The sequence below is a fragment of the Phalangium opilio genome, unplaced genomic scaffold, assembly GCF_054372755.1.
Source record: "Phalangium opilio isolate 3A_F unplaced genomic scaffold, DU_Popi_V2 ptg000063l_1, whole genome shotgun sequence".
Taxonomy (NCBI): domain Eukaryota; kingdom Metazoa; phylum Arthropoda; class Arachnida; order Opiliones; family Phalangiidae; genus Phalangium; species Phalangium opilio.
The window spans coordinates 2,940,113-3,012,201 of NW_028324180.1; the positions used below are offsets into that span (position 1 = coordinate 2,940,113).

Consider the following 72,089-nt stretch of genomic DNA (forward strand, 5'->3'; position numbering starts at 1 on the left):
GCGGACAAACTGTGGGAGTGTAGACATAAGCGGCTAAAAAGAGTCGTTGACGCTAAAAACAAAGACACCATCAAACTCCTTAACGCTTTCCATCGCTTGGTGGACGACGTGAAGAACGACGCAGAAGCCGCTCAGCAGCCGCCTAGCAAAGTACGTATCTATTTAACAATAAATTTACAAACCAAAATTTTGTTCCAATTTTTTTATTTCTGATAGAAATTCAAAAAATGAGCAGTGAGAGCAGCGGCAGCGGTAGCGACTCGGAGGGTAGTGGAGGAGAGGAACACGCACAGGTAAACCGGTACTACACAATTGAACGGCAGATTGACAAAACGAGTCGCAAGTGGCATTGTAAACAAATCGATTTGCGTATAGCTTTCAAAAATCTGGAAGACATTCCAACGCGAGATTTTTTTCGAATTTTTCGAAAAATTCTCGACGAAGTTATACGTAAATTAGTAACCGAGAATCCCGGGTATAATCGGGTTCGATTTGTTTTAAGCTCCCCCGGATTGACGACCCCTGTTAATATTAAATTTATAAAAATTGACAAATTCACCAGTAAGCGAATTATGCGCACCATCTATAGAGTAACGCAATCTAGTCGGGACTTTGTCTTTAATGGGGAAGATTTTCAGTTTGACATTATTTTTCTAAACCTCGATGCTAATATAGGGACTTATTATAAATCCATAAAAAATAGAACTTTGGTTAATTTGGATTATTTCGTTAAGCAAAATAACCAGTACTGAAAAGCTACGTAAATCTAGCCCATGAATCGAAATTGGTCCCTTTTCAGGCAATGCCCGAGAAGAGACAGTTGGCATAATCGAAATTGGTCCCTTTTCCGTTGGAAAATTGAGTTTGGTCTTTACTCACCCAACAAAAGCGGCACGAGTTAAAGCAAGACATCTTTAGTTGGACTTTTAAGAGCATAGCTGAGCAACTGATAACTTTCTCCGCGAAACACAGAGCTTATATACTAAATGACCGAGAGCAGATTTAATATTAAACAAGTTCTCTAGATAAAAAAATTTATTTTTTAAGGACCACACCCTGTCGACCACACCCTGAAACGTACTATTAAAGCCCAACGTCTTATATAATAACTGCATCAAACAAGTTGAAAACCGGCCCGAACTAGTCAGGGCGTTGTCTTTTTTATCGGAATCGGGTAAGGTCAATTACCTAGCTACGTAGATTTTTCAAGGGTAACGACTTTAAAAGTTTAAGAATTTTTTAAAGTTTTTTTGATGAAGATAAACGGCGTGTATTTTAAGATCGTCCATAGCTCAGTGGTTAAAGGCAGGGTCTACTAATGTAATACCTAAAAAGGTGGCGAGTTCAAATCCCGGCCAGTCTACCGAGCTATGGCCGATCTTTTTATGAAATTTATGTATAAAATAAGGTTTGTTTAAGAAGTTGGGGTTAGTTGATAAACAGGCGTTAGTCATGAATGACGACTTCTTTTTAACTTTAGCGTCTAATACGTGTTTAGATATATACCCAAACAATACCCAATCAAGTTTTAAAAATTATTTGCATCAACCTCTTAACTTGAGTAGCGATTATGAAGTTGGGTTGGCAGAAATCATATTTCCAAATCATTGGGTGAATATAAGCGAAGAGTTTAACAAGTTTGAAATTCAGGTTGTAAGTGACCCAAACCATGGCAACGATGCAGCTGTTCGAGAGCCTGTTGAATATCAAAAAATAGAGATACCTGTCAATCGTTATACCAAGACCAAAGAGTACGAACTACCCCAAAATTTTGTCGAGCTGCTAAATGATGATGTAAACAGTCATCCGTATTTAAAAGGCAAATTATCTTTTAAATTAGTCAATAAATATAAGGACGGGGCCCTGGGAAAACAGTTAGATACAAACTTTCCCGTTTACCTGCAAGTTTTAGGAGAGGAGAACATACGGTTCAAAATACCAGCTGATTCCCCCTTGACCACGCTATTTGAATTTAAAGAGAATAATTACGAAGATGTTCCATATATATCCAAATATCCTGTATCAAAGCATGCTAAAAATATAAGTTTAAATTACACTAATAATTACGTGGAAATCGAAATTGATAATGTTGGAGATAGTTTTAAAAAAAAATTTGACTACAAGTACATTCCTAAAGCTGCCATTAAACGTAAAACAAGCCACGAGGTTCCGTCGATAAGAAAAAAGCCCCAGCCAGAATATAGACCTGTACCGCCATCTATACCTATTTTACCGCGAACTACGCCTTTTCTTCCGATACCTATTGCTACGACTGAACCCGTAGTATTTGTACAACCACAGTCATCCAAAGTAACCCCTCCCCCGCCACCACCACCCAAAATAACGCTTCCGAAACAAACCTATCCAAAGCCTTATTATCCAACATATTCAGGGCCTAACCCCTCTAAAACGCTAGCTTCAGGTAAACAGTCACCTCCAAATTCGACTAAACCGATACCTCCAAGTTCAAATAAACCGATACCTCCAAGTTCGGATAAACTAATACCTCCGAGCTCAACTAATTCAGCCGCTACTACAACGATTAGTTCAACATCTACCACAACAACTAAACCAACATCTACTACAACAACAACAACTAGGCCAACCCCGTCTACTTCAGATCCCTTAAAGATTCTGACTACAGAGCCACCAAAGGCTGAATTACCGAAGCCAAGGCCGGAGCCACCGAAGTCCGAACTACCAAAACCAAAGGCTGAATTACCGAAGCCAAAGCCGGAGCCAGATCCCCTGAAACTTCCGGATCCCCCCAAAATTCCAGCTCCGGACCCATATAAGCCTGATCTAACAAAACAAGAGGTCCCGAAACCCTCTACCTTCGAACCACTGACGCCGACCCCCTCGCCAACGGAGGTTGAGGAAATATATATATTTCCAGACCCCTCAAAACCTGACTTACCGAACCCTGACTTATCGAACCCCGACTTACCAAAACCCGACTTACCGAACCCCGACTTACCGAACCCCGACCTATCAAAACCCGACCTATCCAAGCCTGATCTCTCAAAATCTCCAGACTCTACAACATCCTCTACTTTTGAGCTACCCGTATTACCAACCCCCTCCCCACCACCGGTTAATGAAAAACCCTTGTTTCCGCAGCCAGTTGATCCGCCGAAAAAAAAGCCCGAACCAATTATCTCTGAAAAGCCTAAACAAATTAACCCCGAAGATTATGATAACTATAAGATATTGTTCTTACCGCAAACTTTTAGAGCCAGTAAAACGCCAGAGAAAAACGCCGAAGGGCTTTATCGAGCCGTAGCCAACACCTTAGAAAAATTAGTAATAAATAAAATTCAATTCACATATCACGTAGTAGATAATTGGGGCTATGCTATCGTGTATAATTTCAAAACACCGGAATGGGTGGAAATTAAATTTTCTCCCCAATTAGCTAAATTGCTCAACCTCGACCCCGATAAATATTATACCGGAAAGCAGCAATGCGGGCCCTTAAGCCTCACGATACAAGAATATACCATAAATGAAAACAATGCCTATCTAGAATATCGAATCAATAGAACCATTAAGCATTATACCGCCGGGGAGGAGCCATGGATTTATTTATTGTTCTTGGTGTCAGGCGAGTTTAAAGCGAAACAATCTTTGGAGGATGATTTTAAAATTTATTATGAAATCGCCGAAAAGCTCAAAATAAGCTCGAACAACCACGATCCTTTAAGATTGCACAATGCTGAATTTAGCATTATTAAACAAGGAGCGGAGCATTATTTTAGAGTCCATTGTCCGGCAAAAATTGAAATGAAATTTTCGCCGGATTTGCAGGATATATTAAATTTAGAAAATGAATACGTTGGGGGGACGTTTCTATCCAAGAGGCCTCTAGAGCGTAATTTTACGCATTTTAAAACTACTAACAGTACAGGAGTGTCATATCGCGTCCACTTTTCATTAATGTATCTTTTTACAAAGACGGAGACAACGAAAATCAAAATACCGGCGCGTGAATATACCTGTGATTTTACCCCGACCGGTGCGGTAATCCCCTTTTCGCTACATTTGAAAGTGATTAACAAATTATTAGAAGCTCAGCAATTTATGACTCGCCGTCATTTTAAAATCTTTATTCTCAAAACGGCGCCAGAAAATAGATACTACACGCGTCTCGAAATTGAGCGAGGTGTTCGCGTATCGGTAGCTGGACCGATGGCCAAGTTATTTAACATTCCCGAAGAGGGAGAAGTTTTGCAACATAGCCACTCGGGTGTAGCGTTGGTGAACCCCCGATTGAGATCAATGACACTGACAGAGGCTAATAATTTTTGGACTAGCGAGTACGATGTTGATAGATTTCCAGAAGATCCAAATATGGCTGACCAGCCGTCCCTACCCGGATATCAACAGGATAACCCTCAAGGCAAACGAGTTGACAATTTTGCATGTGAAATTCCTCCCGGGGTTTATTATCATATTAGCGATGTTTTAAGTGCCATGGGCGAAGCCATGTCCCCGGCGCATAGGAAAAGTCTAAAATTTACGCAGAATGTAGACGGAACCGTGACGGTTTCAAAACTGAACGATACGGTTTCCATTTTGTTTCCCAAAACAACACCCGGCCGAGGACTGGGACGATTGCTAGGTTTTAGTAGTAATCAGTTGGATCGGTATATCAATAACGAGACTTCGGAGTATCCCGCTGATATCATGAGAGGCGTCGATGCCATGTTTGTTTATACCAATATTATCCGTCAACAAGTAGTGGGTGGTGGTCAAGCTCCTCTGCTACGTTTCATAAAAATGCCGGCTTTTTCGCTGCTAGACGAGGAGAACCAGGAAATATTTAATAATATCGACTTTTATCCAATTTCAACCAGCGATATACAAGAAATTGAAATTGAATTGAAATCCGATTACGGGGAAAATATTCCGTTTAATTTGGGCAAAGTATATATTAAACTGTTTTTTAGGCGTCGACGTCAATAGCCCAGAAGCAATGGTACCTAATAGATACACGCTGTATTTCCAAAGAGGATCCTCCCTTCCGGCTTTACACGCAAACGTTTTCCAATCCGGAGGTCGTTTTAGTGTTGGCGGTATCTTTAATTCTTTATTGCGCAAAATTACACCCTTTATTAGGCCGGCCATTAGTACTTTAGCGTCCGAAGCTGTTGGGTTAACGAGTAGAGTAATTAGCGATGCCCAAAACCCCGGAATATCACCTCGAGAATCGATTAAAAGAAATGTCAAACAATCTATAAATTCCCTACTACATAAAGGCGTGGACCGGTTCGTCAACACTCAAAGCGGGACGGGCCGAAAACGAAAGAGGACTGCTAAAACAAGCCGGAGCAAACGTGTTAAGCGACGCACTAAACGCGATTTTCTAGACTAATCATGTCGACCTACGAAAGTGTTCTTTCCGACTTTGAAGTATTTGAAAAGCCAGTGGTGAATAATAATATTGTGGGGACTAAAACGACTGCTCATTATCCCATTGCCCCACTAACTAATGCTAAATATGTAGAATTTATCATTCCTCCCTCTAACAATTATCATGATTTGACTAAAACTCTTTTGAGAGTAAAATTTCGCGTTTTGCACGAGGACGGCACGGTCGTTCCAGATGCGGAAAAGAAAGTCTCGGTGACAAATTTAATAATTGCCTCGCTATTTTGTCAAGTAGAATTATTTCTTAATGGCGTCGCTGTCCAGCAACCTAATAATATGTACCCATATATGGCCTATTTTAAAATACTTTTAAATTATGGACAAACGGCGGCCAATTCCTGGTTAACTTCTATGTTATATTATTTGGATACCATTATCGATCCGGCGACGGCTTTAGATAACGCCAATATTAACAAAGAAGATAATGGTATTGGTCGTCGCGCTAAACGCGTGGCCCAATCAAAGACGTGCGATGTAATTGGCGAATTATTTTTGGATATGTTCAAAACGCCCAAATTCTTACTAGATAATATCGAGGTGCGAATTAGACTTCATCGAAGCTCCACGGATTTCGCTATTATTCACAATGAGCAGGGCAAAAAGTATAAGATTGATTTAACGGAATGCACCTTGTTTACGCGCGAAATTGAGGTTAATCCCGAACTGCAACTAGCTCACGCCCAGATGTTAAACTCGGGAATAAACGCTCGCTACGAAGTAAACTCTATTGTTATGAAAAATTTCTTAATAACCACCGGAACGCAAGATTTTATTAGGGACAGCTTGTTTACGGGGCAATTACCCTCGCGAACTGTCGTGGCTTTCGTTACTAATAAAAAATTTGTAGGGGAAGCAACTTCCAACCCCCTGGATCTCCAACACTTCAAACTCGATTTCATGCAATTCTCTTTAAATTCGCAAAATTATCCCGATATCCCCTTTACGCCCAATTTTGACGACGACCAGTACGTTAGATGTTACAATTCTTTATTCGAGGGTCTCGAGATATTAGGTCTTGACCGAGGAAATATTATTTCTTACGATTTATATAAGAAGGGCTTTTTTGTCGTTGTTTTTGATTTGAGTAGAGAGCATCTCGCTTCGTTAGGTCTAAATTCCATGCCCCAGACTGGTAACTTGCGATTATCGTTAAGATTTAGCTCTCCGCTAACCGAAAACGTCACGTGCATTGTCATGGCCGAATTTCCAAACAACCAATTAATAATATCTAAAAACAGAGAAATTATTTATAATCACCCCAACGTATAAAAGACTAAAACTTTATAAATACAATATCAGTCGCGAGCCAAGATGCACCAAGTACACACCGTCACGCCAAAGCTCGATATTTGCGTCATTGAATCTATTGAACCTAAAATATTAATTCAAAGATCGGATACGCGTACAAAAACTATATTAAAACCTAATGCCTGGTACGCTTTGTTTCGGTTTCAAAATGAACTCACGTCCTTTTTTGACGGAAAAATACCTCGCTATCATATTTGGTTGCCCGTCAAAGAGCGCATCAAGCTGGAATGCTTCGTCAACTCGAAAGATGAACGTCTAATCGATCTTCGATACTATGAACGAGGCAGCGGCAGTCGTTATTTCCTCAACTTTAGCACCAGCGAAGGATTCAGCCTGAACAAAACAGGATGGCAGACGTTGATCGACTTAAAGCCGTTGATTGACGAGGATCTCAAGGCTAAAGGGATAGCTGTCTGTCGCATGCGCGAATTAATTTTAAACGAGCTCACTACCACCTTGTTTGACGTCACTTCCACTTGCGCCAACGTCGAGTGTCGAAAACAAATATGCCACTCTCAAAGCTGCTCGGAATTTGACACAAATTTCAGTGATCGAGTCGAGCGTAATTTGCACGAAGCGCTGCCTCAACTGGATCGTGAGAAAATTTTGCATCAATTTGAGACCGAACACGGATGGATCGAGGATCAAGAGGATATTTACGCTTATTTTGTCAACAGTTTTGCCGATTTAAAGAATGCCTTGATTTATGGCTATTAAAATAAATGTACTAATATAGCGTATTTGTTAAACTGATATTGTTTTTATAAAATACCTTTGCGTGTATTAAATAAAGTTGTTTATTGGGAAACCATTTAGTCGTTATTTATACTTGTTAAGACATGGACGCTAAAATTAGAAAAATTTATTACGACGTGGCAAATCCGGCCGCTTATGGGTCGCTAGCCAGATTACAAAAGGCCTTACCGGACGTGCCAAAAGCCCAATTAGTCGCCTTTCTCGAGAAACAACCTGCCTACACGAAACATCGATTTCGACGTTTCCGATTCAAAACTAACCAAGTGTACGCCTCAACTATCGATGACGTTTTTCAAGCTGATTTGTTGGATCTACCGAAATTAAAACGTTTTAATAAAAATGTTCGCTATGTTTTGTGCGTCATTGACGTCTTAAGCCGCTACGGATGGACAGTACCTCTTAGAAACAAAACATCTGGCGAGGTTATCGAAGCTTTTAAAAAAATATTTCGAGAGAGGATCCCTTTAAAAATATACACGGACTACGGTGGGGAATTTAGTTCGCGCAACTTTGCCTCCTTCTTGAAACAAAACAATGTGCAAATACATTTTGCCCGGAGTCAGCATAAGGCTAGTTTAGCGGAACGCTTTATTAGAACAATTAAGGAACAAATTGCCCGGGTTATTACGGCCACGGGGAATAAAAATTACGTTAAATATTTACCTTTAATTACTAAAGCTTATAATGAACGGGTTCATTCAACTACTGGAATTGCACCGGTTCATGTTAATATAGATAACGAATCAATCATTTGGAATAAACTGTACGGGAAATCAAACGGCATTACTCGATACGCACCGAGGCTTAAAGTTGGCGACTACGTGCGTCTCTCTATAGCTAGTAGAGTATTTAGAAAAACCAGCTCGGGAGGCACGTTTACTGACGAAATATTTCGCGTTGTTGACGTCATACCCAGGTCACCACCCGTCTATCGCGTAGCGGATTTAAAGGGGGAACAAATTCTGGGTGTTTTCTACAGCGCCGAATTACAAAAAGTCTCGTTACCCGAGACGGGCCTTGTCAAGAATAAATTATGAACACTTCGCAAATAAACGCTCTTTTAACTTGCGACAAAAGAACGCGACCCTACTATTTAGGATGCTTCCCAGTAGACAGACTCCCAGAACGGCCAAAAAGGTCCAAATTTTGCTTTATATTCAATAATGAAGCAGCTGGAGAGGCTGGAGAACATTGGATAGCGTGCTTTTCTAACAATGACACGGTGGAAATGTTTTGCACTTACGGAAAGTCGCCGCGATACTATAAAGTTAATTTAAACCGATACGGGAAACGAGTTGTTTACAATAAACAACAAATTCAACATCCATTCTTTCAACTGTGTGGCGTCCATTGTTGTCTGTACCTAGCACTCCGCTGTAAGGGCGTAGCTAGAAAGACGATATTAGACGCCATCTATGACCAGAATCTTAAACTTAACGACTATGTCGCTTTATTATATTTATCTTTACATTTAAAAAAACATGTACACAGATATTGTTCGCAATAAAACAATTTTTTATTTGTCTAAATATTACATTTTTTTTATTAATCAATATCGCGCCATTTATTATGCCTCTTTCTCCTCTCGTTAGATGGAACCAGCGGTCCTAAGTTTTGGAGTTCGTCTTTCTTTTTCCGAGGTTTTTTCTTTTTTTTCTTGTTCTTCTGTTTAGCGGAGGCCGTCTCAAACAGGTTTTCCAAGTCCGTTAAATTGTCCCCGTTTTCCTCCGCTAAATTCTCTTGTTCATCGGCAATTTCCTCTTGTAAATCGTCGTCACGATTTGCATAACCGACAGCTCCTTCTTCTAGCTCTCTTTTTGGCGTGAAAAATGTGTTTTGCAAATGATTTGCAAGAACTTCGGCTTGCCGTTTCACCATATCTCCAACATAAGTCGGCCCAAATTGTTGGTAAAAATCTTCGGGCGTTGGTGTCCCCGCAGTCGTTTCGCTTTTTAAAACCTTTTGCCGAGGCTCGGTTCGTTTAGGCGTAGTAAAAGAACTGCCCGAAGCGCTTGTTGTCGGTGATGACGTGGCATAGCTCGGCCATGACAATTGTTTTTTTCGCGGGGGCATTTTAGGGGTGACCGGTAATGGCGGCGTGGGGACATTAGACATTGTTTGTGTTACGACCTCAAATTTAGGTAAAGGAATTTGTTTCTCGATACTTAAATATTTCTTAAAAGCGTCTAAATATTTATATAATTTATCGTAGGCATTCAATGGCGATTTTAAAATATCCTCAATCTCTCGGTCCAAAGCAGAGTGCTCTTGGGCAGCTGTTGAAGTTACTGCGCTAGCGGGCACGAGAACCATTTGTTTCATAGTTTAGCAGCTATGGCTTGGACAATTGAAGGCAAGATTGCGGCAAGCAACGTCGTAAGAAAACCACCTGATTGCTGCAACAACAGCTTTTTTTTGCTTTTCTGCGACAAGGTACTTGATCCGAGTTGTCTAATAATTTTCTTGTACTTTGCTAGCTTTTTCTTGCGATCTTTACTCAAATAAATGCCCCCGCCCTTTAAATTCTTACAAATTGTCTGAATGCTCTTTAATTGAGGCGCGCTACTATTGTTTAAGAGGGTTCGCCGTTGTTTACAGCTAGTTTGACGCAAACTCTGTAAATAAGGGACAAATTTGGCAAACTTGGTCGAGGGACGCGCTACGACGAGCCGGGAGCGTTTTGCTGATCGACGTTTAACGCGTGGGGCCATTATTCAAATGACAATTAAATTTAATCGACATAGACATACATAGGTGATTCGTGAGGTAGAACTCGCGACCTTAATCGTAAATTTTCCGGAGTTTCTTGTTTTAAATCAATTAACAAATAGCTATAGGGTTCTCTAGTGGCTAGTCTGTACGCCTCCGTAATACGCTTCGGGTTATCTGGACTTATTTGTTGCGCCAAATATCTAATAGAGGCGACATCTCGAGGATTTTTCATTATTATAAAATAGGAAGAGTTTTGAGAAATTATCCGCGATTGGCTACCCTTGGGAAACAGTTGTTGAGTAATAATAATAACCGTATACCCTAAATGATGCGACGTCACGCACACTAAATCGGCAATATGAGCTTGTTTAAATAATTGGCTAGCTAAGTCGTCTAGTATCAAGTAGGAGTCGCGATTCATTTCCCAAAAGTCCGGATCCGCCGTTGGCAAGCCTTGAATAAATTGAATTCCCGGAATCAATTGTTTCAATTTTTCATAGTTTGGCTGCCAGGCGGCGTAGCAATAAATAACCTTTTTATGCGGTGGGTCAAACATAAGCTGATGATTTTGCAATAAGTTACTTAAAAGAAAACTCTTCCCCGCTTGCGTTGGCCCCACGATTAGAAACTGGGCGGGTGTTTGGAACTTTAAAGAATGCGAGACTGACTCGGTTGGATTCATCTTGATTAATAAACATTTTTATTTTAATTGACAGTTTATATATATATAATCAAAAATACAATTAACCCAAAACCCAAAGACCCTTAATAAACACAAATTAAAAAATATTTAAACAATATAAACGAAACCCTTTTACCCAAAAAAAAAAATCCCCTATGAAGTAATTGTTTTTTTAAAAAGTTTCTCTTCTAATTCCAGACAACGCTGGCGGAAGCGTTGCACGTTGAGGAGGTTAAAGTTGACGCGAGACTCGGAGGGTAGTTGGTACACACGCACTACAGAAGAAAACACGACGGATTTATGCGCACGCGCACTTTTTCGGTTCCCGACCGCTCGTTGTTGATGGCTGGGCATGTTTGGATTAGAGGCTCGCAAACATCCTCGCCCTCGCTGGTCGGGAAGTCGGGAAACCCCTGACGCAGTGGTTTGTTGTTGCACGGTTTTTTGGAAACCATCGGACACGATGGGCTGTGTTTCCGATGTTCCCTCGATGGATGGTCCGTGCAACGCCACTGGTACAAGGCGATGCCGCAAAAGGCGCAGCGCGTCGTCTGTGTTTCTACATCTGCAAGATAGAAACCGTCTTTGGCCAGGGCTTCGATGGGAACGCAAGATTCCCACAAGCCCTCAAAAGTATGTCTTCGCCTAGCCTCGTAATTCATGCGAGAGAGATGTTGAAGCGGGTGTTGCCTCTTTGAAACCGTAGGGTCGACTGGTTGTCAAATCGGCGTTCAACAATCTCTTATTCGAGGTTTGGCGAAATCTTTTGGTGATTTTAACGGCCTCTAGCTGCAGCTTGTATTTATCCCGTTTAAAATTAAAAGGGACATTGACTGTAACTTCCTTTTCCGGATTCATCGCTACACTTTCAAAGGTTTCAAAGTCAAGTTTTTCAAGATTTTCTCGATTTAACGTCAACCCTTTAATTTTCTTGACTTCTTTTCCTTTGCTAGTGCGAAACGAGTAACTTTTGGCACCGGTACTACAAAAGGAAGTTATATAATCACCGCCGAGTTCGTCCGCCCAGCAACCAATATGATTGCCAGTTGGAATGTCAAACTTTCCCGGTAGATGGCGGTAGATTATTGAGTCGGTGTCACAATACAAGGCTGCGCGGTCTAATTGAAGCAACATCTTGTTCAATTCGAGTCGCCCGTAGCACGAGACGAAGCTCCCCACAATGGCCGACCCCAGTTTGTAGTCCGAAACGTAATCGCTTTTGGCTTTGTACGATAAGAGAGCGATCGACTCCGTAACTGGCCGTAAGTCGACTAATTCCAGAGTGTAATCGCTCGCGTATCGTATCAATTCGTAATAATTGTTGATAAAGATGCTGCGAATCTTTCCCGTATTCAGAGCCATGCGACCCCAAAGAGAATTTAAATTAATTTTAGCGATATTACGCAGTGAAGGATTTGATTGAATATCCGCCACGGTCAGAGAAAGCTTTTCATTCTTGTTTATATCAGCGATATACGCCTCTTTTTGCAGAGGCGTTTGAGCGTGAGCGGGAAATCCGGAATTCTTCACTTTTAGGGCGATAAAATCAGTCATGTACTGGGCAAAGAAATATTCCGTTTTTGGATAATGGTACACTTCGAATATATCGAGGAGTTTATAACCATGTTCCATAGCGGCATAGACTTCAACCGTTGGCCAGACTGATTCGAAAGCCCTTTCGTTGACAGTGTGATCGCAGATTTCCGCTCGCAATTCTAGACACGTGCGACAGAGGGCGTAGGTTAATTTACCACCGCTGCGGAAGGGAATTAAGGGGATGTGGAGATCTTGAGGGGGAAGCAGACGACAACTCATAACGCCAAAATACCACCCTGGCGATTTGTCAAAATCTCTGCTATAGATTATGGGGTGGCCGCTAGGGTACGGACAATCGCGACAAACTTTCGGGTACAAAGAAATAATATCCTTGTAGAAAATTTTCTCCTCACCTTGCACGTGGCAGTTAAGAACAAAATTTTCCGTCCGTCCCCCATAGAGAGCACTACGGGCTGATATTTGAGGTCGAAAAGTTAAACTTTTGAAAAAAACAATTTCCGTCCCTCCCAAAGTAATTAGTTTTAACCTTCACTAATAAATTGTTTTTCTTATATAAAGCGATCTTGTGAGAATTATTCAAATTATTCGAAACACGCCTAAACAAGCTTTTGCATACGAATAATATTTGTCCCCTTAGGCATTTATCAAAGTAACTTCTTTTTAACCTTCGCTAAAGGGTTTTTTTTTTTATATAACACGATCTCGTTTGAATTATTTAAAACACACCTAGACAACTTTTTTGCATACGAAAAAAAAAACTTAGACCTCGGAGAGATTTTGTAATTTTATGCCTATATATCTAATTAACTTTTTGGCTATTTATTGAATTTTAAGAATCTTGAAAGTATTGCCTAGACACTATTAGATTTGACCTCGCTAATTTTGTATAGGGTCAGTGTGCCTAACTTTGGACAGCTGCAACTTTAGACACTTTTATTATAAAAATCATATTTAATTACTGGATGCATCAAATTGATAATGAAATAGCTTATTTTAAAGCTTAGAATGTGAGGAATTTAGAAAAAAATACTTCAAAGTCGTAGAATAACATCCGACTACGTTACGAGCCAAATTAGCCCACTCCCCAAACTCGTCCATTTAAATTACGGCCAAATTTGGCGGGGGTCAACCCTTTGGTCCCGGGAAATAAGGTTTGACGAAAATTAGAGAAATCATACCTGAACAAACTAGAAACCATTCGAAAGAGCAACTTTTTGGCTTCATAATCCGTATTTTAAACACTGTCTTACGCGGGAAATTCGACGAAATATTCAGCTTTAAAAACACCTGGGCAAATTTCTAACTTTGGACACTTTCATGCTGGCCGATTTCTCCGTTTGTTAACACTAATTAACTCGCGATATTAGCCTTTTTTAGAGTTTAAAACAATAAGGGACACGTCCTCAGTTTGTTAAAATTGTTACGCGGCAAACAGAGCGCCAAAATTAAAGGCTAGAGCAGACGGCGCGATTCTCTCCGCGGTTCGATTCGGATCGGATCTCTCAAAACCGTTACGTAGCGCTACAATAGAACTACAAATTGGCGCCAATTTCAATTCGAAGACTGCGAAGTTTTATTTAACAATTGTGATTCGCCTAATGCGTCCCCAAGTCACCCTTTTTTCGCTGTCCAAAGTTAGGAAGGGGTGTCCAAAGTTAGGAAGGGGGCGTCCAAAGTTACATAGAAGTGTCCAAAGTTGAGCACGAATTCGGCCTTTGGGGAACTCTACTTTGTGAAAAATGTATTCCATTTTAAAAGTTGAAAACTTGTGAGAATGTGTCTTAAGAATGCTTCTCTCCATTGCTTTTTTAATTTTGAGTCTAACATATAAGCAACGGAAGTTATTCAAGGTTATGCAAAAAGTGTCCAAAGTTATGCATACTGACCCTATAAGCCCCAGGTTTCAAAATGAAAGTTATCAGTTGTTTAACTTCTGTTTCTGAAACACCAGTCCCAAAAACTTTAAGATGTCTTTCTCTACCGCTCCTCGTTTGCCCTGCCTGCCCGTGATTAAAATCCATCCGGCAGCGCTTACTCCCCGTCGTGCCACCCCCCAGTCGGCCGGACTGGACTTATATTGTCCAGTGGATACCGTAATCGACCCTCACGGTATCAAAATCGTGTCGACTGGGTTAGGCGTGATGCTGCCCGAGAACAGCTACGGCCGCCTTGTTGGCCGTAGCAGCTTAACAGCCCAAGGGCTGTTTGTCGCCGAGGGGACGATAGGTATGTTTATTAGTTATTTTATAGTGCTTAAAAGTATAATAATTCTTAACAATAATAGACGCCGACTATCGGGGACCCATAAAAGTCGTCATAGCCAACGTCGGGGACACCGCCTACAATATTCGGCGGGGCAATAGGCTTGCCCAATTGATAGTGACCCCGGTTATATTGCTAAGACCGGTGGAAACGGCGGTAAATATTTTCAAGTTTTTAATTTAGGTTTCAGCACGTAACACATTTTTATGTTGTTTCTAGACTTTGACCCCGACGTCACGCGGCAGTGGGGGGTTTGGGTCGACCGGTGTTTAATCTTTTTAAATGGTGGTGGGTTTTTTTCATATAAATATTTGTTATTGTATATATTATATTGTTTGTTATTAAAAAATCTTTATTTCTATATTTGTTATTCTTGTCAGACTTATAATTATAGGCTTATTTTCTAACTCCACCTTAATTAGCCTATCCAATGATATTAGCTCTTTACTTACGCTCCGCCTAATGTGACAAATAGGATCCAATTACAACTGCCGCTTAACTCTCTAGTATGTTACATATAGCATGTACTAGCTATTTAAATATCATTTGCTATCATAGCCCTCGCAATATGTTGTGCCTCATTTTCTTTTTTGTTTACGGGTTAATAGTCAACGTTTTGTTAACTCTTTACGAAATTGAACGGCGAAGCAGAAAACAATTAGAAAATAAGCCCAAACGTCCCTCCGCCGATTGCACTTCCGAGTCAAATAACGATACAGGGTCAACGTGAAAAATGAACTCTTTAAAACATGTTTGTTTATCCTTGTTGGTTGTTGATTATTTTGTAATATATATTCTGTATTTATTTATCACCCATATCTGTACATCTTATAAAAAGTAAATATTTGATGTCTTAAAATCTGTGTTTTTATTAACTTTAGGCTTACAGAGAAAAAAGGGTAACACCCAATGTTAGCAAGCCAGGGATGACGTCAAGGTTGACTATAGTTTTAGTTTTAGTTTAAGTTAAGAAGATGATGTCATGGGAGGGATGAAACTAACAGCTCGGGCTAGTCTAGACTTGTCTGAAAAGTTTGGTTTGAGTCTGGTGGATGGGGAGAGGGCGGCCATCTTGGGGTGGCGGCCATCTTGGATCTCTGCGCAACTAGGTAGTCCCTACTACTGATTCAAAATAAATGGGTACACGCTTCACACCCAGAACTGTGAATCCAAAAGTACACTCAGATTTAGATAATGTACTACAAAACTTAAAAAACAATTACGTTTTAATTTCGAGGCGAACGATAATCTTTCTTAAAAAAAATTTACTGGTAGTCAATTTATTCCCTCTCAATAATTTGAAAAATTTACTTATCTCGGGTTTGCTAGCACAATTCCATTCCCCGTTTACATTTTATAACTACATTATCATTTTTAGGGGATTTCGTCATGAAAAATACCTTATAAATACACGTAACAATGACAAAACGATTTAGTCGTAGTCTGCTTTAGCCTCTGCTATGCCTGATACGAGCAAGGAGGATGCATAGCTGTATACATCGTCCTGGCTAGAAGTACGCCTTGTGCCACTCTCATGCCTTCTTTCGCTGGCCTCGTCACCAAGGCAATAGCCCACTCAATTACGCGTTAAGCTGCTCCAAAATTCCGTGTGAATAGTACTTTTTAAGGTTTCCGTCATCAAATAGTAATTGTTTTTTTAGAACATTCCTCGGCTTGAAATAGGACAACTACGAAATAATTCGACCAAATTTTATTTTGAAAATATTTTCTACCATTTCAATTTCTATAAAAGTATTCTACCAAATGTATACAATTACAGAGTGCTACCAGAAGTCTCTGCGGCTACTTGAAATACTACATTTATATAGAAAGATTCGCAGCAACGAGTACATAAATCCAGGGCTATCCCTGATAAATCCCATATTCCTTTAAAAACCATTAATACATTCATTAATCTACAGACTAAGTAGCAGAGTCGAGTCACAGCCTCCTAGATCACACGACTCGGTGAACGCAGGCTATATTGCAAAATAGCCAAGTCAGAAATTTCAGGCTACGACCGCGCTGAGTCCAGCTGACACTCTCACACCCTTAGCGCCCTTAAGTTGGCAATTACAAGTTTACAACAAAGAAAATAAAAAAAATTCGAATAGTATATGCACCCCCCCCCTACTGCTTGCGAGCCATAGAAACGATAGAGACGCCATGGGCCTGGCATAGAACCGTGTGACCGTTGTCTGTCGTACCGCTGCTATAGACACAAGAGATTTCAATGCTCAGTATCGGGATATACAGGGGGTTGACCCCTCGACGTCTCTACTCTTTTTATGATCTTTCCATCGAGCGAGATGGAAGGCAAAGTATTTTCCCCGTGTCTTTCCCTCTTACATATTTTCAGTTTAACCAAGACTAAAAATCATAACATCCCTATTGAATTTTCCGCCATTGTTGAAATATGAGCGGCTAAATGTGGGCCTGTTTTTGTTATTATCAACTGAATAAATTTCCCCTTTTCCAAAATTTTACTAAATAGAATATGTTTTTACCCCTAATTATTGGTACCTTTCCAAATTATTGCTAATTAGCTTGTTAATTGCCACCTTTTCCAAAAAATCCTTATTTTTAGTTTCTTTCTACCCTAAAAAGAGGCGCACTTTTAGCCATTCGTTTGAAATTTGCACAAAAACAAAAGGTTTCACTATAAATCGTTCAGGCCATGAACGGGGATATGTTAGCAACCTATTAACGACACAATGTCATACACGTACTCTCCTAAAAATGATAATGTACTTATAAAATGTAAACGGGGAATGGAATTGTGCTCGAAAACCCGAGATAAGTAAATTTTTCAAATTATTGAGAGGGAATAAATTGACTACCAGTAAATTAAGTTTATTCAATGGAATAGGGTGATGGAACATTAGTTTCTTAAAGGGGCTGTCCGACGCCCTCTCCTTTTTTACCCACCCGCCATGTTAAGCTCTACGAGGAAGATCGTCCTTTGTCCCACTGTCCGAACAGCATCTTAAGCATGTAAGTCTTAATTAAAAAAAAAAAACTTTCAATATCTGCGCATTCAGTCAAGTGATTAACCTTGTTCTTATCGATACTTTTTAGGTCTTGGTTAAATCCAAGACGTTTTGATTAATATCTGTGACTTCGGTCTTAATTTCTATTAATTTTGTGTAGACACGTTGGTGATTTTATATAGATTATTTCAACGCTTATTTCTACATGCCGTAGAATAGGGAGCTAACAGTTCTGACCCTGAAACGTCACACCCTTCTATCTCTTACTGGAGTTCCATCCCCCTTAACGGTTGGAAACAGTATTCTACGCGCAAAAATGCCAACCAGATAGGGGCTGCGTGACATTAGACTATCTCTTCCCCGTTGCCAGTTGTTAGCTCCCTATAGAAAATTGTTGAGAGATCGGAGCTATGGGATCAGTCATTCAGTTTTAATGTTATTAGCTCCGTCCTTGGATTCAGCCTTTGGGAAATTGAAGTTGGTGTTTAAATGATTTGCCAGAATGCTAGGAGGTCAGGCAATGGAAGTATGCTTTGATTTATCATCTATATCTATATAAATCAAAGTCCTGACTGACAGACAGACTGACAGATAATCAACGCCCAGCCCAAACCGCTTGCCCTAGAAGGCTGAAAATTTGCAGGAACGTTACTCATAAGTAGTAGGCGCGTACTAAGAAAGATTTTTCCAATCCGCCGCCATCTTAAAAAATGGCGCCCAGAAATGTAAAAAATCTTCTCTATGCAATTAAGTACGCGCGTTTCAACCGATTTCACAAATATTTAGTACACTGGTTTGCTTTAACCTTAAGACGGGGTGAATGGTCTTTCGGGTTCGATTTTTCGCCATCTTTTAAAATGGCGCCCAGAAATGTAAAAAACATTCTCTATGCAATAAAGTCCGCGCGTTCCAACCGATTTCACAAATATTTAGTACAATGGTTTCCTTTAACCTATAGACGGGCTGGATGGTATTTTGGGTTCGATTTGTTGCCATCTTTTTAAATGGCGGCCAAAAACTTAAAAACCCTTAATGTCCGCCTGAAAAGTAATAAAAAATATCCCGACGGGCTGACGGACTGTGCCGAGTGCCTTCGCTTCTAGGGTGCCACAAAAATATTAGTCATCAGTAAAATCTACACATTCTTTATATCATTTTAGATGGAAGTTCTTATTACACGCGAGCGACGCCGCGGGTAACGGCTAGTTAAATATAGGAAATAACAGGATTAAATTAATATTTACTTGAAATTAATGGTAATTTTACACGCTGTAAACTATTTTACCTTTAATAAATAAAGTTAAATGACAGTTATGGTAATTTATTGATGACAAAATTTAGGGTTAATAATATTATTTCATATAATAGTTAAAATACAAATAGGAATGTTTTTAAGTAATGGCTGTTGAATAATTACTTTCAAATCATTAAAGTACTAAATTGCATTAAGAATGTTTTTGTTTGACTATTTTCAAGTTTTTAAACACGCATGATTTAGATTATGATATTGGAAGGCGCAAAAGATTTATTTAAATAAACATTTGGTTTGATACTTGCCATTTTTATTTACAGCATGTAATTTGGGCTTAATTTCCCTAGTTGTTATTTAATTATGGTATTCATTATAAATTTATTCCTGTGAATAAATATATTGTTTTTTTACGTTTAAAGGTAAAAGTTGCATATTTTAAAGCGTTTTTCCAAAGAAAATTGTTTTTGACACCAGAAAGGGTTTTGAGGATAATTAGCGATTGCGTCCTGCTGCCAAAAAATAGACCTTAACAGGGAAAAGCTAAGAGTAACTATAATTAATTTGAAATGAATCTATAATGGAAGTTTCACAATGAATGCGTGAGAGGGATTAAAAAATTGTTCAAAGACACTCATACGTGAAGGTTGGATTTAAAAAGTGTGAGAGTTCAACATTATCGTATGAATGCCTATAACAATTTTGTTAATCTCTCAAGTGAACAATTCAATGACGAAAAAATATTTACATTTAATCCTAGGATTGTCAAATTGAGACTATATAATTGCCAGAAAAATAGTAAGCATGTGTTTTAATATTATATTTTTTAAGGTATAAAAAAAGGGAAGGGGAGTTTGTTAAATTACTTCTAATATACTTAAAGATGCTTTTTAAAAGGTTAGTGATTTGCTATTGTAGAATCTGCAGTTTAGTTCAGAGAGTTAATGAGGTGCCTTGTATTTCGTTAGTGACATCTCCAATCCAGTTGATTTTAGGTTTTTTTCTATATTTATTACTATTGAACTCAGATGGCGTTGGTAGTTAATGTCATTAATTGTAGTTTTTTTACTGGTTCCATCGCGCTTGATTTTGTTTTGTTGATGTAGAATCTGCAGTTCAGTTCAGAGAGTTAATGAGGTGCCTTGTGTTTGGTAGCGACATCTCCAATCCAGTTGATTTTAGTTTTTTTTTCTATATTTATTACTATTGAACTCAGATGGCAATACTGCTTAACGTCATTAATCGGCAGCATTTTTGTATTGGTTCCCTCGACCTTGTTTTGTTTGGCAAACGTCCGTTAAACAATGTAATATACCATCATGGTATATTACCTTTAAAGCGTTTTGATGAAAATTGAAGTCCAAGGTTAATCAGTTGGTATTTTAGAGTAACGAGTGAAGTACTTGAGGTTTAATTGAGTGGTGAAGGAGGGGGGATTTGGGGTATTTCACCACCCGCGGACGCGGGGTAGTCAGTTCCTGTAGGGTAGGCATGCTGACAAGTCCCTTATTCCCTCAAAACTTTGTTGCCCAGAAGCTTGGCTTACAGGAATGCGCCCAACTCCCAACATAGTCAAGTACATAATTTTAGTAACCCATTGCTGTTCTAAATTTTAACAACGTTGAGGCAACTTTTGCGAGAAAAAGGTTTTTTTGTGAATCCATAGCTGTTATGAACTTCTATTGTGTTGATGAACTTGTAGGCACGGCTTACCAATCCGTAACGTGATTATATAGGGAAACCAAAGAGGTGACATGTATTATTTGGCCTTGATACAGCTTGATGTTCTATAGACACTGACTCAAGCCAATAGAAAGGTTATTTCTTTGAATATCTTTGCTGTTCTTAATCCAAAGACGCTCTCACTCTTTGAACACGCCAGTCTAAAGTGTCTGTTATTTCGGTGGAGAAGTTGAATATATATTTTGATTTGTCTATCGAAGTCTTGTGGTTTTTTTAAATTGATGATGATCATCATATTTTTGAGCTGTACTGGTAATAGCTATGATGAATTATATTTCTGTTGAAGCTTAGTAGTTGGCACGTGTTGATACGATACGCATGTAGTTGCACGAAATTTGTCTTTAAATTGTATGTTTCAAACTCGAAAATATGCACTGCTTGTAGTATTTATGTCGAAATAATCTTAATCTTCGTTATATTAGTTATGTAAAGGGGCGGGGGTTGAAAGAAAACTTTACAATTTACTGGCAATTATATGTTCATTTAAATATAAGATTTTGAGGGTCTATTTTTAAGATTTTGTCACGCAACTCTTAACTTTAAGTTTGTAAACATTGCTGCTAGAACATGGCAATTATTGTTTTGCGCGTGGGTTACCAAAGGGACAATGAAAAGGTTATTAATTTTTGGGAAAAAAAATATTCCAGAAGCCTTTGCAAATTGTACCCCTGTTGGATTTACGCAATGCAACCTGCCACGCAGACTACCCCAGCTGGTGAGAAACACAAAGAGATTATGCAAAACTTACTGGAATATTTATTGGAAAAATGGTTTAGTTGTTTTAATTACAGGGGTTATGTCTATATATATTGGTAACCACAATTTGGGAAATAATTTTCACACTTTATAAAAACAAATTACACAACAATAGTAGGATATTAGTTATAGCAAAAACGGATTTATGGGATAAGAACGTCCGATCGTAGCTTTAGCCTCTAGTACCATCCTCGCATACTTTATTGAGAAACTTCGTCTGCTTATATTTTGACTCCACCCACAAATTCGATCTCTAGAAGTAGCTATATACAGAATTTGTGGGTGGAGTCAAAATATAAGCAGACGAAGTTTCTCAATAAAGTATGCGAGGATGGGGAGTAAATTCGGTAACTCCGACGTTCTTATCCCATAAATCCGTTTTTGGTTATAGGACAAATTAATAAGTTTATATGGCTTTTTTAAGCGTAACTATTAAATAGTTTAAAAATAAATTTTTGTAAGTGGTATCGGATTGTGTCTGGTACACATTATTGATAAGTTATAGAAAGAAAAGATTATAATAATAGATAATATTTAAACATAAAATCTTTGCTAATCTTTGATATTGTAACAGGATAATATTAGATTATATTAATTTAATTTAATGTTTTTGAATGGTTTTAAATTGTTAATGTAAAAAAGTTATGGGCGTCTTAATTTAAAAAAAAATATAGCGCGCTTAAAAGAGAAAAAAATGGAAGATGCGAAACTGATATTTAGAAAACTCTTTGAATATATTAATTTTAATCAGTATTTGTTTAAAATTTGGATACGAGTGTCTAAATCTCAGTTCAAAATATCTGTTCAATGTTAACTAATAGGATGAGTTTGTCTCAATAGTTTCACCAGCTTATTAAAGAATTATATTTAATCACATAGCATTACCAACAGGGGTTACGTTTTTAGCGTGTTTTTTACATAAAACACCATTGGGGCAAGACTAATACAGAGTACTAAAAACCCTTCACTAGAAAATTCTAAAATGAATGCAAGAATCATCGCCTTTTTTCGTAACAATAGCATGGCCCTACAATCCTCCCTCCTCTCCCTTTCACGGTTATTATAGTAGGCAACATCAAAATTACTCCAGAACCATCGTTAACCTTAAACTTCCTCTAGGATTAACAATCTTACCCAGTCATAAATTACTTTAAAGGGAAACTATTAGTATATCTTTGACAGATATGATGCTCCTTTCTGGTACGAATATTGAAATTTTAGGCTTTACTCGGGGTAAATTTGATATGGATTCTTCAAGCACGTTAGATTCCCTTTAATGTTTCTAAACTCTTTCCAAGAGCAGAACAGTGACGTCAGTCAAGTTACTGACGAATCTCTCCCTTTTTCTGATCATTGTATCACTGACCTCGTACCAGCCGTTGTCTTTTCTCACAAAGTTCACACAATGTCCCTCGGCCAACGATTCACCTTTATGAATAATCACCCCTTTAGTTTTAAAAAGCATCTTACTCATAGAGACATTTTGATTTTCAAAACTTGATATTTTGGTCGATATCTTAATTGGTCGACCATCTTTGTAATCGCCACGGAGAAGACACAAAAATACGTACTTCCCGCTGGATATCAATACATCACGCTCTTGTATTTTTGGGTTGTTACAAAATACGCATGGCACCTCTGTTAATCTCATCCTTTTTTCTAGAGATTTCCAATCAATTTTATCTCGGTTTTCTAGTGGAAGGTTGAAAATGTTGCTTTCAACAATATTCTCCGAATTTTGTTCAACTTGACATTGGGGGCATTTGGTAACGTTTCGCGACTTTGACCAAAAAAGATCTTTTAGAGCCTTAGAGTAATTGGCTTCCATTTCTTGACTTAGTGCCGTCAAAAGGACCATCAAAAATTCACTGGCGTCTTGTTGATCGTTTTGCGTAAAATGGTTTCCGACAGCCATTCTCAGTTCCAACCCTTTTCGACTGAAACTTCCTTGAGAACTCTCGATGTCGTTTATCGTGTTATGGAGGCAACGAAAAACTGGTTTTTCAACGAATGATCCATTGTAAGATTTAACCAATTCTCTTAATTCCGGCACTAATAAGAGTAGTTGCAAAACGCTATTAGAATAGCACGTTACTTGATCATCGTTAGCTAAACCCTTCAAGGGAAAACTATCCAAACTCTGTTGGGCTTTCCTTTTCTTCTTCGGTGTTTCATCACATCTCTCTTCCTCGCCTTCTAAAAGCCTTTTAGATAGTGTAGGCGCACTTCTTTTGCCACCTCGACTTTCTTTCGACTCCGTTATTTCCAAAAGAGGCAGATCTGGCCTATATTTTTTGCGAAGCCTGTTATACTCCATAATGGCTTGTCCATCCGCCTTAATTTTAGTCGGATCGAACTGTAATAAATGGAGTCCGGCAAAGGACGTCACTCTCGATAAAGCCACATACGCCATGCCCGTTCCAAATAAATTCGGACCCAAATCCATAATGGCGCATTTTAAACTCATGCCTTGGCTTTTGTGTATCGTAATAGCGTACGCCAGGATGACGGGAAACTGGGAGCGTTTAACGTAAATGTTTGCCATGAGCAAAAATTTGACGCAAATTTTCTCAACTAAAAAGTCAGTGTTAGCGTCGTCGTTATTCTGTTCGCGATCTACTCTTAGAAAAATCCCAGTAACGTTTCCTTGTTCGCCCTTCTTGAACCCAGTTACGAAACCCATCGTGCCATTTACAACGCCTTTTTCAAAACTGATATTCCTTCTGACCATTATTCGGCAGCCAACGCACAGAACTAACTTGCTCTCCAAACCAGCCGTTTTGGACGGTTCGTTTTGTAGCCTTTGCAGTCTGCTGAGAATGTTTTTATTCATTTTTTTGCCGTAGTCAGCGAGTCTATCCTGGCAATGAATGACTTCAACTTTCTCTCCGTTTTTTCGCAACATTTCACAGTTAAATGTTTCGCACATGGCTAATTTAGGCATCAAACAAATTGGGTGAAACCCTTCATTGGACAGCTTAATGAAAAGGTCCATAGCCACCTTGATGTTTTCTCCTCCAGCAACCAATCTACTTTCTAAGGTTACAACATCAGCTTTGGAAATATTTCCAATTCTAAGTCTCCTTAAAATGTCGCTGTAACTTCGGTCGTTGGCTTGTCTAACATTTTGCGTTAATTCATCGTATTTAAAAAACTTCCAAAGATCACTTCCTCCGATGCAATTGAATCTAAGTCTGGCTTCTTCGGAAGTGATTTTGATGAACGCGGGATTTCCTTGAACCGGAGGCAATTGGAAAAAGTCTCCCAAAACAAGGATAGAAACAACTCCGCCAAATGGTTGGTTCATTTCCCAAAATTCGTTCAGCCTCAAGTGAACGTGAGTCAGTAACACCGACGAGACCATAGAAATCTCATCCATAATTTACAGTTTTAAATTTCCCAAGGTTTCTTTCATAATGCTTATATTCTTAGGGAATGGTATTCGGCGATACGCCCATGATCTACCGGCAACATTAGTAATCTGTCTAACGTTACGCCATTAACATTCAACGCTGCCAAACCCGTTGGCGCGGCAATGGCCACGCTAGCTGGATTTTGAAAGCGTCGCCTTACAGCGCTGGCTAGAGTGTCGATAAGAAATGATTTACCAGTGCCACCAGGTCCCGACACAAAAAGGCACTTGTTTCCAGATTTTTCTCCCTCTTGGGAGAAGTGGTCCATGATGTGATCATAAATTCTCTTTTGATCCGAGTTTAGTGACGCCACATTGTCAACATCAGTCTCGAAAATGATTTCCATGGCAGCTTCCACATCAGCCATCGCGTGTTCAGTTTCGATAACAATTTCTTTCACTTGTAAAGCATTTTCATCGTCTTCACTTTCTCCCTCCGATACTATGGTTTCTAGCTCTTTCGCCTTTTTAGAAGCCTCCCGTTTCTTTTCAAGTTCTTTGGAAACCGACAGCCTCTCGTGATATTCTCTCATGTCTTTTAACACCGAAAGCGAGTTTTCGAAAGCATCGGCGTATGTTTCAAAATCGCCCAATAGCTCGGTTTCGTCACGCCACGGTTTGAAGAGGATCAGTAGAGCGTGACAATACTGTTCTTTCTCCTCTATCGGGTCGTGAATGTAGTGCTCCACTATGTAGGGCTTAAATCTCTTTCTCATGAAACCCAGATTGTTTTTCAACTGGATTACATTCGCATTTTTCTCGACACCCTCAGAGCGCATCGCATAATCGTAAAACCGACCAAATTCCCGCAAACTAAGATTTTCCAAGCTGTCGGGACGATTCGGATACTTGTCGTCGACGAACCCTTTTTGGCAAGTGTCCATGCTTTCGGGGTCAGTTTCCCTCAAACGCGCGAGTTCCTTGTAACCTTTCAAAATTCTCGATCGGTTTTCTTTCAAGTTAGTGTTTATAAATTTAGTGCTGTCGGACTTGTTGTAAAGATCTTGGCCCAGCATCATATCAAGAGCTTCATAAATTCCTATTTGCTTGCACGTCAAAGATTTCAATCTATAGGCAAATAATTTTTTGGACAAACTTTCATTCCCTAACTCGGCAAAAGTTTGGTCCATGTCAGCCCGGTCTCCCTTTGTCACGTAAGCTGTGACATAGTTTGCCACTATTTCCGATTTGTCAGCGACAAATTGCAAATCCATGTTGGCTTTGGAAGCCAAGAGTAGCGTGGGATTATAATCATTTATTAAATCTTCGTGCTGTTTTCTCGGCAAGTCGTACAACCGTTTCTGCACCTTTTTCATGTTACGGTGACGAGTAACTGATCTAACGGAATTCATAGTCGCTACGTTTGTTACGTTACGAGGGAAACCGTAACGACACACTCTCGATCCTTTTTTAGAATTTTTGACCTTCTTGTAACAACTAGAGGTGCATTTGTGAGTTTGGAATTTTTTTACCAGCCGTTGCAGTTCCGGACTTACCGATGCTCTCGGAATCGAACACGTGACGTGTTTTTGCACGTAATCCAAAATAGTCTCGGTCGAAGAAGTTCCAATCTTTGGAGCGTCCTTGGCCCACAAAAGCATATGGTATTGAGGTAAACCTCGAGATTGGTATTCAACCCTCCAAAAATGATGTTCTATCATGCCAAGAACTGGATTTTGCTTACACAAGACAAAGTTGTTTAACAGCGACCGCACTTTGTTGTGAAAGTGCAAATTGACGCTAAGTGGGTCGAAATTCAACAATTCAGCCACCGTCATCGACTCTACTCCCGGAACGTCTGAATTCACTTTTCTCAAGTGATCGTGCAGTTCCATATCATCGTACTCGGCCGGGTTAAAAGTTAGAAGCCAGGTGGGAGGACCAAATTCCCGAATCATCGCTAAAACGTTTCTAAGAACTTTATACCAGTAGTCCTTCGTTCCTCGAATATGACCCAAGAAAGTAGCTAAATTACTCTCAAGTTCTTTATCGCCAGATTGAACTCGATTGAGCAAATTTTCAACCCCAATTGGCATGGGTTTTTTATCACGAAGAACGTAGTTCTAACTGCTAGAAAGCGCTTTCATTTCGCATTCTTGATAGGAATGGAACAAATAGGCGTAATCTCGTCTAAAAATTGGACTTTAGTTCAAAAGACGGGATAAACGATACTCGGTTTCCGTTATTTTCCCAAATGGTCTATCATCGTGCTTGCCAAAGCGACCCCGAGGGAACAAATGAACGAAGCTCATGTATTCCAGTTTTTTGTCCCAAGTGCTAACCGGCTCGGCCTCGACGCGCTTCATTTGGTAAGCACCCAATAAATCCTTCGGTGGTTGGACGTTCACCGGATGAATAGAGTAATGATCGTACAGATCATTGGCTTCGCCTTCAGAAAGTTTTCGCAACAAAGCCTCGGGTTGCGTTATAATTGCGTAGTCATCCGCTGCATGGGTCAACTGATTTTCACCCTGAACGGTTATATTTGAAGCGTTTTGGTCAGCTTGCATATCGTGACTGCAATCCACTGGAAGCGCAGCGGAACCACGTGGCACCGCATCACAGTCATCGTTGATCAGCGCGAGTGGATCTGCTACGCTCAGTAATTCATCGGGAATCAATGAATTTTCGTCGCCATCGATATTTTGCGTCCCACAAATATAATCCTCGTTCATTGCCGAAATATCAATGTGTTTGTAAAAAGGATTAATTTTTTTCAGCACACTGAACGCTTTCAACACTTTTTCCAGGCAAACACCCTGCTGCCAAACCTTTTTGTCTGCAGTGGGAACACCATTCACCAAGATATGTAGTTCGTGATTTTTAGGCAACGTCTTGGGAATCATGTTCAAATTTTTTTCCACTGGTATTGGAAGATAAATTACTCTTCCCTTTAAAGCTTTAACAGTACCAAACTTCACGTTGGAATTGGTTTTAGTGCCTAACCGCACCACAGTGTGGAAGGGCTTCACAAGCTGAATTAAAACTTTCTCAAACATGTTTAAATTGGTGACATCTGGTGGAGGATTGTCAATCGCCAAGTTGTTCAGAAAACATCTAATGGGAACTTTACCCTTTCCCAAATCCGTAGCGCAGTAACGACATAGAAGCATGTCAGCTTCTCTAGCGTCCGAATTATTCATTATCCAGCCAGCTCTTAAAATCAGCTAGGCCTCGTTATTGAAAACAGCACTGTTTACTAGTTTTTCTACAGCTCTTAAATCAGTTTTTTTCAGTAATCTAAAACAACAGTCGCAAGGCGTGTCGTGATACTCGTTGGTGTTTAGCATTGCCCGAGCGAATTGATTCTCGTAAAGACTCAAGATTTCACTTTCATCGAGAGTGGGCCGAGGAGCGTTAATGCTTCCTGTGGGAGCATTATTTTGTTCGTTATTTAAATTTTTCCCACGTGTGGCTAGGATTTTTCTTGACTCAGCCATGACAGTCGTCAGAGAATCGTAATCACCACTTTCAATTTCAGTTGAAACTTTAGTTAACGCGTTGAGCAACGCTTTGACTTGATAGATCTTATTCAGAATACTTCTTATTCCCGAATAATGTGGAGCCAATTCAGCGAAAGAACGCAAATGACTTTGGCACTCTTCGCTATCAGCGCAGTAAGAGGTGTGCCCTAGGAACGGAACTATGCTCACCACTACTTCGTCCCCATCTGGTGGTATAAACACTTTTGATTTTTTGCAAAATTCTTTTCTTAATTCGCAAAGGTCCAAATCAGACTCAAAAATTTTAGTCAAAGATTTTTCATTAGCATTGGCAACTGTTTTTATGAAAGCTAGTACTTTTGCAATGGCTCGAGTTCGAACATTACAAATATCACTGCATTCCCAATATACAGATTTCATTGATCACTAAATTTGCTTTCGGATTCTTCTCTTCAGTTTCAACAATTTTGAAAAGATTCGTAACAATTCCCGACTCATTAACTTGTAAAACTCGTTCTACGTTACTAGTCTCGTTATTGTTTTTTATGTCAACGAAATTTCCCATTTCGTCAACAAACAATTCTTTTGTTGAACTCGTAACACGGTCTCTCAGAACTTTTCGTACACGACCATTAGAATCCAATTGAAAATTTTTGCCTTAATGTGACTCATCGTCATTTTTCAATATTTTACCATTATTTCCAATCAGATAATAGGAAGTTTCATGGAAATAGGCCTCTTTCATGCTACTGTGAAGCCTTTTCCCACCCACAACTTCTGCCAAATTGTCAGGATCAATGGACCCAATATGTTTGATTTTCTCGACAAAATCCTTAAATTCACTAACAATCCCCGTTAGTTGGGCGTGGTAAGCCGAATATAATTGCCTTTTCAAATGCAATATTCTACCAGCTAGCACTTGGCATTTTAGCTTGTGAGAGATGGACTTCGTGCGTCTATTTTTGGTCTCGGTGTCAAAAGACTTTGACGCCGCCAATCTTTCAGTGAGACGTTTGACTAGAAACCTTTTATAGCTTTCGGCTATAATTCTTTTTTTTTTCGTTTTGAAAATCCCCGCATTGAGGAGCTTTATCGCAAAACCAAATTTATCTTGTTTAGTTGTTTTAGGTTTGGGTTTTGTTTTTTTGGAGCAAAAACCACCATTAGTGGCGCCACCTGGTGCCATAGCCCTTTTACCACCTTTTTGTGTACATAGCGTTGATTTACTTTTTCTAAGAAAATTATCTTTGTTTTTCAAATAGTACTTCTTGTTAATATCTCGTTTAGCTTGCTTTTTTTGCGAAGCTTTCCTTTGAACAAGTAACTTTAACTTAGCTTCAGCTCTTTTCTTTTGGTTTAATTCACGCCATTTTTTTTCCTACGTCTCTCCTGAGAAACCATTTCAAAATTTCTTAATGGACGCAAAATAGCAAATTCTTTTCAATTTTTGTAAATTTTCAAACAGTACAAGTAGTACTATATTTGACACAGATTGCAATAGGTCACAAAGATACCTTAATTCCACACTGGAACTTGCAATTTGGATACACAAAGATATCCAATTAATGAGAACACAGAGAACCCACTTAATGAGAACACAGAGAACCCAATTAATGAGAGCACAGAGAACCCAATTGCCAAACACAAAGAATTGGCTAAATAATAGGAACACAGAGAACCTATTGGGCGCACAGAAAGAACCCAGTGTCAAAAAAAACCTCTGACAGAATTGCAAATCGTAAAAAAAATACAATTAAAATGAATGAAAATAAATACCTCTGACAGAATTGCAAATCGTAAAAAAAATACAATAAAAATGAATGAAAATAAATTAATTACAAGGGATAGTGAAGCCTTTTAAGGCTAAGAGGGAAAAAGACAATTTCACAATCTGAAACGAAAACAAAAGTTAATGTAACAGTAGGAACATAAAAGAAATTGTTTATAGATCATATAAAACCTTAATAATTAAGATTCGTGGCAATTGATATTCATTTACAAGTCTTCAGAATTGTAAGAGAACTGAACGATGAGGAAATTGAAACAATTCCCGCCCAAATAGCAGCCAAGCGATTTCAATTTAGTGCCCTCCCGACTCCCGAGTCTAGAACAGTAGCATGGAGCAATTATACCTAGAACGTTGCTGTGAAATCATGGTTTTAACTCCAATGTTTTAATTGCTCCATGTTACTGCTGCTCGCGCGGGGAAGTTTTTGGCGGGAAATCCTACAGTTTATCATTTTTAATCCAGCCAGACTTACTTGAACCTCGTAAGTATGTTTTGAACACTATTTTTAATAGTTAATATTAATAATTAACGGATTTTGAAGCTAAGTCATAAAATTTAAAGTTATAATGTTTAAATTTAATGTCAAACCTTAAACTAGATAGAAAGTAATTGATTGTAAACTATTCAATGAAATTTCTTGTTTGTCGGTTTGGGCTTAGTAATGGAAGGCAAAAACATTAAGGTCGTCAATGCGTACTTTTACGGCGGCGGCGGCAAAAATCGAGGACGCGGTGGCGGACGAGGCGGCGGTCGTGGGAGAGGCGGCGGTCGCGGACGAGGCGGCGGTCGCGGACGGTGGCAATGGGTGCGAACCTGTCACAGGTGTAAGGAGGCGGGGCACATAATGCGGGACTGCCCGCAAAACCGAGGTACTAAGTATTTTCGATTGCTTTTCCTGGGGCTACCTAAAAACTTCTATGCACTTCGTTAAAGTTCTCATTTAGGGAAAAGAGTTTTAAATTTAATAAAATGTTATAGAGAGCTTTCAGTTGGAGCTGAGTCTCGGGACATAATTTACCCTGCCATATTGGTGGGTTTAAAGCAGGAATGAAGCCGAGACCACCCAATATGGCTCCCAGAAGACTTGGGTGGGTGTGACGTACCTACTACTATCCCATCTGAAAGCTCCCTATTGAATTTAAAAAAGACAGTGATGTTCCCTGCTATCACTAGGTGGCCCTAATGCAAGCAATCTTAGTTAGAGCCTTTTATCGCCATGGCTTTCATAGCGTAATTTTGTTGTAATATTGGAAATGAGGTAGAAAGGTATTCTATGGTATAAAAGTATCTAGAGAAAAGGGGATATTAGACTGAAATTGTAGGACACAGAATCTATGCATGTGAGACCAAAATGAATTATAAAAAAAAGCACATCGCACGCAAACCAGCCAAAGGTGTAAAAGGCTCAAGCATATATAGTTGACTTACATACGGTTACATAGTAGACGAAATGGGCACCAACTCCACCAGCACTAACCCAACTACCACCACCACCAACCCGACTACCACCACCACCACCAATTCAACTACCACCACCACCACCAACCCGACTACCACCACCACCACCAATTCAACTACCACCACCACCAACTCCACTACCACAAACCAAACCACCACCAGCCCAACCCCCCACCACAAGAGGGTACAAACATGGAAACCCCATTGTAAATATTTTGTAAGTATTAAACCACATTTAAAAAAGTTAACACTTTTATTAAATTGGGGCACAGGAAAAGAAGTTAATTTCGGGTTTTTATTAATTTCTCGAAAGCCATAATCCACCTTATTCCCTTTTGCCGGAAGTTAGGATTAGCTCAGGATTCATGGGGGTGAGTAACGGGAAGAAATTCGTCTGTCGTCTGCTACAACAGCCAAAAATATATACTGTAGCAGACGACAGACAAATTTCTTCCCGTTACTCACCCCCATGAATCCTGAGCTAAGCCTAACTTCCATCGAATGGGAATAAGGTGGATTTTTAAATATTTTTACAGTTTCAATTCTTTTCTTGAGTTTCAATTAAAAATTTTCATTGAAGATAATTAATATATTTTTCTTATATTTTTTGTAGCATCATCACCATATTAATTTTCCAAAAAAATTTTTGTCATAATATTTATCCATTTAACCAAATAAATTTCATCCATAATTATTGCATTCTTTTTAATTCATTTGAATGAACTAATATTCCATTCTTCTGATTCCTATTAATCCATTTTAGAAAATTTTTATTTCTTTTAACATAAGAAATGGTTTCCCAGTCATTTGTTTATCATTTGAACCCGAGAAATGGTTTCCCAGCCATTTCATAATACCTTAAACTTAAGAAACTATTGACCAGCAATTACGTTATTCCTTGACTTAAAAATGGTTATCTCTTGAACCAAATAATTTTTTTTCATCATTATTGATCTATTTAATAAAGGAAAGGTCCGTTCTAATTAATTCATTTTAATATATTTTATCCCTTGAACTTAAGGAAACGTTTCCCAGCCATTTCTTTATCCCTTGAACTAAAGACACGGTTTCCCAGCCATTTTGTAATTTCTTGAAGAAAATAACTTTCTATCATTATTCCATTATTTTGATCCATTTTAATAAATTATAATGTTCCGTTCTAATTAATCCATTTTAGTAAATTTTACCCCTTTAACTGAAGAAAAGGTTTACTAGTCATTTCATTACCCCTTGGACATAGGAAATGGTTTCCTAGACATCTTGTTATCCTTCAAAAAATGGAAACTAAGTTCTCCAACCTTATTCCATTCTTTTTGATCTATTTTAATAAATTAATGTTCCGTTATTATTAAACCGTTTTAATATAAATGTTATCCCTTGTACTTAAGAAAAACGTTTCCCAGTCATTTCGCTAACCCATTAAATCATTTGCACATGAGGTAAGATGGATTGGAAATGAAGACGGGCGACCTGCCACTACGGTCGAAGGCAGGAGGCATTTGTGGTCGGGATTTATAACTGCACTTATAAACCCCGCCCACTAGCCTTCTCCAAGGAGGAAAGTCAACTTGTAGGGGATCCATTGGCCCGCGCTTTGCTTTATTTCCTATTAACACAAATGAACAATTTATACTAATATGAATGCATCATTGATTGCTGTAAACAAATACTAATAATTTAAATAAAATAATTTTTTTATCAACTTGCGTTAATCAATTTCTTCATAACTTAATGAAAATTCGTCGAATTTTAAAGCAAATACATGTTGTGGTTTAGTTTAAACAAACGCTACTAGATGCTCCCATAGTCGAAAGGGAATAGCTAACTGGCCTGCTAAGCTCAGTATAATTAAAATGTCCTAAATGATCGTGTTTTTTGTAAAAGGTTTTAAACTTATAATTTCCTAATTTTAAAGCAATATCTGCCATTGTTTAGTTTAAACATACGCCACTAGATGGTCCTGTAGTCCAAGAGCGGGGTTGTCAGGCCTTGATTTATCAGTAAGTTTGTAAAGGGATGTACAACGAGTTAGGCCTATTTTGGAAGGTGTTTTAGGGAGTAGTGTTACTATTTCCTGGAATATTGGTTAGGCAGATGTATTGAACATCCATAGCAAATGCACTGATATTGGTACGAAATTCACGGGCAAGGTTGCCCAGTAGATCTATTTGATGACGTAGAAAGCTACACAGTGATCCATTTAATTTATAATTTCGTGCTTATGATGAATCTAGTGAAATGTAATTTTGTAAATCAATAATTCAACAGTGTTAAGAACTTAACATCTTCTAAACTGAGTTACAGACACCCATATAATTGATAAAAAAATTTATTTTTAGTTTTTTTTACCTAATTACAATGACTGGAACAGCTTGGACATTAAATATTGGTTTGTGGGTGACTGCCTGACCGGGTTTAGCGACCCTATGATTCAATATATTAATAATTTTATTAGTAAGATTGTTTTACTTATATTTTCAGGACCAATGTGGGAATTGATAATCTTGGGAAAAACTAACCATTGTTTATTGTTTTTTTAGGTAATGTTAGAATATGCACTAAAATGAACATTATATACATAAACTGGCCATGGTTTCATTTTTTCCTATGTATCCTTAAAATAAGCAGTAAATTATTAATAAAAAATTTAATTATTACCTAATCAAAATGATTGGAAGAGCCACAATACAAAATATGGGTTTTTTTCACAGCAGTGTTAAATAGTTAGTTGGGTAGTTGTCATTTTTAACTAATTGAAAATGGTAATTGAATTATAAATACTGAAGAAATGAAATAAAATTTAGCATGACGGAGTCCTTGAGGCTTGTCTAACTTTTCGAGAATAATACACAGCTTCCGCACCCCTTTTTCGAGGAGATTAAACATTAAACTAATTTGCAATACCAAAGTCAGAGTAGGAAATGGATGGACACTTTTCTAGTGTTATATGTTACTTATGGTTTGTTTTTACCCTTGGCACCAGTTTAGAAACCAGGTAACAAACCTATGTGTAGAGTTTGCATTAATCTTAAACAACAAAAATTTGTCTAATTTAAAAAAAGATTATTCTAATTAGCGGTTATTGTTGGCCGATGGCACTAATAAATAATAAAAATTTAAATGTTACCTAATAAAAATTATTGGAAGAGCCGGAATAAAAAATATTGGTTGGTTTGTTGACAGGGTTTAGTGATCGTGTGATTTAATCTATCAATTATTTTACCACTAATGAAACATTCAAAATGATCTAAGCAGGGGTTATCGTTTGCCGGTTGCACCAGATATAATCTTTGTAGCGTTTATCGTTGGCAATCTGGCCATTGTTTACTGTTTTCTTAGGCAACGTTAGAATTGGCGTTAAATAATTAATAATACAATTGTTACCTAATACAAATGATTGGAAGGACCTGAATTAAAAATATTGGTTGATTTGGTGACAGGATTTAGTGATAGTGTGATTGAATCTATCATTTATTTTACCAGTAAAAAACGTATCTTCGTAGCGGTAACCGTTGGCACTTGGCTGGCCGCTGGTGGCACCAGTCGAGAAAGCAGGGAACGAACCCTTGTGCGTAGTTTAAACAACAAAAATTGATTTATTTAAAACAAATTACCTAATTAGCGGCTATCGTTGGCCGATGGCACCAGGTGAAACACCTTAAAACGAACGCAACACGGCCAATTGGTCTCTAGTCGACTCTCTACATACAATCAGCTGTATTTAAATTTTGACCAAGGCTTAGTGAAATCAGTGAATTTAAAAATTATCGGCTAAATCCTAAATTTAAATTCTTTTGTATTAAATTATAATAAGGTTTAACTTACGAAATTAAAATAAAATGAGGACGAATTAACCCCTTCTTTTATGTGAAAAGTTAAAAATTCGCCTTAAGCTCGACACAGCCACACTCGTTGTCTAAACAAAAATCTTCGCTCAGTCTTTCTATTAGAGGTAAAACAGCGTAAGTCCAACAGTACGTTTCTCAATGATTTTAGCCAGGATTAAAACACGTAAGTCCAACAGAATAAAAGGTCGTAAGTTTAAGCATGTGCTTAACGGAGCAGGACAATTTGGTCTCGCCGAATTGGTCTCGCCATTTTGGTCTCGCCGATTTGGTCGCGGGACTAATTGGTCTCACCGATTTGGTCTCGGTACTATTTGGTCTCGGGACTATTTGGTCTCGGGACTATTTGGTATCGTGATTATTTGGTCTCGGGACTATTTGGTATCGTGATTATTTGGACTCGGGACTATTTGGTATCGTGATTATTTGGTCTCGGGACTATTTGGTATCGTGATTATTTGGTCTCGGGACGGTTTGGTCTCGTGATTATTTGGTTACCTAATTAGTTGCCTCCTTTTCCAAAGCAATGGTCCCAATAATTCGTCGCCACCTTTTCCAAAATATTCTCCTATTAATTAGTTGCCACTTTTTCCAAAATATTCTCCAATTAATTAGCTGCCACCTTTTCCAAAATTTTCTCCTACTAATTATCTGCCACCTTTTCCAAAACATTCTCCTACTAATTAGCTACCACCTTTTCTAAAACATTCTCCTACTAATTAGCTGCCACCTTTTCCAAAATATTCTCCAATTAATTAGCTGCCACCTTTTCCTAAATATTCTCCTATTAATTAGCTGCCACCTTTTCCAAAATATTCTGCTATTAACTAGCTGCCAACTTTTCCAAAATATTCTCCTGTTAATTAGCTGCCACCTTTTCCAAAACATTCTCCTACTAATTAGCTCCCACCTTTTCCAAAATATTCTTCTAATAGTTAGCTGCCACCTTTTCCAAAATATTCTCCAATTAATTAGCTGCCACCTTTTCCAAAATATTCTCCTATTAATTATCTGACACATTTTCTAAAATATTTCTATTATTGCTAATAAATTGTTCGTGGTAAGAGGTGGGCTTTTAATACTCATATAAATAATCTTCTTACCCCCAAACAATGTTGGGTTGGGTTAGGTCCCGAGACCCAATTGTCCCGAGACCCATTTGTCCCGAGACCCATTTGTCCCGAGACCCATTTGTCCCGAGACCCAATTGTCCCGAGACCCAATTGTCCCGAGACCCATTTGTCCCGAGACACAATTGTCCCGAGACCCAATTGTCCCGAGACCCAATTGTCCCGAGACCCATTTGTCCCGAGACCCATTTGTCCCGAGACCCATTTGTCCCGAGACCCATTTGTCCCGAGACCAAAACGGCGAGACCAAAACGGCGAGACCAAATCGGCGAGACCATAACGGCGAGACCAAATTGTCGCGTACCGTGTGCTTAAAAGTACAAAAAGTAATACTTGATATTAATTGTTTTCAATAAAACTTCGAAAGGCACCAGTTTATTGTTCAACCTTTCATTTAAAACCATTTTCAGACCTATCGAATAAATAGTCTTCAAAAAATGCTCGAGTCAATTTGGCCATCACAGCAAACATTTCCCATGTTATTCCTATGGGAAAATTTCCCTTTTTTTGCCAAAATGTCTTAATTTTTTTATGGAAATGAAAACCACCCTTAGCAACATTATTTTCTATAAAAAAAACTAATGGAGGGATCTCTTTGAAATTTTAACCACATATTAAGGGTCCGAATTTTAGTTCAGTGGATTTTTTTCAAAACAATTAATACAATACAAAAAAACTACATCCAAACAAAAAACCCTCCTTATACATTAAGAGCAGTATGAAGTCTTATCTAAGAGAGCAATCGCTCTCTCAGAATTAGGTGGTTAATCACAGTTGGGTTTTTTAGAGTTATGAGTGAAGTACTTGAGGTTTAATCGGGTGGTGAAGGAGGGGGGATTTGGGGTATTTCACCACCCGCGGACACGGGGTAGTCAGTTCCAGTGGCGCCGCTAGAAACGTTTGCGGGGTAAGCGGTATTTTGTGAATGGGCCCCCTACCCCATAAAAAGGCGTTGCTACCACGAATTTAATCGTTATTATTTATTTAAAGTATTATTTGTGATTAAATCGGTCTAATACATAAATGATAATCTTCTATTTTAAGATTTTGCAAATTCATCAACAACAGTTGATTGATAGCAGAGCTAGATTTGATAGCCTACTTTCCTTCATTGCAGTTCGCGAGTAGACTTTTATTCGTTTTAGTGCACTGAAACTTCTTTCACAAGAGGCCCTCAATTCTATATCTAGAACTAGCTGTTACCCGTGGCGGCGCTCGCGTATAATAAGAACTTCCATCAAAATGATACTAAGAATGGGCAGATTTTACTGATGACCAATTTTTTTGTAGCACCCTAGGAGCGAAGGCACTCGGCGTTGCCCGTCAGCCCGTCGGAACATTTTTTTATTACTTTTCACGCGGACATTATTCCATAAAGAAGGGTTTTCAAATTTCTGGCCGCCATTCTAAAAGATGGCAAAAAATCGAGCCCAAAAGAGCATTCAGCCCGTCTATAGGTTAAAGGAAAGCAGTGTACTAAATATTTGCGAAATCGGTTGAAACGCGCGGACGTTGTTGCATAGAAAAGAGTTTTTACATTTCTGGGCGCCATTTTTTAAGATGGCGGCGGATTGGAAAAACCTTTCTTAGTACGCGCCTACTACTTATGAGTAACGTTCCTGTAAAATTTCAGCCTTCTAGGGCAAGCGGTTCGGGCTGGGCGTTGATTATCAGTCAGTCTGTCAGTCAGTCAGTCAGTCAATCAGTCAGTCAGGACTTTGATTTATATAGATATAGATAATACAATCCTTTTTTCTTGCTAGACCATCGATTTTGACAGCTTTGTACAAGTTGATGCCCTCATCGTGTTATGATCCGAAGTTATTTGGTTTTTAATTGTACTTGAAAGCTCTCCCGTCAAAATTATTTCGTTGCTGGAGCAAGCGGCTGCGGCAGCCTCAGGCTCCGCTAATTCTACTTCAGATGCCGGGGCAACATTTTGCTCCTCAGTCGATGAACTTATGTCTTGCAAAGCAGCGGCTGAATGGCTCAAGAAACGATTCCTCGACTGTTTCTGGTTCTCTATAAGTTTTTTATTTTTCTTAACTTTTTCCCGTTTTTTGGCACACGATTCTTGTTTTTTCTTTAAAACCACGTTAATGTTTCAATAAGATAAATTTTAGATGTATTAAGTTAGAAAATAACTATGTAACAAATTTATTAGCAAAAGATTCAGAAGACCTACAGTCCCATTTGAAAAACACTTCCGAACTGGAGATTTAATTCCACTGACCCACTCAATGGACATTGCCTCATTGGTATTTACATTTGTATTTACTATTTCGAAATAAGAAGTAACAGCAGAGAGTCTAAGTTCCAATACGTGAAAGCTTCTACAGTGCATTGGACAAATGCACTGTAGAAGCCTACAAGAATTGCAGCATAAACTCTCTAATAATAATCCTCGAGTCAGCGCCGTCCCGTTGACGATCCTTATCAGTACACAAAAAGTAACACAATAGAGCTGGTCGAAGTGACAAGTGCTCGGTTTAGTTACCTCTTTCGCTTCCAATAAATTCCTACCAGCGGGAGGTTTCGATCAAATGAAAGTATTTTTGCCTCTCACTTCTAGGCCCGGTAGGACTAAAGGTCCCAACCCCAAAGCGCATTCTTTACTAACCTAAACCCATCCCATTATGATAGCGACGGTCTACAAAGGTCGGCCAAACCTGTAATAGCCACCGCGGTATTGCACCTGGGACTCCAAGACTAAATTTTGAATATCTGCAGTACAATCGTATTTTTGTAAATGAGGCCCTTCCTCCAAAATTAGGCCCCCTACAAAATTTGAAGTAAGCAGTCGCTTACCGCGATTACCTCTGGCGGCGCCACTGGTCAGTTCCTGTAGGGTAGGCATGCTGACAAGTCCCTTATTCCCTCAAAACTTTGTCGCCCAGAAGCTTGGCTTACAGGAGTGCGCCCAAACTCCCAACATAGTGAAGTACATAATTTTAGTAACAAACCATTGCTGTTCTAAATTTTAATAACGTTGAAGCAACTTTTGTTCAAAAAAGTTTTTTTTGGCGAATTCATATCTATTATGAACTTCTATTGTGTTGATGAACTTGAAAGCAAGGCTTGCCAAGCCGTTAATAATTATGCAAGGAAACCAAATAATTGACACGTATTATTTGGCTTTGGTACACCTTGACGTTCTATAGACACTCGCTCAACCAATACGAAGGTTATTTCTTTGAATATTTTTGCTGTTCTTAATCCAAAGTCGCTCTCATTCTTTGAACACGCCAGTCTAAAGTGTCTGTTATTTCGGCATAGAAGTTCAATATTTATATTTCTTGATCTGTCTATCGAAGTCTTGTTGTGTTGTTTTTTATAATGATGATGATCATATTTTTTAGCTGTGTAGTTTTAACCTTTTATAATGGCTATGATGAATTATCTTTCTGTTGAAGCTTAGCAGCTGGCACGTGTTGATACAATACGCTTGTAGTTGTACGAAAATAGTCTTTAAATTGCATGTTTCAAAGTTGAAAATATGCACTGCTTGTAGCATTTATGTCGAAATAATTTTGTTCTTCGTTATATTAGTTATGTAAAGGGGCGGGGGTTGAAAGAAAACTTTACAATTTACTGGCAATTATATGTTCAATTAAATATAATATTTTGAGGGTCTATTTTTAAAATTTTGTAACGCAACTCTTAGCTTTAAGATTGGAAACAGTGCTGCCAGGACATGAGAATTATTGTTTTGCGCGTGGGTTACGAAAGGGACAATGAAAAGGTTATTAAATTTTGAAGAAAAAAAAGGTATTCCAGAAAGGTATATATATATATATATATATATATATATATATATATATATAATAAGTTCATATGGCTATTAAATAGTTTAAAAATGACTTTTTGTAAGTGGTATTAGATTGGGTCCGGTACACATTATTGATAAGTTATACAAAGGAAAGGTTATATTAATAAATAATATTGAAACACAAAATCTTCGCTACAGGGGGTTGAAATTAAAACAGTATAATATTAGATTAAATTAATTTAGTTTATAAAATCTCGTGGATTTTTTTGGAACGGTTTGAAATTGTTAATGGCAAAAAATTTATAAGCGTCTTAATGTAAAAAAAATATAGCGCGCTTAAAAGAGAAAATATGGTAGTTGCGAAACTGATATTTAGAAAACTCTTCGAATATATTAATTTTAATCAGTATTTATTTAATATTTGGTTACGAGTGTCTAAATCTCAGTTCCAAAAATCTGTTCAATGTTAACTAATAATATGAGTTTGTCTCAATAGTTTCACCAGCTTATTAAAGAATTATATTTAATCACATAGCATTACCAACAGGGGCTACGTTGTTAACGTCTGAATAGTATCACCAGCTTATTAAAGAATTATATTTATTCACATAGCATTACCAACAGGGGCTACGTTTTTAACTTGTTTTTACATAAAATACCATTGGGGCAAGACTAATACAGAGTATTAAAAACCCTTCACTAGAAAATTTAAAAATTAATGCAAAAATCATCGCCTTTTTTCATAACAATAGCATGGCCCTAAAATCCTTCCTCCTCTCCCATTCACGGTTATTATAGTCTGGGCAACATCAAAATTAATCTCTAACCATTGTAAACCTTAAACATGCTCGAGGGCCAACAATCTTACCCAAGCATAAATTACTTAAAAGGGAATATGAAACTATTAGTATATCTTCGACAGATATGATGCTCCTCTCTGGTACGAATATTGAAATTTTAGGCTTTACTTGGGGTAAATTAATATGGACTTCAGGCACGTTAGTTTCCCTTTAAAGTGTTTAGACTCTTTCCAAGAGCAAAACAGTGACGTCAGTCAAGCTACTGACGAATCTCTCCTTTTTTCTGATCATTGCATCGCTGACCTCGTACCAGCCGTTGTCTTTTCTCACAAAGTTCACATAATGTCCCTCGGCCAACGATTGACCTTTATGAATAATCACCACTTTAGTTTTAAAGAGAATCTTGCTCAAAGTGACATTTTGATTTTCAAAATTTGATATTTTAGTCGAAATCTTAATTGGTCGACCATCTCTGTAATCGCCCCGTAGAAGGCACAGAAAAACGTACTTTCCGCTGGATATCAATACATCACGCTCTTGTATTGTTGGATTATTACAATAAACGCACCGCATCTCTGTTAATCTCATCCTTTTTTCTAGAGATTTCCAATCAATTTTATCTCGGTTTTTTAGTGGAAGATTGAAAATGTTGCTTTCAACAATATTTTCCGAATTTTGTTCAACTTGACATTTGGGGCATTTGGTAACGTTTCGCGACTTTGACCAAAAAAGTTCTTTTAGAACCTTGGAGTAATCGGCTTCCATTTCTTGGCTTAGTGTCGTCAAGAGGACCATCAAAAATTCACTGGCGTCTTGTTGATCGTTTTGCGTAAAATGATTTCCAACAGCCATTCTCAGTTCCAACCCTTTACGACTGAAACTTCCTTGAGAACTCACGATGTCGTTTATCGTGTTATGAAGGCTCCGTAAAACTGGTTTTTCAACGAACGATCCATTGTAAGACTTAACCAATTCTCTTAATTCCGGCACTAATAAGAGCAGTTGCAAAACGCAATTAGAATAGCATGTTACTTGATCATCGTTAGCTAAACCCTTCAAGGGAAAACTATCCAAACTCTGTTGGGCTTTCCTTTTCTTCTTCGGTGTTTCTTCACATCTCTCTTCCTCGCCTTCTAAAAGGCTTTTAGATAGTGTAGGCGCACTTCTTTTCCCACCTCGCCTTTTCTTTCGACTCCGTTATTTTCAAAACAGGCAGATCTGGCCTATATTTTTTGCGAAGCCTGTTATACTCCATTATGGCTCGTCCATCCGCCTTAATTTTAGTCGGATCGAACTGTAATAGATGAAGTCCGGCTAAGGACGTCACTCTCGATAAAGCGACGTACGCCATGCCCGTTCCAAATAAATTCGGACCCAAATCCATAATGGCGCATTTTAAACTCATTCCTTGGCTTTTGTGTATCGTAATAGCGTACGCCAGGATGACGGGAAACTGCGAGCGCTTAACGTAAATGTTTGTCATGAGCAAAAATTTGACGCAAATTTTCTCAACTAAAAAGTCAGTGTTAGCGTCGTCGTTATTCGGTTCGCGATCTACTCTGAGAAAAATGCCAACAACGTTTCCTTGTTCGTCCTTCTTGAATCCAGTTACGAAACCCATCGTACCATTTACAACGCCTTTTTCAAAACTAATATTCCTTCTGACCATTATACGGCAGCCAACGCAAAGAATTAACTCGCTCTCCAAACCGCCAGTTTTGGACGGTTCGTTTTGTAGCCCTTGCAGACTCCTGAGAATGTTTTTATTCATTTTTCTGCCATAGTCAGCGAGTCTATCCTGACAAGGAATGACTTCAACTTTCTCGCCGTTTTTTCGCAGCATATCAAAGTTGAATTTTACGCACATGGCTAATTTAGGCATCAAACAAATTGGGTGAAACCCTTCATTGGACAGCATAGTGAAAAGCTCCATAGCCACCTCGATGTGTTGTCCGTCAGCAACCAATCTACTTTTTAAGGTTGCAACATCAGCTTCGGAAATATTTCCAATTCTAACTCTGCTTAAAATGTCGCCGTAACTTTGGCTTGTCTAACATTTTGCGTCAGTTCATCGTATTTAAAAAACTTCCAAAGATCACTTCCTCCGATGCAATTGAATCTAAGTCTGGCTTCTTCGGAAGTGATTTTGATAAACGCGGGATTCCCTTGAACCGGAGGCAATTGGAAAAAGTCTCCCAAAACCAGGATAGAGACCACTCCACCAAATGGTTGGTTCATTTCCCAAAATTCGTTCAGTCTCAAGTGAACGTGAGTCAGTAAAACCGATGAGACCATAGATATTTCATCAATAATTAACAGTTTTAAGTTTCCCAAAGTTTCTTTCATAATGCTCATATTGTCTGAACTCAGGGAATGGTATTCGGCGATACGCCCATGATCTACCGGTAGCATTAGTAATCTGTGTAACGTTACGCCATTAACATTCAGAGCTGCCAAACCCGTTGGAGCGGCAATGGCTACGCTAGCAGGATTTTGAAAGCGACGCCTTACGGCATTGACGAGAGTGTCTATGAGAAACGATTTCCCAGTGCCACCAGGTCCTGACACAAAAAGGCACTTGTTTCCAGATTTTTCTCCCTTTTGGGAGAAGTGATCCATGATGTGATCATAAATTCTTTTTTGATTCGAGTTTAGTGGCGCCACATTGTCAACATCAGCCTCGAAATTCCTTTCCATGGCAGCTTCCACATCAGCCATTGCATGCTCGGTTTCGATAACAATTTATTTCCCTTGCAGAGCATTTTCATCGTCGTCGCTTTCCACATCCGAAATGATGGTTTCTGACTCTTTCGCCTTTTTAGAAGCCTTCCGTTTCTTTTCAACTTCTTTGGAAACAGAGAGCTTCGCGTGATATTCTCTCATTTCTTTTAACACTGAAAGAGAGTTTTCGAAAGCATCGGCGTAGGTTTCAAACTCGCCCAATATCTCAGTTTCGTCACGCCACGGTTTGAACAGGATCAGTAGGGCGTGACAGTACTTTTCTTTCTCCTCTATCGGGTCGTGAATGTAGTGCTCTACTATGTAGGGCTTAATTCTCTTTCTCATGAAACCCAGATTGTTTTTCAACTGGATTACATTCGCATTTTTCTCGACACCCTCAGAGCGCATCGCATAACCGTAAAACTGACCAAATTCCCGCAAACTAAGATTTTCCAAGCTGTCAGGGCGATTCGGATATTTGTCGTCGACGAACCCTTTTTGGCAAGTGTCCGTGCTTTCGGGGTCAGTTTCCCTCAAACGAGCGAGTTCCTTGTAACCTTTCAAAACTCTCGATCGGTTTTCTTTTAAGTTAGTGTTCATAAATTTAGTGCTGTCGGACTTGTTGTAAAGGTCTTGGCCCAGCATCATATCGAGAGCTTCATAAATTCCTATTTGCTTGCACGTCAAAGATTTCAATCTATAGGCAAATAATTTTTTGAACAAACTTTCGTTGCCTAACTCGGCAAAGGTTTGGTCCATGTCAGCCCGGTCTCCCTTTGTCACGTAAGCCGTGACATAGTTTACCACTATTTCCGATTTGTCTGCGACAAATTGCAAATCCATGTTGGCTTTGGAAGCCAAAAGTAGCGTGGGATTGTAATCATTGATTAAAACTTCGTGCTGTTTTCTCGGCAAGTCGTACAGTCGTTTCTGCACCTTTTTCATTTTACGGTGACGAGTAACTGATCTAACAGAATTCATAGTAGCAATGTTTGTTACGTTTCGAGGGAAACCGTAACGACACACTTTCAATCCTTTTTTAGAATTTTTCACCTTCTTATAACAACTGGAGGTGCATTTGTGAGTTTGGAATTTTTTTACCAGCCAGTGCAGTTCCGGACTTACCGATGCTCTCGGAATCGAACACGTGACGTGTTTTTGCACGTAATCCAAAATAGTCTCGGTCGAAGAAGTTCCAATCTTTGGAGCGTCCTTGGCCCACAAAAGCATATGGTAGTGGAAAGGCTTGTGGGGGGATTTCCTCTTCCCTATAACTGTATGCTACCATTGGGTATAGAGAGAGCCTAGAGGGGCGTAGCTTAATATGGCTACCCCTCTTTCCACCAAAATGGCGGACAAACTTTACAGAGTGGAAAGTCTTGAGTTGGGGATTTCCTCTTCCCTATAACTGTATGCCACCATTGGCTATAGAGAGAGACCAGAGGGGTGTAGTTTAATATGGCTCCCCCTCTTTCCATCAAAATGGCGGACAAACTTTACAGAGTGGAAAGGCTTGTGGGGGGAATTTCCTCTTCCCTATAACTGTATGCCACCATTGGCTATAGAGAGAGACCAGAGGGGCGTAGTTTAATATGGCTCCCCCTCTTTCCACCAAAATGGCGGACAAACTTTACAGAGTGGAAAGGCTTGTGTTGGGGATTTCATCTTCCTTATAACTGTATGCCACCATTGGGTATAGAGAGAGACCAGAGGGGCGTAGTTTAATATGGCTCCCCCTCATTCCACCAAAATGGCGGACAAACTTTACAGAGTGGAAAGGCTTGTTGGGGGAATTTCCTCTTCCCTATAACTGTATGCCACCATTGGGTATAGAGAGAGACCAGAGGGGCGTAGTTTAATATGGCTCCCCCTTTCCACCAAAATGGCGGACAAACTTTACAGAGTGGAAAGGCTTGTGGGGGGATTTCCTCTTCCCTATAACTGTATACCACCATTGGGTATAGAGAGAGACCAGAGGGGCGTAGTTTATTATGGCTCCCCCCCTTTCCACCAAAATGGCGGACAAACTTTACAGAGTGGAAAGGCTTGTGCGGGGGATTTCCTCTTCCCTATAACTGTATGCCACCATTGGGTATAGAGAGAGACCAGAGGGGCGTAGTTTAATTATGGCTCCCCCCCTTTCCACCAAAATGGCGGACAAACTTTACAGAGTGGAAAGGCTTGTGGGGGGAATTTCCTCTTCCCTATAAGTGTATGCCACCATTGGGTATAGAGAGACACCAGAGGGGCGTAGTTTAATTATGGCTCCCCCCTTTCCACCAAAATGGTGGACAAACTTTACAGAGTGGAAAGGCTTGTGTGGGGATTTCCTCTTCCCTATAACTGTATGCCACCATTGGGTATAGAGAGAGACCAGAGGGGCGTAGTTTAATATGGCTCCCCCTTTTCCACCAAAATGGCGGACAAACTTTACAGAGTGGAAAGGCTTGTGGGGGTATTTCCTCTTCCCTATAACTGTATGCCACCATTGGGTATAGAGAGAGACCAGAGGGGCGTAGTTTAATATGGCTCCCCCCTTTCAACCAAAATGGCGGACAAACTTTACAGAGTGGAAAGGCTTGTGGGGGGATTTCCTCTTCCCTATAACTGTATGCTACCATTGGGTATAGAGAGAGACCAGAGGGGCGTAGTTTAATATGGCTCCCCCCTTTCCACCAAAATGGCGGACAAACTTTACAGAGTGGAAAGTCTTGAGTTGGGGATTTCCTCTTCCCTATAACTGTATGCCACCATTGGCTATAGAGAGGGACCAGAGGGGCGTAGTTTAATATGGCTCCCCCTCTTTCCATCAAAATGGCGGACAAAATTTACAGAGTGGAAAGGCTTGTTGGGGGAATTTCCTCTTCCCTATAACTGTATGCCACCATTGGGTATAGAGAGAGACCAGAGGGGCGTAGTTTAATATGGCTCCCCCTTTCCACCAAAATGGCGGACAAACTTTACAGAGTGGAAAGGCTTGTGGGGGGATTTCCTCTTCCCTATAACTGTATACCACCATTGGGTATAGAGAGAGACCAGAGGGGCGTAGTTTATTATGGCTCCCCCCCTTTCCACCAAAATGGCGGACAAACTTTACAGAGTGGAAAGGCTTGTGCGGGGGATTTCCTCTTCCCTATAACTGTATGCCACCATTGGGTATAGAGAGAGACCAGAGGGGCGTAGTTTAATTATGGCTCCCCCCTTTCCACCAAAATGGCGGACAAACTTTACAGAGTGGAAAGGCTTGTGGGGGGAATTTCCTCTTCCCTATAAGTGTATGCCACCATTGGGTATAGAGAGACACCAGAGGGGCGTAGTTTAATTATGGCTCCCCCCTTTCCACCAAAATGGTGGACAAACTTTACAGAGTGGAAAGGCTTGTGGGGGGAATTTCCTCTTCCCTATAACTGTATGCCACCATTGGCTATAGAGAGAGACCAGAGGGGCGTAGTTTAATATGGCTCCCCCTCTTTCCACCAAAATGGCGGACAAACTTTACAGAGTGGAAAGGCTTGTGTTGGGGATTTCATCTTCCTTATAACTGTATGCCACCATTGGGTATAGAGAGAGACCAGAGGGGCGTAGTTTAATATGGCTCCCCCTCATTCCACCAAAATGGCGGACAAACTTTACAGAGTGGAAAGGCTTGTTGGGGGAATTTCCTCTTCCCTATAACTGTATGCCACCATTGGGTATAGAGAGAGACCAGAGGGGCGTAGTTTAATATGGCTCCCCCTTTCCACCAAAATGGCGGACAAACTTTACAGAGTGGAAAGGCTTGTGGGGGGATTTCCTCTTCCCTATAACTGTATACCACCATTGGGTATAGAGAGAGACCAGAGGGGCGTAGTTTATTATGGCTCCCCCCCTTTCCACCAAAATGGCGGACAAACTTTACAGAGTGGAAAGGCTTGTGCGGGGGATTTCCTCTTCCCTATAACTGTATGCCACCATTGGGTATAGAGAGACACCAGAGGGGCGTAGTTTAATTATGGCTCCCCCCTTTCCACCAAAATGGTGGACAAACTTTACAGAGTGGAAAGGCTTGTGTGGGGATTTCCTCTTCCCTATAACTGTATGCCACCATTGGGTATAGAGAGAGACCAGAGGGGCGTAGTTTAATATGGCTCCCCCTTTCCACCAAAATGGCGGACAAACTTTACAGAGTGGAAAGGCTTGTGGGGGGATTTCCTCTTCCCTATAACTGTATACCACCATTGGGTATAGAGAGAGACCAGAGGGGCGTAGTTTATTATGGCTCCCCCTCTTTCCACCAAAATGGCGGACAAACTTTACAGAGTGGAAAGGCTTGTGCGGGGGATTTCCTCTTCCCTATAACTGTATGCCACCATTGGGTATAGAGAGAGACCAGAGGGGCGTAGTTTAATATGGCTCCCCCTTTTCCACCAAAATGGCGGACAAACTTTACAGAGTGGAAAGGCTTGTGGGGGTATTTCCTCTTCCCTATAACTGTATGCCACCATTGGGTATAGAGAGAGACCAGAGGGGCGTAGTTTAATATGGCTCCCCCCCCCTTTCCACCAAAATGGCGGACAAACTTTACAGAGTGGAAAGGCTTGTGTGGGGGATTTCCTCTTCCCTATAACTGTATGCCACCATTGGGTATAGAGAGAGACCAGAGGGGCGTAGTTTAATTATGGCTCCCCCCTTTCAACCAAAATGGCGGACAAACTTTACAGAGTGGAAAGGCTTGTGGGGGGATTTCCTCTTCCCTATAACTGTATGCTACCATTGGGTATAGAGAGAGACCAGAGGGGCGTAGTTTAATATGGCTCCCCCCTTTCCACCAAAATGGCGGACAAACTTTACAGAGTGGAAAGTCTTGAGTTGGGGATTTCCTCTTCCCTATAACTGTATGCCACCATTGGCTATAGAGAGGGACCAGAGGGGCGTAGTTTAATATGGCTCCCCCTCTTTCCATCAAAATGGCGGACAAACTTTACAGAGTGGAAAGGCTTGTGGGGGGATTTCCTCTTCCCTATAACTGTATACCACCATTGGGTATAGAGAGAGACCAGAGGGGCGTAGTTTATTATGGCTCCCCCCCTTTCCACCAAAATGGCGGACAAACTTTACAGAGTGGAAAGGCTTGTGTGGGGATTTCCTCTTCCCTATAACTGTATGCCACCATTGGGTATAGAGAGAGACCAGAGGGGCGTAGTTTAATATGGCTCCCCCTTTCCACCAAAATGGCGGACAAACTTTACAGAGTGGAAAGGCTTGTGGGGGGATTTCCTCTTCCCTATAACTGTATACCACCATTGGGTATAGAGAGAGACCAGAGGGGCGTAGTTTATTATGGCTCCCCCCCTTTCCACCAAAATGGCGGACAAACTTTACAGAGTGGAAAGGCTTGTGCGGGGGATTTCCTCTTCCCTATAACTGTATGCCACCATTGGGTATAGAGAGAGACCAGAGGGGCGTAGTTTAATATGGCTCCCCCTTTTCCACCAAAATGGCGGACAAACTTTACAGAGTGGAAAGGCTTGTGGGGGTATTTCCTCTTCCCTATAACTGTATGCCACCATTGGGTATAGAGAGAGACCAGAGGGGCGTAGTTTAATATGGCTCCCCCCCCCTTTCCACCAAAATGGCGGACAAACTTTACAGAGTGGAAAGGCTTGTGTGGGGGATTTCCTCTTCCCTATAACTGTATGCCACCATTGGGTATAGAGAGAGACCAGAGGGGCGTAGTTTAATTATGGCTCCCCCCTTTCAACCAAAATGGCGGACAAACTTTACAGAGTGGAAAGGCTTGTGGGGGGATTTCCTCTTCCCTATAACTGTATGCTACCATTGGGTATAGAGAGAGACCAGAGGGGCGTAGTTTAATATGGCTCCCCCCTTTCCACCAAAATGGCGGACAAACTTTACAGAGTGGAAAGTCTTGAGTTGGGGATTTCCTCTTCCCTATAACTGTATGCCACCATTGGCTATAGAGAGGGACCAGAGGGGCGTAGTTTAATATGGCTCCCCCTCTTTCCATCAAAATGGCGGACAAACTTTACAGAGTGGAAAGGCTTGTGGGGGGAATTTCCTCTTCCCTATAACTGTATGCCACCATTGGCTATAGAGAGAGACCAGAGGGGCGTAGTTTAATATGGCTCCCCCTCTTTCCACCAAAATGGCGGACAAACTTTACAGAGTGGAAAGGCTTGTGTTGGGGATTTCATCTTCCTTATAACTGTATGCCAATATTGGGTATAGAGAGAGACCAGAGGGGCGTAGTTTAATATGGCTCCCCCTCTTTCCACCAAAATGGCGGACAAACTTTACAGAGTGGAAAGGCTTGTTGGGGGAATTTCCTCTTCCCTATAACTGTATGCCACCATTGGGTATAGAGAGAGACCAGAGGGGCGTAGTTTAATATGGCTCCCCCTTTCCACCAAAATGGCGGACAAACTTTACAGAGTGGAAAGGCTTGTGGGGGGATTTCCTCTTCCCTATAACTGTATACCACCATTGGGTATAGAGAGAGACCAGAGGGCCGTTGTTTATTATGGCTCCCCCCCTTTCCACCAAAATGGCGGACAAACTTTACAGAGTGGAAAGGCTTGTGCGGGGGATTTCCTCTTCCCTATAACTGTATGCCACCATTGGGTATAGAGAGAGACCAGAGGGGCGTAGTTTAATTATGGCTCCCCCCTTTCCACCAAAATGGCGGACAAACTTTACAGAGTGGAAAGGCTTGTGGGGGGAATTTCCTCTTCCCTATAAGTGTATGCCACCATTGGGTATAGAGAGACACCAGAGGGGCGTAGTTTAATTATGGCTCCCCCCCTTTCCACCAAAATGGTGGACAAACTTTACAGAGTGGAAAGGCTTGTGTGGGGATTTCCTCTTCCCTATAACTGTATGCCACCATTGGGTATAGAGAGAGACCAGAGGGGCGTAGTTTAATATGGCTCCCCCTTTTCCACCAAAATGGCGGACAAACTTTACAGAGTGGAAAGGCTTGTGGGGGTATTTCCTCTTCCCTATAACTGTATGCCACCATTGGGTATAGAGAGAGACCAGAGGGGCGTAGTTTAATATGGCTCCCCCCCCTTTCCACCAAAATGGCGGACAAACTTTACAGAGTGGAAAGGCTTGTGTGGGGGATTTCCTCTTCCCTATAACTGTATGCCACCATTGGGTATAGAGAGAGACCAGAGGGGCGTAGTTTAATTATGGCTCCCCCCTTTCCACCAAAATGGCGGACAAACTTTACAGAGTGGAAAGGCTTGTGGGGGGATTTCCTCTTCCCTATAACTGTATGCTACCATTGGGTATAGAGAGAGACCAGAGGGGCGTAGTTTAATATGGCTCCCCACTTTCCACCAAAATGGCGGACAAATTTTACAGATTGGAAAGGCTTGTGTGAGGGATTTCCTCTTACCTAAAACTTTATGCCACCATTGGGTATAGAGAGAGACCAAAGGGGCGTAGTTTAATTATGGCTCCCCCCCTTTCCACCAAAATGGCGGACAAACTTTACAGAGTGGAAAGGCTTGTGGGGGGATTTCCTCTTCCCTATAACTGTATGCCACCATTGGGTATAGAGAGAGACCAGAGGGGCGTAGTTTAATTATGGCTCCCCCCTTTCCACCAAAATGGCGGACAAACTTTACAGAGTGGAAAGGCTTGTGGGGGGATTTCCTCTTCCCTCTAACTGTATGCCACCATTGGGTATAGAGAGAGACCAGAGGGGCGTAGTTTAATATGGCTCCCCCCTTTCCACCAAAATGGCGGACAAACTTTACAGAGTGGAAAGGCTTGTGTGGGGGATTTCCTCTTCCCTATAACTTTATGCCACCATTGGGTATAGAGAGAGACCAGACGGGCGTAGTTTAATATGGCTTCCTCTCTTTCCACCAAAATTGCGGACAAACTTTACAGAGTGGAAAGGCTTGTGTAGGGGATTTCCTCTTCCCTATAACTGTATGCCACCATTGGGTATAGGAGAGAGACCAGAGGGGCGTAGTTTAATATGGCTTCCTCTCTTTCCACCAAAATGGCGGACAAACTTTACAGAGTGGAAAGGCTTGTGTGGGGGATTTCCTCTTCCCTATAACTGTATGCCACCATTGGCTATAGAGAGAGACCAGAGGGGCGTAGTTTAATATGGCTCCCTCTCTTTCCACCAAAATGGCGGACAAACTTTACAGAGTGGAAAGGCTTGTGTTGGGGATTTCATCTTCCTTATAACTGTATGCCACCATTGGGTATAGAGAGAGACCAGAGGGGCGTAGTTTAATATGGCTCCCCCTCTTTCCACCAAAATGGCGGACAAACTTTACAGAGTGGAAAGGCTTGTTGGGGGAATTTCCTCTTCCCTATAACTGTATGCCACCATTGGGTATAGAGAGAGACCAGAGGGGCGTAGTTTAATATGGCTCCCCCTTTCCACCAAAATGGCGGACAAACTTTACAGAGTGGAAAGGCTTGTGGGGGGATTTCCTCTTCCCTATAACTGTATACCACCATTGGGTATAGAGAGAGACCAGAGGGGCGTAGTTTATTATGGCTCCCCCCCTTTCCACCAAAATGGCGGACAAACTTTACAGAGTGGAAAGGCTTGTGCGGGGGATTTCCTCTTCCCTATAACTGTATGCCACCATTGGGTATAGAGAGAGACCAGAGGGGCGTAGTTTAATTATGGCTCCCCCCCTTTCCACCAAAATGGCGGACAAACTTTACAGAGTGGAAAGGCTTGTGGGGGTATTTCCTCTTCCCTATAACTGTATGCCACCATTGGGTATAGAGAGAGACCAGAGGGGCGTAGTTTAATATGGCTCCCCCCCTTTCCACCAAAATGGCGGACAAACTTTACAGAGTGGAAAGGCTTGTGTGGGGGATTTCCTCTTCCCTATAACTGTATGCCACCATTGGGTATAGAGAGAGACCAGAGGGGCGTAGTTTAATTATGGCTCCCCCCTTTCCACCAAAATGGCGGACAAACTTTACAGAGCGGAAAGGCTTGTGGGGGGATTTCCTCTTCCCTATAACTGTATGCTACCATTGGGTATAGAGAGAGACCCGAGGGGCGTAGTTTAATATGGCTCCCCCCTTTCCACCAAAATGGCGGACAAACTTTACAGAGTGGAAAGGCTTGTGTGAGGGATTTCCTCTTACCTAAAACTTTATGCCACCATTGGGTATAGAGAGAGACCAAAGGGGCGTAGTTTAATTATGGCTCCCCCCTTTCCACCAAAATGGCGGACAAACTTTACAGAGTGGAAAGGCTTGTGTGGGGATTTCCTCTTCCCTATAACTGTATGCCACCATTGGGTATAGAGAGAGACCAGAGGGGCGTAGTTTAATTATGGCTCCCCCCTTTCCACCAAAATGGCGGACAAACTTTACAGAGTGGAAAGGCTTGTTGGGGGATTTCCTCTTCCCTCTAACTGTATGCCACCATTGGGTATAGAGAGAGACCAGAGGGGCGTAGTTTAATATGGCTCCCCCCTTTCCACCAAAATGGCGGACAAACTTTACAGAGTGGAAAGGCTTGCGTGGGGGATTTCCTCTTCCCTATAACTTTATGCCACCATTGGGTATAGAGAGAGACCAAAGGGGCGTAGTTTAATTATGGCTCCCCCCCTTTCCACCAAAATGGCGGACAAACTTTACAGAGTGGAAAGGCTTGTGTAGGGGATTTCCTCTTCCCTATAACTGTATGCCACCATTGGGTATAGGAGAGAGACCAGAGGGGCGTAGTTTAATATGGCTTCCTCTCTTTCCACCAAAATGGCGGACAAACTTTACAGAGTGGAAAGGCTTGTGTGGGGGATTTCCTCTTCCCTATAACTGTATGCCACCATTGGCTATAGAGAGAGACCAGAGGGGCGTAGTTTAATATGGCTCCCTCTCTTTCCACCAAAATGGCGGACAAACTTTACAGTGTGGAAAGGCTTGTGTTGGGGATTTCATCTTCCTTATAACTGTATGCCACCATTGGGTATAGAGAGAGACCAGAGGGGCGTAGTTTAATATGGCTCCCCCTCTTTCCACCAAAATGGCGGACAAACTTTACAGAGTGGAAAGGCTTGTTGGGGGAATTTCCTCTTCCCTATAACTGTATGCCACCATTGGGTATAGAGAGAGACCAGAGGGGCGTAGTTTAATATGGCTCCCCCTTTCCACCAAAATGGCGGACAAACTTTACAGAGTGGAAAGGCTTGTGGGGGGATTTCCTCTTCCCTATAACTGTATACCACCATTGGGTATAGAGAGAGACCAGAGGGGCGTAGTTTATTATGGCTCCCCCCCTTTCCACCAAAATGGCGGACAAACTTTACAGAGTGGAAAGGCTTGTGCGGGGGATTTCCTCTTCCCTATAACTGTATGCCACCATTGGGTATAGAGAGAGACCAGAGGGGCGTAGTTTAATTATGGCTCCCCCCCTTTCCACCAAAATGGCGGACAAACTTTACAGAGTGGAAAGGCTTGTGGGGGTATTTCCTCTTCCCTATAACTGTATGCCACCATTGGGTATAGAGAGAGACCAGAGGGGCGTAGTTTAATATGGCTCCCCCCTTTCCACCAAAATGGCGGACAAACTTTACAGAGTGGAAAGGCTTGTGTGGGGGATTTCCTCTTCCCTATAACTGTATGCCACCATTGGGTATAGAGAGAGACCAGAGGGGCGTAGTTTAATTATGGCTCCCCCCTTTCCACCAAAATGGCGGACAAACTTTACAGAGCGGAAAGGCTTGTGGGGGGATTTCCTCTTCCCTATAACTGTATGCTACCATTGGGTATAGAGAGAGACCAGAGGGGCGTAGTTTAATATGGCTCCCCCCTTTCCACCAAAATGGCGGACAAACTTTACAGAGTGGAAAGGCTTGTGTGAGGGATTTCCTCTTACCTAAAACTTTATGCCACCATTGGGTATAGAGAGAGACCAAAGGGGCGTAGTTTAATTATGGCTCCCCCCTTTCCACCAAAATGGCGGACAAACTTTACAGAGTGGAAAGGCTTGTGGGGGGATTTCCTCTTCCCTATAACTGTATGCCACCATTGGGTATAGAGAGAGACCAGAGGGGCGTAGTTTAATTATGGCTCCCCCCCTTTCCACCAAAATGGCGGACAAACTTTACAGAGTGGAAAGGCTTGTCTGGGGATTTCCTCTTCCCTCTAACTGTATGCCACCATTGGGTATAGAGAGAGACCAGAGGGGCGTAGTTTAATATGGCTCCCCCCTTTCCACCAAAATGGCGGACAAACTTTACAGAGTGGAAAGGCTTGTGTGGGGGATTTCCTCTTCCCTATAACTTTATGCCACCATTGGGTATAGAGAGAGACCAGACGGGCGTAGTTTAATATGGCTTCCTCTCTTTCCACCAAAATGGCGGACAAACTTTACAGAGTGGAAAGGCTTGTGTAGGGGATTTCCTCTTCCCTATAACTGTATGCCACCATTGGGTATAGGAGAGAGACCAGAGGGGCGTAGTTTAATATGGCTTCCTCTCTTTCCACCAAAATGGCGGACAAACTTTACAGAGTGGAAAGGCTTGTGTGGGGGATTTCCTCTTCCCTATAACTGTATGCCACCATTGGGTATAGAGAGAGCCTAGAGGGGCGTAGCTTAATATGGCTACCCCTCTTTCCACCAAAATGGCGGACAAACTTTACAGAGTGGAAAGTCTTGAGTTGGGGATTTCCTCTTCCCTATAACTGTATGCCACCATTGGCTATAGAGAGAGACCAGAGGGGCGTAGTTTAATATGGCTCCCCCTCTTTCCATCAAAATGGCGGACAAACTTTACAGAGTGGAAAGGCTTGTGGGGGGAATTTCCTCTTCCCTATAACTGTATGCCACCATTGGCTATAGAGAGAGACCAGAGGGGCGTAGTTTAATATGGCTCCCCCCTTTCCACCAAAATGGTGGACAAACTTTACAGAGTGGAAAGGCTTGTGTGGGGATTTCCTCTTCCCTATAACTGTATGCCACCATTGGGTATAGAGAGAGACCAGAGGGGCGTAGTTTATTATGGCTCCCCCCTTTCCACCAAAATGGCGGACAAACTTTACAGAGTGGAAAGGCTTGTGCGGGGGATTTCCTCTTCCCTATAACTGTATGCCACCATTGGGTATAGAGAGAGACCAGAGGGGCGTAGTTTAATTATGGCTCCCCCTTTCCACCAAAATGGCGGACAAACTTTACAGAGTGGAAAGGCTTGTGGGGGGAATTTCCTCTTCCCTATAAGTGTATGCCACCATTGGGTATAGAGAGACACCAGAGGGGCGTAGTTTAATTATGGCTCCCCCCTTTCCACCAAAATGGTGGACAAACTTTACAGAGTGGAAAGGCTTGTGTGGGGATTTCCTCTTCCCTATAACTGTATGCCACCATTGGGTATAGAGAGAGACCAGAGGGGCGTAGCTTAATATGGCTCCCCCTCTTTCCACCAAAATGGCGGACAAACTTTACAGAGTGGAAAGGCTTGTGTGGGGGATTTCCTCTTCCCTATAACTGTATGCCACCATTGGGTATAGAGAGAGACCAGAGGGGCGTAGTTTAATATGGCTCCCCCTCTTTACATCAAAATGGCGGACAAACTTTACAGAGTGGAAAGGCTTGTGGGGGGAATTTCCTCTTCCCTATAACTGTATGCCACCATTGGCTATAGAGAGAGACCAGAGGGGCGTAGTTTAATATGGCTCCCCCTCTTTCCACCAAAATGGCGGACAAACTTTACAGAGTGGAAAGGCTTGTGTTGGGGATTTCATCTTCCTTATAACTGTATGCCACCATTGGGTATAGAGAGAGACCAGAGGGGCGTAGTTTAATATGGCTCCCCCTCTTTCCACCAAAATGGCGGACAAACTTTACAGAGTGGAAAGGCTTGTTGGGGGAATTTCCTCTTCCCTATAACTGTATGCCACCATTGGGTATAGAGAGAGACCAGAGGGGCGTAGTTTAATATGGCTCCCCCTTTCCACCAAAATGGCGGACAAACTTTACAGAGTGGAAAGGCTTGTGGGGGGATTTCCTCTTCCCTATAACTGTATACCACCATTGGGTATAGAGAGAGACCAGAGGGGCGTAGTTTATTATGGCTCCCCCCCTTTCCACCAAAATGGCGGACAAACTTTACAGAGTGGAAAGGCTTGTGCGGGGGATTTCCTCTTCCCTATAACTGTATGCCACCATTGGGTATAGAGAGAGACCAGAGGGGCGTAGTTTAATTATGGCTCCCCCCCTTTCCACCAAAATGGCGGACAAACTTTACAGAGTGGAAAGGCTTGTGGGGGGAATTTCCTCTTCCCTATAAGTGTATGCCACCATTGGGTATAGAGAGACACCAGAGGGGCGTAGTTTAATTATGGCTCCCCCCTTTCCACCAAAATGGTGGACAAACTTTACAGAGCGGAAAGGCTTGTGTGGGGATTTCCTCTTCCCTATAACTGTATGCCACCATTGGCTATAGAGAGAGACCAGAGGGGCGTAGTTTAATTATGGCTCCCCCCTTTCCACCAAAATGGCGGACAAACTTTACAGAGTGGAAAGGCTTGTGGGGGGAATTTCCTCTTCCCTATAAGTGTATGCCACCATTGGGTATAGAGAGACACCAGAGGGGCGTAGTTTAATTATGGCTCCCCCCTTTCCACCAAAATGGTGGACAAACTTTACAGAGTGGAAAGGCATGTGTGGGGATTTCCTCTTCCCTATAACTGTATGCCACCATTGGGTATAGAGAGAGACCAGAGGGGCGTAGCTTAATATGGCTCCCCCTCTTTCCACCAAAATGGCGGACAAACTTTACAGAGTGGAAAGGCTTGTGTGGGGGATTTCCTCTTCCCTATAACTGTATGCCACCATTGGGTATAGAGAGAGACCAGAGGGGCGTAGTTTAATATGGCTCCCCCTCTTTCCATCAAAATGGCGGACAAACTTTTCAGAGTGGAAAGGCTTGTGGGGGGAATTTCCTCTTCCCTATAACTGTATGCCACCATTGGGTATAGAGAGAGACCAGAGGGGCGTAGTTTAATATGGCTCCCCCTTTCCACCAAAATGGCGGACAAACTTTACAGAGTGGAAAGGCTTGTGGGGGGATTTCCTCTTCCCTATAACTGTATACCACCATTGGGTATAGAGAGAGACCAGAGGGGCGTAGTTTATTATGGCTCCCCCCCTTTCCACCAAAATGGCGGACAAACTTTACAGAGTGGAAAGGCTTGTGCGGGGGATTTCCTCTTCCCTATAACTGTATGCCACCATTGGGTATAGAGAGAGACCAGAGGGGCGTAGTTTAATTATGGCTCCCCCCCTTTCCACCAAAATGGCGGACAAACTTTACAGAGTGGAAAGGCTTGTGGGGGGAATTTCCTCTTCCCTATAAGTGTATGCCACCATTGGGTATAGAGAGACACCAGAGGGGCGTAGTTTAATTATGGCTCCCCCCTTTCCACCAAAATGGTGGACAAACTTTACAGAGCGGAAAGGCTTGTGTGGGGATTTCCTCTTCCCTATAACTGTATGCCACCATTGGCTATAGAGAGAGACCAGAGGGGCGTAGTTTAATTATGGCTCCCCCCTTTCCACCAAAATGGCGGACAAACTTTACAGAGTGGAAAGGCTTGTGGGGGGAATTTCCTCTTCCCTATAAGTGTATGCCACCATTGGGTATAGAGAGACACCAGAGGGGCGTAGTTTAATTATGGCTCCCCCCTTTCCACCAAAATGGTGGACAAACTTTACAGAGTGGAAAGGCTTGTGTGGGGATTTCCTCTTCCCTATAACTGTATGCCACCATTGGCTATAGAGAGAGACCAGAGGGGCGTAGTTTAATTATGGCTCCCCCCTTTCCACCAAAATGGCGGACAAACTTTACAGAGTGGAAAGGCTTGTGGGGGAATTTCCTCTTCCCTATAAGTGTATGCCACCATTGGGTATAGAGAGACACCAGAGGGGCGTAGTTTAATTATGGCTCCCCCCTTTCCACCAAAATGGTGGACAAACTTTACAGAGTGGAAAGGCATGTGTGGGGATTTCCTCTTCCCTATAACTGTATGCCACCATTGGGTATAGAGAGAGACCAGAGGGGCGTAGCTTAATATGGCTCCCCCTCTTTCCACCAAAATGGCGGACAAACTTTACAGAGTGGAAAGGCTTGTGTGGGGGATTTCCTCTTCCCTATAACTGTATGCCACCATTGGGTATAGAGAGAGACCAGAGGGGCGTAGTTTAATATGGCTCCCCCTCTTTCCATCAAAATGGCGGACAAACTTTTCAGAGTGGAAAGGCTTGTGGGGGGAATTTCCTCTTCCCTATAACTGTATGCCACCATTGGGTATAGAGAGAGACCAGAGGGGCGTAGTTTAATATGGCTCCCCCTTTCCACCAAAATGGCGGACAAACTTTACAGAGTGGAAAGGCTTGTGGGGGGATTTCCTCTTCCCTATAACTGTATACCACCATTGGGTATAGAGAGAGACCAGAGGGGCGTAGTTTATTATGGCTCCCCCCCTTTCCACCAAAATGGCGGACAAACTTTACAGAGTGGAAAGGCTTGTGCGGGGGATTTCCTCTTCCCTATAACTGTATGCCACCATTGGGTATAGAGAGAGACCAGAGGGGCGTAGTTTAATTATGGCTCCCCCCCTTTCCACCAAAATGGCGGACAAACTTTACAGAGTGGAAAGGCTTGTGGGGGGAATTTCCTCTTCCCTATAAGTGTATGCCACCATTGGGTATAGAGAGACACCAGAGGGGCGTAGTTTAATTATGGCTCCCCCCTTTCCACCAAAATGGTGGACAAACTTTACAGAGCGGAAAGGCTTGTGTGGGGATTTCCTCTTCCCTATAACTGTATGCCACCATTGGCTATAGAGAGAGACCAGAGGGGCGTAGTTTAATTATGGCTCCCCCCTTTCCACCAAAATGGCGGACAAACTTTACAGAGTGGAAAGGCTTGTGGGGGGAATTTCCTCTTCCCTATAAGTGTATGCCACCATTGGGTATAGAGAGACACCAGAGGGGCGTAGTTTAATTATGGCTCCCCCCTTTCCACCAAAATGGTGGACAAACTTTACAGAGTGGAAAGGCTTGTGTGGGGATTTCCTCTTCCCTATAACTGTATGCCACCATTGGGTATAGAGAGAGACCAGAGGGGCGTAGCTTAATATGGCTCCCCCTCTTTCCACCAAAATGGCGGACAAACTTTACAGAGTGGAAAGGCTTGTGTGGGGGATTTCCTCTTCCCTATAACTGTATGCCACCATTGGGTATAGAGAGAGACCAGAGGGGCGTAGTTTAATATGGCTCCCCCTCTTTCCATCAAAATGGCGGACAAACTTTTCAGAGTGGAAAGGCTTGTGGGGGGAATTTCCTCTTCCCTATAACTGTATGCCACCATTGGCTATAGAGAGAGACCAGAGGGGCGTAGTTTAATATGGCTCCCCCTCTTTCCACCAAAATGGCGGACAAACTTTACAGAGTGGAAAGGCTTGTGTTGGGGATTTCATCTTCCTTATAACTGTATGCCACCATTGGGTATAGAGAGAGACCAGAGGGGCGTAGTTTAATATGGCTCCCCCTCTTTCCACCAAAATGGCGGACAAACTTTACAGAGTGGAACGGCTTGTTGGGGGAATTTCCTCTTCCCTATAACTGTATGCCACCATTGGGTATAGAGAGAGACCAGAGGGGCGTAGTTTAATATGGCTCCCCCTTTCCACCAAAATGGCGGACAAACTTTACAGAGTGGAAAGGCTTGTGGGGGGATTTCCTCTTCCCTATAACTGTATACCACCATTGGGTATAGAGAGAGACCAGAGGGGCGTAGTTTATTATGGCTCCCCCCCTTTCCACCAAAATGGCGGACAAACTTTACAGAGTGGAAAGGCTTGTGCGGGGGATTTCCTCTTCCCTATAACTGTATGCCACCATTGGGTATAGAGAGACACCAGAGGGGCGTAGTTTAATTATGGCTCCCCCCCTTTCCACCAAAATGGCGGACAAACTTTACAGAGTGGAAAGGCTTGTGGGGGGAATTTCCTCTTCCCTATAAGTGTATGCCACCATTGGGTATAGAGAGACACCAGAGGGGCGTAGTTTAATTATGGCTCCCCCCTTTCCACCAAAATGGTGGACAAACTTTACAGAGTGGAAAGGCTTGTGTGGGGATTTCCTCTTCCCTATAACTGTATGCCACCATTGGGTATAGAGAGAGACCAGAGGGGCGTAGCTTAATATGGCTCCCCCTCTTTCCACCAAAATGGCGGACAAACTTTACAGAGTGGAAAGGCTTGTGTGGGGGATTTCCTCTTCCCTATAACTGTATGCCACCATTGGGTATAGAGAGAGACCAGAGGGGCGTAGTTTAATATGGCTCCCCCTCTTTCCATCAAAATGGCGGACAAACTTTTCAGAGTGGAAAGGCTTGTGGGGGGAATTTCCTCTTCCCTATAACTGTATGCCACCATTGGCTATAGAGAGAGACCAGAGGGGCGTAGTTTAATATGGCTCCCCCTCTTTCCACCAAAATGGCGGACAAACTTTACAGAGTGGAAAGGCTTGTGTTGGGGATTTCATCTTCCTTATAACTGTATGCCACCATTGGGTATAGAGAGAGACCAGAGGGGCGTAGTTTAATATGGCTCCCCCTCTTTCCACCAAAATGGCGGACAAACTTTACAGAGTGGAACGGCTTGTTGGGGGAATTTCCTCTTCCCTATAACTGTATGCCACCATTGGGTATAGAGAGAGACCAGAGGGGCGTAGTTTAATATGGCTCCCCCTTTCCACCAAAATGGCGGACAAACTTTACAGAGTGGAAAGGCTTGTGGGGGGATTTCCTCTTCCCTATAACTGTATACCACCATTGGGTATAGAGAGAGACCAGAGGGGCGTAGTTTATTATGGCTCCCCCCCTTTCCACCAAAATGGCGGACAAACTTTACAGAGTGGAAAGGCTTGTGCGGGGGATTTCCTCTTCCCTATAACTGTATGCCACCATTGGGTATAGAGAGAGACCAGAGGGGCGTAGTTTAATTATGGCTCCCCCCCTTTCCACCAAAATGGCGGACAAACTTTACAGAGTGGAAAGGCTTGTGGGGGGAATTTCCTCTTCCCTATAAGTGTATGCCACCATTGGGTATAGAGAGACACCAGAGGGGCGTAGTTTAATTATGGCTCCCCCCTTTCCACCAAAATGGTGGACAAACTTTACAGAGCGGAAAGGCTTGTGTGGGGATTTCCTCTTCCCTATAACTGTATGCCACCATTGGCTATAGAGAGAGACCAGAGGGGCGTAGTTTAAATATGGCTCCCCCCTTTCCACCAAAATGGCGGACAAACTTTACAGAGTGGAAAGGCTTGTGGGGGGAATTTCCTCTTCCCTATAAGTGTATGCCACCATTGGGTATAGAGAGACACCAGAGGGGCGTAGTTTAATTATGGCTCCCCCCTTTCCACCAAAATGGTGGACAAACTTTACAGAGTGGAAAGGCTTGTGTGGGGATTTCCTCTTCCCTATAACTGTATGCCACCATTGGGTATAGAGAGAGACCAGAGGGGCGTAGTTTAATATGGCTCCCCCTCTTTCCACCAAAATGGCGGACAAACTTTACAGAGTGGAAAGGCTTGTGTGGGGGATTTCCTCTTCCCTATAACTGTATGCCACCATTGGGTATAGAGAGAGACCAGAGGGGCGTAGTTTAATATGGCTCCCCCTCTTTCCATCAAAATGGCGGACAAACTTTTCAGAGTGGAAAGGCTTGTGGGGGGAATTTCCTCTTCCCTATAACTGTATGCCACCATTGGCTATAGAGAGAGACCAGAGGGGCGTAGTTTAATATGGCTCCCCCTCTTTCCACCAAAATGGCGGACAAACTTTACAGAGTGGAAAGGCTTGTGTTGGGGATTTCATCTTCCTTATAACTGTATGCCACCATTGGGTATAGAGAGAGACCAGAGGGGCGTAGTTTAATATGGCTCCCCCTCTTTCCACCAAAATGGCGGACAAACTTTACAGAGTGGAACGGCTTGTTGGGGGAATTTCCTCTTCCCTATAACTGTATGCCACCATTGGGTATAGAGAGAGACCAGAGGGGCGTAGTTTAATATGGCTCCCCCTTTCCACCAAAATGGCGGACAAACTTTACAGAGTGGAAAGGCTTGTGGGGGGATTTCCTCTTCCCTATAACTGTATACCACCATTGGGTATAGAGAGAGACCAGAGGGGCGTAGTTTATTATGGCTCCCCCCCTTTCCACCAAAATGGCGGACAAACTTTACAGAGTGGAAAGGCTTGTGCGGGGGATTTCCTCTTCCCTATAACTGTATGCCACCATTGGGTATAGAGAGACACCAGAGGGGCGTAGTTTAATTATGGCTCCCCCCCTTTCCACCAAAATGGCGGACAAACTTTACAGAGTGGAAAGGCTTGTGGGGGGAATTTCCTCTTCCCTATAAGTGTATGCCACCATTGGGTATAGAGAGACACCAGAGGGGCGTAGTTTAATTATGGCTCCCCCCTTTCCACCAAAATGGTGGACAAACTTTACAGAGTGGAAAGGCTTGTGTGGGGATTTCCTCTTCCCTATAACTGTATGCCACCATTGGGTATAGAGAGAGACCAGAGGGGCGTAGCTTAATATGGCTCCCCCTCTTTCCACCAAAATGGCGGACAAACTTTACAGAGTGGAAAGGCTTGTGTGGGGGATTTCCTCTTCCCTATAACTGTATGCCACCATTGGGTATAGAGAGAGACCAGAGGGGCGTAGTTTAATATGGCTCCCCCTCTTTCCATCAAAATGGCGGACAAACTTTTCAGAGTGGAAAGGCTTGTGGGGGGAATTTCCTCTTCCCTATAACTGTATGCCACCATTGGCTATAGAGAGAGACCAGAGGGGCGTAGTTTAATATGGCTCCCCCTCTTTCCACCAAAATGGCGGACAAACTTTACAGAGTGGAAAGGCTTGTGTTGGGGATTTCATCTTCCTTATAACTGTATGCCACCATTGGGTATAGAGAGAGACCAGAGGGGCGTAGTTTAATATGGCTCCCCCTCTTTCCACCAAAATGGCGGACAAACTTTACAGAGTGGAACGGCTTGTTGGGGGAATTTCCTCTTCCCTATAACTGTATGCCACCATTGGGTATAGAGAGAGACCAGAGGGGCGTAGTTTAATATGGCTCCCCCTTTCCACCAAAATGGCGGACAAACTTTACAGAGTGGAAAGGCTTGTGGGGGGATTTCCTCTTCCCTATAACTGTATACCACCATTGGGTATAGAGAGAGACCAGAGGGGCGTAGTTTATTATGGCTCCCCCCCTTTCCACCAAAATGGCGGACAAACTTTACAGAGTGGAAAGGCTTGTGCGGGGGATTTCCTCTTCCCTATAACTGTATGCCACCATTGGGTATAGAGAGAGACCAGAGGGGCGTAGCTTAATATGGCTCCCCCTCTTTCCACCAAAATGGCGGACAAACTTTACAGAGTGGAAAGGCTTGTGTGGGGGATTTCCTCTTCCCTATAACTGTATGCCACCATTGGGTATAGAGAGAGACCAGAGGGGCGTAGTTTAATATGGCTCCCCCTCTTTCCATCAAAATGGCGGACAAACTTTTCAGAGTGGAAAGGCTTGTGGGGGGAATTTCCTCTTCCCTATAACTGTATGCCACCATTGGCTATAGAGAGAGACCAGAGGGGCGTAGTTTAATATGGCTCCCCCTCTTTCCACCAAAATGGCGGACAAACTTTACAGAGTGGAAAGGCTTGTGTTGGGGATTTCATCTTCCTTATAACTGTATGCCACCATTGGGTATAGAGAGAGACCAGAGGGGCGTAGTTTAATATGGCTCCCCCTCTTTCCACCAAAATGGCGGACAAACTTTACAGAGTGGAACGGCTTGTTGGGGGAATTTCCTCTTCCCTATAACTGTATGCCACCATTGGGTATAGAGAGAGACCAGTGGGGCGTAGTTTAATATGGCTCCCCCTTTCCACCAAAATGGCGGACAAACTTTACAGAGTGGAAAGGCTTGTGGGGGGATTTCCTCTTCCCTATAACTGTATACCACCATTGGGTATAGAGAGAGACCAGAGGGGCGTAGTTTATTATGGCTCCCCCCCTTTCCACCAAAATGGCGGACAAACTTTACAGAGTGGAAAGGCTTGTGCGGGGGATTTCCTCTTCCCTATAACTGTATGCCACCATTGGGTATAGAGAGACACCAGAGGGGCGTAGTTTAATTATGGCTCCCCCCCTTTCAACCAAAATGGCGGACAAACTTTACAGAGTGGAAAGGCTTGTGGGGGGAATTTCCTCTTCCCTATAAGTGTATGCCACCATTGGGTATAGAGAGACACCAGAGGGGCGTAGTTTAATTATGGCTCCCCCCTTTCCACCAAAATGGTGGACAAACTTTACAGAGTGGAAAGGCTTGTGTGGGGATTTCCTCTTCCCTATAACTGTATGCCACCATTGGGTATAGAGAGAGACCAGAGGGGCGTAGCTTAATATGGCTCCCCCTCTTTCCACCAAAATGGCGGACAAACTTTACAGAGTGGAAAGGCTTGTGTGGGGATTTCCTCTTCCCTATAACTGTATGCCACCATTGGGTATAGAGAGAGACCAGAGGGGCGTAGTTTATTATGGCTCCCCCCTTTCCACCAAAATGGCGGACAAACTTTACAGAGTGGAAAGGCTTGTGCGGGGGATTTCCTCTTCCCTATAACTGTATGCCACCATTGGGTATAGAGAGAGACCAGAGGGGCGTAGTTTAATTATGGCTCCCCCCTTTCCACCAAAATGGCGGACAAACTTTACAGAGTGGAAAGGCTTGTGGGGGGAATTTCCTCTTCCCTATAAGTGTATGCCACCATTGGGTATAGAGAGACACCAGAGGGGCGTAGTTTAATTATGGCTCCCCCCTTTCCACCAAAATGGCGGACAAACTTTACAGAGTGGAAAGGCTTGTGGGGGGAATTTCCTCTTCCCTATAACTGTATGCCACCATTGGCTATAGAGAGAGACCAGAGGGGCGTAGTTTAATATGGCTCCCCCTCTTTCCACCAAAATGGCGGACAAACTTTACAGAGTGGAAAGGCTTGTGTTGGGGATTTCATCTTCCTTATAACTGTATGCCACCATTGGGTATAGAGAGAGACCAGAGGGGCGTAGTTTAATATGGCTCCCCCTCTTTCCACCAAAATGGCGGACAAACTTTACAGAGTGGAAAGGCTTGTTGGGGGAATTTCCTCTTCCCTATAACTGTATGCCACCATTGGGTATAGAGAGAGACCAGAGGGGCGTAGTTTAATATGGCTCCCCCTTTCCACCAAAATGGCGGACAAACTTTACAGAGTGGAAAGGCTTGTGGGGGGATTTCCTCTTCCCTATAACTGTATACCACCATTGGGTATAGAGAGAGACCAGAGGGGCGTAGTTTATTATGGCTCCCCCCCTTTCCACCAAAATGGCGGACAAACTTTACAGGGTGGAAAGGCTTGTGCGAGGGATTTCCTCTTCCCTATAACTGTATGCCACCATTGGGTATAGAGAGAGACCAGAGGGGCGTAGTTTAATTATGGCTCCCCCCCCCTTTCCACCAAAATGGCGGACAAACTTTACAGAGTGGAAAGGCTTGTGGGGGGAATTTCCTCTTCCCTATAAGTGTATGCCACCATTGGGTATAGAGAGACACCAGAGGGGCGTAGTTTAATTATGGCTCCCCCCTTTCCACCAAAATGGTGGACAAACTTTACAGAGCGGAAAGGCTTGTGTGGGGATTTCCTCTTCCCTATAACTGTATGCCACCATTGGCTATAGAGAGAGACCAGAGGGGCGTAGTTTAATTATGGCTCCCCCCTTTCCACCAAAATGGCGGACAAACTTTACAGAGTGGAAAGGCTTGTGGGGGGAATTTCCTCTTCCCTATAAGTGTATGCCACCATTGGGTATAGAGAGACACCAGAGGGGCGTAGTTTAATTATGGCTCCCCCCTTTCCACCAAAATGGTGGACAAACTTTACAGAGTGGAAAGGCTTGTGTGGGGATTTCCTCTTCCCTATAACTGTATGCCACCATTGGGTATAGAGAGAGACCAGAGGGGCGTAGCTTAATATGGCTCCCCCTCTTTCCACCAAAATGGCGGACAAACTTTACAGAGTGGAAAGGCTTGTGTGGGGGATTTCCTCTTCCCTATAACTGTATGCCACCATTGGGTATAGAGAGAGACCAGAGGGGCGTAGTTTAATATGGCTCCCCCTCTTTCCATCAAAATGGCGGACAAACTTTTCAGAGTGGAAAGGCTTGTGGGGGGAATTTCCTCTTCCCTATAACTGTATGCCACCATTGGCTATAGAGAGAGACCAGAGGGGCGTAGTTTAATATGGCTCCCCCTCTTTCCACCAAAATGGCGGACAAACTTTACAGAGTGGAAAGGCTTGTGTTGGGGATTTCATCTTCCTTATAACTGTATGCCACCATTGGGTATAGAGAGAGACCAGAGGGGCGTAGTTTAATATGGCTCCCCCTCTTTCCACCAAAATGGCGGACAAACTTTACAGAGTGGAAAGGCTTGTTGGGGGAATTTCCTCTTCCCTATTACTGTATGCCACCATTGGGTATAGAGAGAGACCAGAGGGGCGTAGTTTAATATGGCTCCCCCTTTCCACCAAAATGGCGGACAAACTTTACAGAGTGGAAAGGCTTGTGGGGGGATTTCCTCTTCCCTATAACTGTATACCACCATTGGGTATAGAGAGAGACCAGAGGGGCGTAGTTTATTATGGCTCCCCCCCTTTCCACCAAAATGGCGGACAAACTTTACAGAGTGGAAAGGCTTGTGCGGGGGATTTCCTCTTCCCTATAACTGTATGCCACCATTGGGTATAGAGAGACACCAGAGGGGCGTAGTTTAATTATGGCTCCCCCCTTTCCACCAAAATGGCGGACAAACTTTACAGAGTGGAAAGGCTTGTGGGGGGAATTTCCTCTTCCCTATAAGTGTATGCCACCATTGGGTATAGAGAGACACCAGAGGGGCGTAGTTTAATTATGGCTCCCCCCTTTCCACCAAAATGGTGGACAAACTTTACAGAGCGGAAAGCCTTGTGAGGGGATTTCCTCTTCCCTATAACTGTATGCCACCATTGGCTATAGAGAGAGACCAGAGGGGCGTAGTTTAATTATGGCTCCCCCCCTTTCAACCAAAATGGCGGACAAACTTTACAGAGTGGAAAGGCTTGTGGGGGGAATTTCCTCTTCCCTATAAGTGTATGCCACCATTGGGTATAGAGAGACACCAGAGGGGCGTAGTTTAATTATGGCTCCCCCCTTTCCACCAAAATGGTGGACAAACTTTACAGAGTGGAAAGGCTTGTGTGGGGATTTCCTCTTCCCTATAACTGTATGCCACCATTGGGTATAGAGAGAGACCAGAGGGGTGTAGCTTAATATGGCTCCCCCTCTTTCCACCAAAATGGCGGACAAACTTTACAGAGTGGAAAGGCTTGTGTGGGGGATTTCCTCTTCCCTATAACTGTATGCCACCATTGGGTATAGAGAGAGACCAGAGGGGCGTAGTTTAATATGGCTCCCCCTCTTTCCACCAAAATGGCGGACAAACTTTACAGAGTGGAAAGGCTTGTGTTGGGGATTTCATCTTCCTTATAACTGTATGCCACCATTGGGTATAGAGAGAGACCAGAGGGGCGTAGTTTAATATGGCTCCCCCTCTTTCCACCAAAATGGCGGACAAACTTTACAGAGTGGAAAGGCTTGTTGGGGGAATTTCCTCTTCCCTATAACTGTATGCCACCATTGGGTATAGAGAGAGACCAGAGGGGCGTAGTTTAATATGGCTCCCCCTTTCCACCAAAATGGCGGACAAACTTTACAGAGTGGAAAGGCTTGTGGGGGGATTTCCTCTTCCCTATAACTGTATACCACCATTGGGTATAGAGAGAGACCAGAGGGGCGTAGTTTATTATGGCTCCCCCCTTTCCACCAAAATGGCGGACAAACTTTACAGAGTGGAAAGGCTTGTGCGGGGGATTTCCTCTTCCCTATAACTGTATGCCACCATTGGGTATAGAGAGAGACCAGAGGGGCGTAGTTTAAATATGGCTCCCCCCCTTTCCACCAAAATGGCGGACAAACTTTACAGAGTGGAAAGGCTTGTGGGGAGAATTTCCTCTTCCCTATAAGTGTATGCCACCATTGGGTATAGAGAGACACCAGAGAGGCGTAGTTTAATTATGGCTCCCCCCTTTCCACCAAAATGGTGGACAAACTTTACAGAGTGGAAAGGCTTGTGTGGGGATTTCCTCTTCCCTATAACTGTATGCCACCATTGGGTATAGAGAGAGACCAGAGGGGCGTAGTTTAATTATGGCTCCCCCCCTTTCCACCAAAATGGCGGACAAACTTTACAGAGTGGAAAGGCTTGTGGGGGGAATTTCCTCTTCCCTATAAGTGTATGCCACCATTGGGTATAGAGAGACACCAGAGGGGCGTAGTTTAATTATGGCTCCCCCCTTTCCACCAAAATGGTGGACAAACTTTACAGAGTGGAAAGGCTTGTGTGGGGATTTCCTCTTCCCTATAACTGTATGCCACCATTGGGTATAGAGAGACACCAGAGGGGCGTAGTTTAATTATGGCTCCCCCCTTTCCACCAAAATGGTGGACAAACTTTACAGAGTGGAAAGGCTTGTGTGGGGATTTCCTCTTCCCTATAACTGTATGCCACCATTGGGTATAGAGAGAGACCAGAGGGGCGTAGTTTAATTATGGCTCCCCCCCTTTCCACCAAAATGGCGGACAAACTTTACAGAGTGGAAAGGCTTGTGGGGGGAATTTCCTCTTCCCTTTAAGTGTATGCCACCATTGGGTATAGAGAGACACCAGAGGGGCGTAGTTTAATTATGGCTCCCCCCTTTCCACCAAAATGGTGGACAAACTTTACAGAGTGGAAAGGCTTGTGTGGGGATTTCCTCTTCCCTATAACTGTATGCCACCATTGGGTATAGAGAGAGACCAGAGGGGCGTAGCTTAATATGGCTCCCCCTCTTTCCACCAAAATGGCGGACAAACTTTACAGAGTGGAAAGGCTTGTGTGGGGGATTTCCTCTTCCCTATAACTGTATGCCACCATTGGGTATAGAGAGAGCCTAGAGGGGCGTAGCTTAATATGGCTACCCCTCTTTCCACCAAAATGGCGGACAAACTTTACAGAGTGGAAAGGCTTGAGTTGGGGATTTCCTCTTCCCTATAACTGTATGCCACCATTGGCTATAGAGAAAGACCAGAGGGGCGTAGTTTAATATGGCTCCCCCTCTTTCCATCAAAATGGCGGACAAACTTTACAGAGTGGAAAGGCTTGTGGGGGGAATTTCCTCTTCCCTATAACTGTATGCCACCATTGGCTATAGAGAGAGACCAGAGGGGCGTAGTTTAATATGGCTCCCCCTCTTTCCACCAAAATGGCGGACAAACTTTACAGAGTGGAAAGGCTTGTGTTGGGGATTTCATCTTCCTTATAACTGTATGCCACCATTGGGTATAGAGAGAGACCAGAGGGGCGTAGTTTAATATGGCTCCCCCTCTTTCCACCAAAATGGTGGACAAACTTTACAGAGTGGAAAGGCTTGTGTGGGGGATTTCCTCTTCCCTATAACTGTATGCCACCATTGGGTATAGAGAGAGCCTAGAGGGGCGTAGCTTAATATGGCTACCCCTCTTTCCACCAAAATGGCGGACAAACTTTACAGAGTGGAAAGGCTTGAGTTGGGGATTTCCTCTTCCCTATAACTGTATGCCACCATTGGCTATAGAGAGAGACCAGAGGGGCGTAGTTTAATATGGCTCCCCCTCTTTCCATCAAAATGGCGGACAAACTTTACAGAGTGGAAAGGCTTGTGGGGGGAATTTCCTCTTCCCTATAACTGTATGCCACCATTGGCTATAGAGAGAGACCAGAGGGGCGTAGTTTAATATGGCTCCCCCTCTTTCCACCAAAATGGCGGACAAACTTTACAGAGTGGAAAGGCTTGTGTTGGGGATTTCATCTTCCTTATAACTGTATGCCACCATTGGGTATAGAGAGAGACCAGAGGGGCGTAGTTTAATATGGCTCCCCCTCTTTCCACCAAAATGGCGGACAAACTTTACAGAGTGGAAAGGCTTGTTGGGGGAATTTCCTCTTCCCTATAACTGTATGCCACCATTGGGTATAGAGAGAGACCAGAGGGGCGTAGTTTAATATGGCTCCCCCTTTCCACCAAAATGGCGGACAAACTTTACAGAGTGGAAAGGCTTGTGGGGGATTTCCTCTTCCCTATAACTGTATACCACCATTGGGTATAGAGAGAGACCAGAGGGGCGTAGTTTATTATGGCTCCCCCCCTTTCCACCAAAATGGCGGACAAACTTTACAGAGTGGAAAGGCTTGTGCGGGGGATTTCCTCTTCCCTATAACTGTATGCCACCATTGGGTATAGAGAGAGACCAGAGGGGCGTAGTTTAATTATGGCTCCCCCCTTTCCACCAAAATGGCGGACAAACTTTACAGAGTGGAAAGGCTTGTGGGGGGAATTTCCTCTTCCCTATAAGTGTATGCCACCATTGGGTATAGAGAGACACCAGAGGGGCGTAGTTTAATTATGGCTCCCCCCTTTCCACCAAAATGGTGGACAAACTTTACAGAGTGGAAAGGCTTGTGTGGGGATTTCCTCTTCCCTATAACTGTATGCCACCATTGGGTATAGAGAGAGACCAGAGGGGCGTAGTTTAATTATGGCTCCCCTCCTTTCCACCAAAATGGCGGACAAACTTTACAGAGTGGAAAGGCTTGTGGGGGGAATTTCCTCTTCCCTATAAGTGTATGCCACCATTGGGTATAGAGAGACACCAGAGGGGCGTAGTTTAATTATGGCTCCCCCCTTTCCACCAAAATGGTGGACAAACTTTACAGAGTGGAAAGGCTTGTGTGGGGATTTCCTCTTCCCTATAACTGTATGCCACCATTGGGTATAGAGAGAGACCAGAGGGGCGTAGCTTAATATGGCTACCCCTCTTTCCACCAAAATGGCGGACAAACTTTACAGAGTGGAAAGGCTTGAGTTGGGGATTTCCTCCTCCCTATAACTGTATGCCACCATTGGCTATAGAGAGAGACCAGAGGGGCGTAGTTTAATATGGCTCCCCCTCTTTCCATCAAAATGGCGGACAAACTTTACAGAGTGGAAAGGCTTGTGGGGGGAATTTCCTCTTCCCTATAACTGTATGCCACCATTGGCTATAGAGAGAGACCAGA

General features: G+C 42.2%; 1 protein-coding gene and 2 long non-coding RNA genes across 3 annotated transcripts in view; 1 reads left to right on the forward strand and 2 right to left on the reverse strand.

Annotated features, from left to right (window-relative positions):
- The window catches only part of LOC149662736 (uncharacterized), a 1,766-nt gene extending 1,028 nt beyond the window's left edge, over nt 1-738 (forward strand). The window contains exons 1-2 of the mRNA XM_089842244.1: nt 1-150; nt 217-738. The exon at nt 1-150 is cut by the window's left edge and continues 1,028 nt beyond it. Of these exons, the coding sequence (XP_089698370.1) occupies nt 1-150; nt 217-231 (165 nt within the window). The 3' untranslated portion in view covers nt 232-738. The remainder of the gene's footprint in view (nt 151-216) is intronic.
- A 32,739-nt stretch (nt 739-33,477) lies between these two features.
- Nucleotides 33,478-34,239, reverse strand: LOC149662737 (uncharacterized). Its single transcript, XR_016368655.1, has 3 exons — nt 34,206-34,239; nt 33,897-33,971; nt 33,478-33,777 (listed from the first exon to the last, which is right to left on the reverse strand). It is a non-coding gene; the product is annotated as an uncharacterized LOC149662737 (long non-coding RNA).
- A 52-nt stretch (nt 34,240-34,291) lies between these two features.
- Nucleotides 34,292-35,457, reverse strand: LOC149662738 (uncharacterized). The gene is made up of 5 exons (XR_016368654.1): nt 35,373-35,457; nt 35,028-35,262; nt 34,932-34,954; nt 34,675-34,874; nt 34,292-34,594 (listed from the first exon to the last, which is right to left on the reverse strand). It is a non-coding gene; the product is annotated as an uncharacterized LOC149662738 (long non-coding RNA).
- Nucleotides 35,458-72,089: the final 36,632 nt, after the last annotated feature.